The 72089-nt window shown below is 36.9% G+C and overlaps 3 protein-coding genes and 1 pseudogene across 10 annotated transcripts; 1 reads left to right on the top strand and 3 right to left on the bottom strand.

Annotated features, from left to right (window-relative positions):
* Positions 1-3266: 3266 nt before the first annotated feature.
* Positions 3267-6651, bottom strand: LOC107808553 (UPF0481 protein At3g47200-like; annotated as a pseudogene).
* A 30234-nt stretch (positions 6652-36885) lies between these two features.
* On the top strand, positions 36886-45053 carry LOC107760710 (protein RER1B-like). 4 transcript variants are annotated; one of them, XM_016578806.2, is made up of 6 exons: positions 36886-37071; positions 41577-41746; positions 42060-42133; positions 42339-42699; positions 44353-44533; positions 44646-45053. In XM_016578806.2, the coding sequence occupies exons 3-6, from the start codon at positions 42118-42120 to the stop codon at positions 44688-44690; spliced, it is 603 nt and encodes a 200-aa protein (XP_016434292.1). In that variant the 5' UTR covers positions 36886-37071; positions 41577-41746; positions 42060-42117; the 3' UTR covers positions 44691-45053. The 4 variants fall into 4 exon arrangements, with proteins under 4 accessions (XP_016434292.1, XP_016434294.1, XP_016434293.1 ...); XM_016578808.2 differs by lacking the exon at positions 42060-42133 and having other exon boundaries at positions 36889-37071; XM_016578807.2 differs by lacking the exons at positions 36886-37071; positions 41577-41746 and adding an exon at positions 41753-41947.
* A 2538-nt stretch (positions 45054-47591) lies between these two features.
* LOC107760709 (putative beta-1,3-galactosyltransferase 4) lies at positions 47592-59639 on the bottom strand. Of its 5 annotated transcripts, XM_075247141.1 has the most exons (12): positions 58420-59626; positions 57725-57804; positions 50509-50569; positions 50309-50376; positions 49994-50205; positions 49829-49892; positions 49429-49520; positions 49210-49330; positions 49024-49111; positions 48807-48932; positions 48612-48721; positions 47592-48012 (listed from the first exon to the last, which is right to left on the bottom strand). In XM_075247141.1, exons 1-7 carry the CDS (start codon positions 58561-58563, stop codon positions 49493-49495), a joined length of 657 nt encoding a protein of 218 aa, XP_075103242.1. In that variant the 5' UTR covers positions 58564-59626; the 3' UTR covers positions 47592-48012; positions 48612-48721; positions 48807-48932; positions 49024-49111; positions 49210-49330; positions 49429-49492. The 5 variants fall into 5 exon arrangements, with proteins under 5 accessions (XP_075103242.1, XP_075103245.1, XP_075103244.1 ...); XM_075247144.1 differs by having other exon boundaries at positions 47592-47951; positions 49210-49520; positions 58347-59639; XM_075247143.1 differs by having other exon boundaries at positions 49210-49520; positions 57725-57795; positions 58420-59638.
* On the bottom strand, positions 48392-49471 carry LOC107760704 (putative beta-1,3-galactosyltransferase 2). Its single transcript, XM_075247713.1, has 6 exons — positions 49376-49471; positions 49210-49330; positions 49024-49111; positions 48807-48932; positions 48612-48721; positions 48392-48507 (listed from the first exon to the last, which is right to left on the bottom strand). The coding sequence occupies exons 1-6, from the start codon at positions 49469-49471 to the stop codon at positions 48392-48394; spliced, it is 657 nt and encodes a 218-aa protein (XP_075103814.1).
* Positions 59640-72089: the final 12450 nt, after the last annotated feature.

Here is a 72089-nt window from a genome sequence, read left to right as displayed (position 1 = left end):
ACCGATTGCATTCAGCTTGGATTTGATCAACTTCTTATCGAAGTAACCCGATCTTTTCAATCTTTTGCTGCAGCTGAGACAACGAAGGGTTAACTTCCATAGTTGGGTCAGACCCATACTTTAATAGAATGAGGCTCACCTGCTTATCAAGTTTGGCCTCTTCTTCACGGACCTTAGCCAAATTCACTTGGAGATCCTTTATAGCCTCGTCCTTTTGGCTGCAAAGAAGTCGCAGGGCATCTCTCTCACCTGAGACCTTTCGGAGCTCGGCCTCACACTGGCTAAGATAGACTCGAAACCTACTAATGTCCTGCACAGTAAGAAACACGAATCAAGTAGGGAAAAGAACAAAGAAATTAAGTGTAGAAGAATCATTACCCGAGTAATGAAATGTTGAGCCTCCTCTAATAAAATAGAAGCGTCACCAATATCGGAAGCATCATCGACTCCACTAAATCAATCCCTAAAAGGGTCCCCTACACCAGAGCCTCCGCCGATATCGGGAGTCTTCAATTCTCGAGCTTCCTTTAATGCCTCCTCGAAAAAAGTTAGAAGAGAAGGCGAATGACCCATTGTCATAGCCCCGAGAAAATCACTCGGAGTGCTCTGATCAAGACTCAGGACTTCAGAACCAACCCCGACAGGCACAACCGCCATCGACTCGGGAGCTCTAGAAACCTTGATAGCCTCCGCATATCGGATTACCAAAGCCGAGGAGTTATCTTCTTCTTCTTCTTCTTCTTCTTCTTCTTCTTCTTCTTCTCCTCTCAGTCGTTGGACCGAGTCCATCGGAAGGGCAATTGTTTTTCTCCTCACCCTTCGAGTTTTGGGCATGGGGTCCTCTGACCGAGAGGAAGCTCTTCACTTTTTATATTTCCCCGGTTACGGGACCGGGGACTTGTCTCCTTCTTCACCGCTCGAAGGTCTCAAAGCGGCATCCCTGGTTACGCCTGCATGAAAGAAAATTGGTAACAAATAGAACACAAAGAATACTTCGAAGGAAACAAGAAGCAAAACCTTACCATGGTTCTTGGCCTCCCATCTACCTTTAGCCAAATCACGCCAAGCGCGTTCAGCTTAAGAGGAAGTCGAAGCTAACTTTCAAACCCAATCCTCGAGGTCAGGTACCGCTTGTGGCATCCAAGGGGCAGCTGAATATCAGGGAAAGACATCAGAAAAAATCGGGAAAGGACACGAAAAGCAAACAAGAATCACTTACGGTCAAAATTCTATTCTTCGGGGAACGACATCTTCTCTTCCGTAATAAGATCACTGGTGCTCCCTCGAATATAACGACCCATCCAACCTCGATCCTTGTCTTCATCGATGCTCGACATCAAAGCCTTCGATGTCCGACTATGAAGTCTAATTAGTCCTCAAAATATCTGAGGCCGGTACAATCGTATGAGGTGGTTCAGAGAAAAATCCAGCTCACCGGCTTTGATAGAGAAGAAGCAATGTAAGATCACTATACGCCATAAAGAGGGATGAATTTGACCGAGGGTGACCTGATATCTTTTGCAAAAATCAACAATCACCGGTTCGACGGGTCCCAATGTGAAGGGATAAGTATAAACACTTAAAAACCCCTCCAGATGAGTGATGACACTCTCATCGGGGGATGGAATTTGCAACACAACCTCGGAACCCCAGTTACAGTCTTTTCTGACGGCCTCGAGGTGATCCTTCGTTATAGAGCACATATACATCAACACGTGCTCGCATCGACCCGGAATGGATGAAGGATTCTCCACCTTAAAATCGGTCTTCAGAGTGCATGGGACAGGAACATAGTCGTGAATGGACGGCTCCACCGGCGCCTTATCACCGGAAGATCGTGAAAAAGAAGCTTTCTCCTTCTGAGGTACGGTTTTCGAAGTTTTTGCCATTGTTATGAGAAGAAAGAATGTAAAGGAAAGTGAAAAATTGACGGTACCAAAACTCTGGTGTGGACGGATCTGAAGCAACGAAATAGAGAGGAAAAATAAGAGAATTTGGAAGAGAGAAGGCGCAAAAGTGGTAAAGGTTGTATGGAAAGGCTATTTATAGGCTGAAACAATGACGGTTCAATATCAGCGGTGGCCGACCACCGTCTGACACATATTAAATGCCTCGGTAAAACCGAGCCGATGGGACAGCTATCACATACGTCATGGTCGGGATCGATATAAACGTCAGCATATATCTGATCGAGCTGTTGGAAAATCATATCGTTTTCTCGCCATATCCTTTTTCGAGAAACGAGGGGACTATCTGTGTACGGTCAAAATCGATTGACTCAGTCATACGGACTGGTCGAGATGATGATGTTTCGATCAAAGGGTATTTGCATGACAAGCTCGGTCGAAGTCCGAAGTAAGGACGTTGAGCTTCGAGCTATAAGACCGATCAATGACAAGCTCGGTATCATTATCGAGCTTATATTTAAATCGAACAACGAGGCAAGGCGTAGATTATCGAAGATGCCTAGACCGACCAACACTCACCCTGAATATCGATACCCCAATGTAGAATCGAGCTCGAACCAAGACCGGCGGCTCGATCCAATACCGAGCTCGATCTAGTATCGAGCTCGCAGACAAGAGTCGTTACTTGACCAGGGGTAAAATTTAACTTGAATGACCAGGGGTAAAATTTACCCTCTTCCTTTGGTGCAGGTTACTTGACCATGGGAAAAATTTTTAACTTTTGACCTTTATGTTTTTCCTACTATTTGTTAGATGATCTGCCCCAAAATCTAAATTAAAAGATAAAACCACCCCTTATGGTGTCCTATTTATTGCCATTTTCCAAATACACTTTGATATCTACTCACTTACTCCATCAAAAGTTTGATGGATCGGAGTTATTATTGCCTCAGGTGAAAATCAATATCTTGTCTGCATAAACCAAATGACTAATTGTGATATAGGTCGTATTCATGCTAAAGGGTACGTATGAAGTTGTCATTGTCCTTCAATTTGCGGAGTTTGAAAAGCACCTCTGCCCCTTAAACAAAAAGAGATGGGAAGAGTGCATTCCCTTGCTTGAGACCTTGACTAGATGTAAAAAAGTCCTTTCTTGTAGATTACTTCCAACTTGAAAAATTTGTTAGGTTAAATTTCATTATTCATTCAACCTCCATTTAATTTTTACACCTGAGGATTTTGAAAATTCCTCATAGTATATGTAGAAATTTTAAATTTGGATTGGATACACAAATAATAGTAAGGAAAACCAGATTAACAAAATCAAACAACCATTGTGTATAATTAGAACAATGACTTTTAAACACCACCTCTGAAAGGTAGAACAGTCTGCATAGCTGTGAGTATCAGAAGTATGATAGCTCCCACAGTTGAAGCTCCTACCCACGAACTATTAAAATAATTGCGTGAAGAAAAATATTTTATTATAACTCTCTAAAAGCTATCTATAATTCTCACAAATCTCCACGCATTAAAATAAGCTAGTAATATCCTTATTTATAATAGTACAAAACCTATTTTAACTAAAAATAGGAAAGCCTATTCTTATATTAATTCTGACTACAAATCCTATTGAGACATGAATTAAATAAACCAAATCTCAAACAATTAAGGCTTTTTACAACTTTGAATTACTTTTCCAACATTCCCCCATAATTAAAGGTTGTATATTGTGTGTTGAAGCACTTCTCTCCAACTTCTACTTTTGCTAAAGTACATGTCTTCATCCCTCATTAAAGTACTTTGCCACCAACAACTAATTTTGTTGAAGCACTTGTCTTCAACTATCGTTGATGCACTTTGTTACCAACAATCAATTTTGTTGAAGCACCCGTTTCCAACTCACGTAGATGCACTTTGTCACCAATACCCGATTTTGTTGAAGCACCTGTCTTCAACTCTTGTTGATGCACTTGGTCATTTCTCTAATTTCTTAGAAGAGTCTATTTCTCTTGTGCCATATTTGCTTGCACCTCTTTAATCTTGCAATCTCTTTGCTCAATCCTTCTCAGCATGATTGTTTTACATGCATGTATTATAGACTCGTCTTTTGCCAATATAGTCATTGGTCAGGTGTTTGTCAATATAATATTTGGCCAAACGGGCGACACATATTGGCTAATGTCGCCCACCGGCAACAGAAACTTTGATACCTACATGAAGTAAAATATGTTATTATTAAATCTCTGAAAGCTCTCTACAATTGTCACAAATCTCCACGCATTACAATAAGCTAGTAATACCTTTATTTATAGTACAAAACCTATTTTAACTAGAAATAAGAAAGCCCATTCTTATATTAATTCTGACTACAAATTCTATTGAGACATGAATTAAATAAACTAAATCTTAAACAATTAAAGTTTTCTACTACAACTTTGAATTAGTTTTTCAATATTGCGCCTCAAACTTGCCTTCATTGGGTTCCATGTTTTTTCACAATGTTGAACCAATTTTCTGCATTCTTCTTTATAATTGAAGTTCTCAAATGAAACGATGACACCTTTCCCGGTCTTGTTAAAAAAGGTAGCTATTTCTTTGTCCTCCCTTATCCTATTCCTGATAATTCCTTTTTGGCATGGAAAATTCACATCTTTCTCTGAGTCGATAAGATAATCCATAAAAATTACAAAATTAATGAAATATCTAGTATGTACATGAGACGACTGTTGCTCAAACGCTATCATATTCTGCAGGAGAGTCTATGTACTATCAAGGACTTTAAAACTAGGTATTTTTATTAACCCATTCTCAAATTTGATAGCAAATAAACTTGTGTTATCTCCAAAGTTTTCTCTCTTCAAGTTATCATAAATATATCCGACTTTTACGAAGCTAACTCCAGCTTCGAAAAGCTCTGTTGCATTGGGCATGACCTTATGCCCCGTTAGGTGGTCCTTATCTATTTGCTTAATCTCTGAAGGGTGACATGCCATGTGCACAAATTGAAGTAAATGTTTGATTTATGCGGTATTACCTTCACTCTTCCGATAGGATACAAGGTCATCTTCGGTAATAAATGTAAAACAAATCTTCTTCACCATTTTTATGAATGGTATTCGATCAACTCTCTTTGTCATGTCACGACTTGATGAGGACAAATACAGGAAGTTGGTTTTCTACTAACTACATATCTCGAAGTTCTTGATTACATATGCAATTTCCAGGGATAATCCAACTTTCTCCTTCTGGACACATTCCACAATGCTCTCGAATACATTCAACTAATAAACAACCATCAAGTAACAATATTTTTGAAAATGTGGTAACAATATCACTTTCAAGGTTCTATATCATCATAAAACTTTAATGCTTCATCCTCTAATTCCCTAATGTAACTTTCCACATCAATTCCCTCTTTCCTGTGAAGGAACTGTTGTAGGTAACGTAGTTTATACTTTTTCATGGAGAGAAGTTCAGGATTGTATTTATGGTGAGGACCAATGGAGATCACATTTGGCTTGTAAGCAACCGGTTTTGATACACTCAACCCCACACTTAATTTGAATATGGTACAACATTTGCTGGATGAATCGTTGAAATCCGCAAATATTTCATCAAGGATTTCATTTGCATGTTTGCTTGTTTTCAGTCCTGACCGATCTTGACCATTTATTTGCCTTATCTCAATTAAATGATCCACTTTCCTCCCTTTTTATATCTGTATTTAATGGGAATGAGTCATATCATTTCCTTGTATTGTGTTTCTTTTCTCCACATAAATTGTTAATAAATAATTATCAGAATAAAAATCTGAAGAAAGATTTTCTCCTCTTTTTTCGATTCCGGTGCACTAAGCTCTCGCTATGTACGGGGTCCGAGGAAGGACCGGAATACAATAATCTATCGTATGCTGCCTTACCCTCCATTTTCACAATAGACATTTTCACAGCTCGAACCAGTGACCTAGTCACATGACAGCAACTTTACCAGTTACGCCAAGGCTCATCTTTTTCCAATCAAGACTGAAATATTCCAAAATAAAAATTGAAATTATTTGAGATAATTTGTAGCGACCCGTCCGATCATTTTGAGTATTTTAGACTCGTTCCCCCATTTACTAATTTTCCTATGCTCAATTATTGTTATATGACTGGTCGGGATAGTTGGTTTGGTTCCGAGTAGGTTTCAGAATACATTGGGATACTTAGTCCCAAGGTTGGAAGCTTAAGTTGATCGGATGTTGACTTATGTGTAAATGACTTCAGAATAGAGTTTTGATGATTCCAATAACTCTGTATGATTATTTTGGTCTTAGGAGCGTGTCCGGATGTTGATTTGGAGTTATGTAGGTCGTTTTGGCATGAATTGGCGAAAGTTGAAAAAATAAAAGATTGTGAAAAGTTTGACTGGGAGTTGACTTTATTGATGTAGGGGCCGGGTCTTGGTTCTGAAAGTTGGAATAGGGTCGTACTGTCATTTATAACTTGTGTGAAAAATTTGAAGTCAATTCGGGTCTATATCATAGCAAGGTATCAAATGAGGGTGAGTGGAGAAGCAAGAAATGGAAAAGAAAACAACTGGGAGAGTGCTAGGGTCCGTGCAACGCGCGGATTGTGGCACGTCATTCCTCTCAGCAACTTTGAAAAAACCAGTGAAGTATAGGAATTTGGCGTTGGACCTGGCACGCTACCCCCACCTGAAGCCTTTTTAAGTACTCACCTTGGGGGTTCATTTCCCCCATTTCACTTGGACAGATTTTGGAGCTCTTCTCCACTCTCTCAAGACAACCAACTCCTCTCTTCTTCAAGGTAAGCAATTCCCATTATTTTGGTGTGAAATTCTATCATTTCTACACTACTATTGATGAACTCTACACATAAAATACTTAGATTTTCAAGAAAATTCTTCAAGAACTCAAAGTAGGGTTTTGCAAGATTTCTTCCAAAAGGTAATTCTTCACCACTAAACATATGTGCATGAACTTATTATGAGTATGTGAGTACGAATTAAGTATTGAAACTTATGGAATAATGATTGGAAGCAATATGTTCCCAATTTAAGTTCATAGCCATTGTAGAGCTTGAGGAGTGGTTATTTGGTGGAATTTTGTTGGTTGAGTGTGAATGATTAATCACGCATGCGATGTTGGGAGTGTGAATTATTTAAGAATGATGGTGGTATAAATTATTGATAAATGGTGGTAGTTGGATGAACTAATTCTATGGTTAAGAGATGTAGAGATTTATGCATACTAAATGTTTGATAATGTGTATAAATGGCCTAAACTATGGAATTGTTACTAATGTTCGTCCCATTGGATGTTGATATTGTAGATTGAAGTTTCTTAGTGTAGTAAATCGTTGTAGTATCACTAAGGGGCGAATTCCAGGTATGTTGGTTAAACTTCTCTCTTGGAATTGAATTCCATGATGTTCCCGTAAGTTTCAAGTTGGTTGACTTCGGGGTTTTGATTAAAGATTCGTTCTTTATCATTTGGAATTGATTCATATAGCTTGTGTTGATTGTATTGAACTATTTATTGCTAGATTCGAGGTGTTTGAAGACCAATTCGTGAGGCAATGACATATTGGAGTAGGGATTTGCATGACTTGAGGTAAGTAACACTTCTAAACTTGGTTCTGAGGGTATGAATCCTTGATTATATATGTTATATGATTAGTTTGGAGGTGACACACATGCTAGGTGACGGGTGTGTAGGCGTGCACCATAGAAATTTTGATTCAATCGATTTCGTAGAGCTATGTAACCAAATAGCTTGTTATTTTTCCATACATTAGCAAACCCGAGTTGTGACTCATGTTAGAAATCATGCTTAGGCATATGCTAGTATTATTGGGACCCACTGAGGTCATTTTTTATGTTGAGTTATATGTTTAAATTGTAATTTCATACTCAGTCATATTCATTCATTTAATATCATATCTCAATCTCTGTTGCTAATTATTGATTCATCATATCATCATTTTGGGTTTAATTTTATGACATTGTGAGCCCGAGAGGCTGGAGAGATTGATGATTGAGTGAGGCCGAGGGCCTGCTTGTCAGTGATATTTATGGGATCGGGCTGCACGCTGCTACATGTTTTATTGATTAATGCCAGAATTTGTCTTATTATAGCGCTTGGGCTAGATCTGCCCCTCCGGAGTCTGCACACCCACAGTGAGCGTAATTACTATTTATGTTCAGGATGGATCTGCCCTGGGCTGGATTTTCCCTATACAGTACTGAGTGACTGAGTGTGAGGTTTTATTTACATTTGGGCTGGATCTGCCCTGGACTAGATCTTCCTCATACAGTGCGGAGTGATTGAGTGTGATGAGTGAGAATTGAGATAGTCATGCTGATTACTCTAAGAGTATGAGTACGCGAAGCCTTCATTGTATTGTGATATGTACGCGAGGTTGAGTACTCTGAGAGTATGAGTACGCGAGGCATCACATACGATATGTACTGTAATGACCCGAATGGTCGTTTTGAGCATTTGCACTTCGCTCGGTAGTTTGGGGGCACAAGCATCTCATTATGATGTATTAGGACTTGGGTGCAAAATTTGAGTTCATTTTGAGTTGATTTGATATGTTTTGGCGCGAATGTTTGGAAGTCGAAAGTTTAAAAGTTCATTAAGTTTGATTTGAGGTGCATTTCATCGTTTCGATGTTGTTATGCATGATTTGAGACCTCGAGTAAGTCCGTGTTAAGTTATGGGACTTATTTGTATGTTCGTACAGGGTAACGAGGGGCTCGGGTGAGTTTCAGATAGGTTTGGGTTGTGTTGCGCTCATTTTTTTTATGTTTCGACGTCGTTTCTTCAAACATAAATGGTAACACATTTACCAAATGACCTCTGATTTGTGTTTTAATTGACTCATTAGATCCGTATCGTAATTACGGAGCCATAGCAAAATAAATCGTCGAATTTGGACATCATATGAGGAATTTATGGTCATTTTACTAAGAATTGGGTTGTTAGATTTTATTTACGATTCATTACGCAATTGCCACTGACTTTGTATTTATAAATCTGCATAATTTTCAAATATTAAAACCAACATATCTCCTTCATTATAAGGTCAAATGGAGTGATTAAAAAGCCTAGCTTGACTTACAATTCACAAGGAATCCGTTGGAGGCATCAAAATCAATTTTCGAGATCGTTTGGCATGCAAAACGAGGGAGAATAACTGGGCAAAAATACTTAATATCAAAGGTTTGTTCATTTGGCCATAAGTTGAGTTGGGGAGCTCGGATTTGGATAATGTTTGGAAGCGATTTTCACCATATGGATTGGGGTAAGTGTTCTATACTCGATTTTGGTTATATTTCATGAATCCATCTTCATTTTTGGCATTTGATTGATGATTTCAAAGTGAAGTTTGGGGGTTTTGTCTAAAATTTTATAAAGTGAATTTTTGAGTTTTGAACATTGATTGGGATTTGGATTTGAGTTAAACTAGTATGGTTGGACTCATAATTGAATGGATTGTCGGATTTTGTGAGTTTTGTCAGTTCTAAGATGCGGACCCCGGTTTGACTTTTTGGTCGATTTTGGGATTTTGATTAAAGATTTGACCTTTATCGATTGAGTTTGTTTCCTTTTGAATTATTTGTTATATTTGAGTCGTTTTTGGTTAGTTTTGAGCCGTTCAGAGGTCGGTACGCGCGGGATGGCATTTTTGGAGCATCGTTTGGCTTGCTGGGTATTGGATTTTCCTTGTTCGAGGTAAGTGACACTTGTAAACTTGGTGCTGAGGCTATGACACCCGGAATTACATGTTATGTGTTTGGTGTTGAGGTGACGCACATGCTAGGTGACGGACGTGTGGGCGTGCACCGTGTGAATTATGACTCTGTTATTCCTGTGGTATTCTGTAGTTACCTGATCTTTTCTGTAACCATGAAATCTCTACATACTAGAGTTATTGAGGTGTGATCCATGTTAGAAACCATGTCTAGGCTTCATGCTTATTCTGTTGGGACACACTGAGATCATTTCTGTTGTTGAATTATTTGTTTAAATTGCAATTTCATACTCAGTCATGTTCATTCATTTAATATCATATCCCAGTCGGTGTTGCTATTTATTGACACATCATATCATTATTTTGGGCTAGTTTTAGGGCATTGTGAGCCCGAGAGACTGGAGAGATTGATGACTGAGTGGGGCCGAGGGCCTGATTGTGAGGATATTGATACTATAACACGTGATCTGTCCATGCAGATCCTAATATTGATACTATAACACGTGAGTTGTCCGTGGAACACGTGAGTTGTCCGTGCGGATTATAGAGCTTGGGCTGAAAGGTGCCCCTCCGGAGTCTGCACACCCCCAGTGAGCGCAGGTACCTATTGAGTGTGAGTACTTATATATATATGGATCGGGTTACATGCCGCAACGATCCTTATGTATATATACATGTGGATCGGGTTGCACGCCGCAACGAGCCTTATGGCTATATACATATGGATCGGGTTGCACGCCATAACGGGCCTTATGGCTATATGTGGATCGCGCTGCACGCCGCAGCAGGTATTGTACAGTGCTGAGTGTTGAGCATGGTGATAGAGAGTGTGAGACAGTGAGATTGAGTACTCTGAGAGTGTTAGTATATGAGTTCATCTCTGATATACATTGCATTTATATGCACATATAAAATACATGCATAGATATGTATTTTTCTCATGTTGTACAGTATCACGTCATTCATGACTTCTAACACATATTGTAACGACCTGGCGCTCCGTTACCTTTTCAGATGTAGCTCCGTTGCCCCGTTTTCTGCTCCTTATGTGCTTTACAGTTGTTATACGACTTACTGTAACCACTCGGCTGGTTGTTTCGAGAGTTATAGCCTCGTTTCCTCCATTTATGCTTCCTTTATGCTTTTAAGCTATATTATGATATACCGAGCTAGTTGGTTCGGGTCCAGAATAGTTTCGGAGTGGAATGGGACACTTAGTCTCTAAAGTAGAAACTTAAGTTGGAAAATGTCAACTTGATGTTGACTTATGTGTAAACGATCTCGAATTTGAGTTCATATGGTTCTGCTAGATCCGTTAGGTTATTTTGGACTTAAGAGTGTGTCCGGAATGTGATTTGGAGGTCTGTAGTAGAATTAGGCTTGAATTGGCGAAAGTTGGAAATTTAACGATTTTTGGTCGGTAGTGGAAAATTTGATATCAAGGTCGCTGGTGCGCGTGGGAGTTTGCAGGTGTGGACAGTGTATAGGTAGCCTGGGTCCGCAGGTGCATAAGTGAGGTCGCATCTGCGAGCCCGCAGGTGCGAGGCCTGGGGCGCAGATGCGGAAAGGAGGATTTTGGGATGGCTTTACAGATGCGAAGTATTACAAGCAGGTGTGCAAGTGCGGGCGCGCGATTTGGGCCACAGATGCAGAATCTGCGTTCTTTAGTGAGTTCCACACCAGCAGTGGAAATATCTGCAGGTGCAGCATCGCAGAAGCGAAAAAAGAGGCTGCAGGTGTGATAGTGCTGGGCAGAAAACCTCGAGCTTGTGGTTTTGTCTTTCATTTTCAATTTTGGGCTTGAGGAACTCGGGAGAGGGGTGATGTTTCAAAGGTTTACAATGAGCAACGTTGGGGTAAGTGATTCTAACCCATAATGGTATAAATTTCGTGAATCTATGGCTATTTTCATCATTAATTAGTAGGAATTTTGAAGTGAAATAAAGGGTTAGGGCTTGGGATTTTTGAAGAGTAATTTAAGGATTTGAAGGACCAAACGATGTCGGATTTTGATTAATTTGGTATGGTTAGACTCGTGAGTGAATGCGATTTCTAGTTTTGTAAATTTTGTTGGATTTTGAGACGTGGGCCCGGGGGCCGGGTTTTGGGCTAATTTAATAGTTTTGCTTATGGAATTCATTCCATTAGCGTATATTGATGGTATTGTACTGATTGTGAATAGATTCAGAGCATTTGGAGGCAGAATCGAGGGGCAAAAGCATCGCGAATTAGGGATTTGATCGGTTTTAGTTAAGTAACGATTTTAAATCTAGTCCTGAGGGTATGAAACCTCGAATTTTGTATCATTTACTAATTTTAGGTGATGCACATGCTAGGTGATGGACGTGTGGGTGTGCACTGTTAGGGACTGTGACTTGGTCCGTCCCGTGGCATCTGTAAAGTTGCATATTTTGTTGAACTAATATGATACTTATATGTTTTAGAAAGAGTTTCTGTAAATTAGGTTGAATGCCATGTTTTGGGCTGAATACCCAGTTTTTACGGAGAGCCCGAGTGGCTTGATAGGTTTATGACTGAATGAGGCCGAGGGCCTGATTTGTGAGGATATTTATGGGATTGGGCTGCACGCTGCAGCATGTTTGATATAGGCCGAGGGCCTGAGTGCTTTATGCCATGATTTGGCTTGATATATAGCTTGGGCTGAAGGAGCCCCTTCAGAGTCTGTACACACCCCCAGTAAGCGTAAGTACCTATTGAGTGCGAGTGCCGAGTGCTGAGTGACTGGGAGGCATGAGTGATTTTGAGGTATTCCTGAGTGGCATGAGTGATTGTGAGGTATGCCCAAGAGGCATGAGTGATTGTGAGGTTTTTCCGAGGGGCTGTATATGAGTGATGTTTTTCCCGAGGGGCTGTTTATGATTTCATCATTTTGCTCACCTTTGCATTGAGCCTCTGTTTGAAACTGTTGAAAACTATCTTTAAATGTGTTTTACTGGAATTGTGTTTTAAAAGAGATGATTTGATTCAAACACTAATTTGTTTTTAAGCATGTTGTATTTTTTACCAAAATTTCATGATACGAACTTTATATGCCTTGTTGCTCGTCACTACTGCTCAGTCTTTATTTACTGTTGTTACTTACTGATTTGGCGTACTCACGTAACTCCCTGCACCTTGTGTGCAGATCTAGGTGTAGCTGGACATGGTAGCGGCTGTTGACTATATCGGTTACAGATTTTCTCGGGGATAGTAAGGTAGCTTCCTGGCGATCGCAGCCCTGCTCTTCTCCTTCTTATCTTCCTTTAGTTGTATTTAGCTATTTTCCAGACTATGTTAGTCTCGATATTGTCATACAAATTGTAGTTGATGCTCATAACTATTGACACCCCGATGTCGGGCTTTTCCTTTCCGCACTTTACGAAGGTTTTTATGTTAAATAGTCTTGAGATTATCTTTGAAATAAAAATATCTGTTTGTTTTGGAAAATGAGTCAACTTGCCTAGTTCCACGATAGGCACCATCACGATAGGGTTAGTTTGGGTCATGGCAAGTTGGTATCAGAGCCTAGATCACATAGGTCTCATGAGTCATAAGCGGGTTTAGTAGAGTCTTGTGGATTGGTACGGAGACGTCTGTACCTATCTTTGAGAGACTGTAGAACCCTTAGGAAACTCCACATTCTTGAATTCCTGTCGTGCGAATTTGTTGATTATAGTAACTAAACATCTGTTGTTTCATTCTCTCACAGATGGTGAAGACTCGTACTACCGGTTAGGAGGGCCAGCCACTAGTACCACCAGCCAGGGCCATGGTAGAGGCCTTGGTAGGGGTAGAGGTGCAACCCGTACAGTAGCTGGGGCAGTATATGCAGATCCACCAGTTGTCCCAGATCAGGACCAGGTTCCAGTTGTTGATGCACCAGCACAGGCACCACCTATGCCTATTGTGATTCTAGGCCTTCAGGAGGCCCTAGCTCAGATTCTGACAATGTGTACCGGCCTTGCTCAGGCGGTCTCTATCTCGACGGCCGCAGCCACTTCTCAGGCCTCGAGAGGCACAGGCACTCAGACCCGAGAAGGTTAATCAGGGACTCCAGACACCGGGGGCACCACCAGCCCAGCCGGTTATAGCTGCACAGGATTATGTGGTTCCTGCTATGCCTAAGGATGATCAGCGTAGGTTGGAGAGGTTTGGGAAACTCCAGCCGCCACCTTTCAGTGGCACAGAGAGAGGATGCTCGGGATTTCTTGGATAGGTGTGAGAGGATACTCCATACTGCTGGTATTCTAGAGACTTGTGGGGTATTTTTCACTACTTTTAAATTTTCTAGTGCGGTACTCAGATGGTGGGAGACTTAAGAGAGGCGTAGGCATGTTGGCGCAGCACCCCTTACTTGGCAGCAGTTCTCCGTGGTCGTTTTGGAGACGTTCGTGCCTCGGTCCCGCAGAGAGGAGATGCGTAGACAGTTTGAGCGGATTCGCTAGAGTGATATGTCTGTGACGTAGTATGAGATGCGATTCACAGAGTTGTCCCGTCATACTATCTAGTTGGTTACCACGGATAGGGAGAGGATCATGAGGTTTATTGATGGTCTCACTTTTCAGCTACAATTGCTTATTACTAGAGATAGGGTGTCTGGGACTACCTTTGATGAGGTTGTCGACATTGCTCGGTAGATTGAGATGGTTCGCGGTCAGGAGAGGGTTGAGAGGGAGGCCAAGAGGCCTCATGGTTAAGGTGGATTCAGCGGTGCTCCTTTTGGGGTTCAGTTCCATCATGGTAGAGGTTGTCATTTCAGACAGGATCAGTCCGCTCAGCCATTTCACTATGGTGCATCATCTAGCCATGGTTCTCACAGTTCTCATCAGGGCCACTTATCACTCGATGCCCTTCCAGCCTAGAGTTCGTCCCGTGCTCTACCAGTTCAGGGCTCTTCCATGCCAGGTTCTTCTACCAGTTATCCCGGTGCTAGGGGTTACATTCAGTTCCCGTCACCAGTACCAGGTAGTTGTTTTGAGTGTGGGGAGTTTGGGCATATGTGGAGGCAGTGTCCTCATCGACATGGAGGTCTATCTCAGCAGAGGAGTCAGCCTTCGACTTCAGCACCAGTTACTTCACCACCCACCCAGTCAACTCGGAGTGGAGGTCAGTCAGCTATGGGTCGCCCTAGAGGGGGAGGAAGATAAGGGGGTGGTCAGTACCATTTCTATGCCCTCTCATCCAGACCAGATGCTATTGCATTAGATGCTATGATTACAGGTAGTGTCTCAGTTTATCACAGAGATGCCTCTGTATTATTTGACCCTGGTTCCACCTATTCATATGTTTCCTCGTATTTTGCTCATTTTCTAGATATGCCCCATGAGTCTTTACTTTCATTTGTTCATGTATCCACTCATGTGGGCGATACTATTGTTATAGACTGCGTATATCAGTCATGTGTGGTGACTATTGGGGGTCTGGAGACCCAAGTGGACCTTTTGATACTCAGTATGGTTGATTTTGATGTGATATTGGGTATGCATTGGTTATCTCCATGTCATGTTGTTCTAGATTGTCACGCTAAGACTGTGACGTTGGCGATGCCGGGATTTCCGAGGGTTGAGTAGATCGGTTCTATAGATTATATACCTAGTAGGGTGATTTCATATTTGAAGGCTCAGTTTATGGTTGAGAAGGGTTGTCTATCTTATTTGGCATTTGTGAGGGATGTTAGTGCAAAGACTCCTGCTATTGATTCTGTTCCGGTGGTATATGATTTTCCGGATGTGTTTCCTGCAGACCTGTCGGGCATGCCGCCTGACAGGGATATTGATTTTGGTATTGACTTGGTGCCGGGCACTCAGCCCATTTATATTCCACTGTATCGTATGGCACCGACGGAGTTGAAGGAATTGAAAGAATAACTTCAGGAACTCCTTAATAAGGGGTTTATTCGGCCTAGTGTGTCACCTTGGGGTGCACTGGTTCTATTTGTGAAGAATAAAGATAGTTCCATGAGAATGTGTATTGATTACAGGCAGTTGAACAAGGTCACAGTCAAGAACAAGTATATTTTGTCTCGTATTGATGATTTATTTGACCAGCTTCAGGGAGCGAGGGTGTTCTCTAAGATTGATTTGAGGTATGGTTATCACTAGCTGATGATTCGGGATTCGGATATTCTCAAGACAGCTTTCAGGACCAGATATGGCCATTATGAGTTCTTAGTGATGTCTTTTGGGCTAACCAATGCCCCGGCAGCGCTCATGCATTTGATGAACAGTGTATTCCAGCCCTATTTGGACTCATTCGTTGTTGTATTCATTGATGACATCTTGTGTACTCTCGTAGCAAGGAGGAGCACGCCCAACATTTGAGGATTGTATTACAGATATTGAGGGAAGAGAATCTTTATGCAAAGTTCTCCAAGTGTGAGTTTTGGCTTGGTTCAGTAGCATTCTTGGGGCACGTGGTGTCCAGTGAGGGTATTCAGGTGGATCCGAAGAAGATAGAGGCGGTGCAGAGTTGGCCTAGACCGTCCTCAGCCATAGAGATTAGTAGATTTCATGGTTTGGCGGGTTATTAGCATCGCTTTGTGGAAGGATTTTCATTTATTGCTTCGCCCTTGACCAAATTGACCCCAAAGGCTGCTCTATTCAGGTGGTTGGATGAGTGTGAGGAGAGCTTTCAGAAGCTCAAGACTGCTTTGACCACAGCTCCAGTGTTAGTTCTGCCATCAGCTTCAGGTTCTTACACCGTGTATTGTGATGCTTCGAGGATAGGCATTGGTTGTGTTTTGATGTAGGAGGGTAGGGTGATTGCCTATGCCTCACGCCAGTTGAAACCCCATGAGAAGAACTATCTTGTCCATGTTCTTAAGTTAGCAACCATTGTTCACGCCTTAAATATTTGGCATCATTATTTGTCCATTGTGAGATCTATACTGATCACCGGAGTCTGCAGTATCTGTTTAAGCAGAAGGATCTTAATTTGCATCAGCGAAGATGGTTGGAGCTTCTTAAGGACTATGATATCACTATTCTATACCATCCGGGAAAGGCCAATGTGGTGGCCGATGCTTTGAGTCACCGGGAAGAGAGTCTGGGAAGTTTAGCATATCTTCCAGCAGCAGAGAGACCTTTGGCATTGGATGTTTAGGCCATAGTGGGCCAACTTGTGAGATTGGATATTTCAGAGCCTAGTCGGGTATTGGCTTGCGTGGTCTCCATGTCTTCACTTTATGACCGTATAAGGGAGCGTCAGTATGATGACCCTTACTTGCTTGTTCTTCAGGACAGGGTCCGGCGAGGTGATGCTAGAAATGTGACTATTGGCAGTGATAGTTTGTTGAGGATACAGGGCTGGATATGTGTGCCTAATGTAGATGGGCTTCGGGAGTTGATTCTTGAGGAGGCCCACGCTCGCGGTATTCCATCCATCCGGGTGCCGCGAAGATGTACCAAGATTTGAGACAACACTATTTGGGGAGGTGGATGAAGAAGGATATAGTTGGGTTTGTAGCTCGGTGTCTCAACTGTGAGCAGGTTAAGTATGAGCATCAGAGACCGGATGGCTTGCTTCAGAGATTAGACATTCCGGACTGGAAGTGGGAGCGGATCACCATGGACTTTGTCATTGGGCTCCCACGGACTCGAGGAAGTTCGATGTTATTTGGGTTATTATGGATCAGCTGACCAAGTCCGCGCACTTCATTCTAGTTGGTACTACCTACACTTCAGAGCGGTTGGCTGAGATTTACATCTGAGAGATTGTTCGCCTGCATGGTGTCCCAGTTTCCATCATTTTAGATAGGGGCACTCAGTTTACATCACAATTTTGGAGGGTCATGCAACGAGAGTTGGGTACTCAGGTTGAGTTGAGCATAGCTTTTCACCCTTAGACGGATGGGCAGTCCGAGCACACTATTTAGATATTGGAGGACATGTTGCGTGCTTGTGTCATTGACTTTGCTTCATCGTGATGGCTCTGTACGAGGCTTTTTATGGGAGGAGGTGTAGATCTCCGGTTGGATGGTTTGAGCCAGGTGAGGCTAAGCTCTTGGGTACAGACTTGGTCCAGGATGCATTAGATAAAATGAAATTGATTCAGGAGCGGCTTCTCATGGCGCAGTCTAGGCAGAAGAGCTATGTAGACAGGAAGGTCGGTGATGTATGTTTCATGATTAGGGAGAAGGGTTTGCTGAAGGTATCACCCATGAAGGGTATTATGAGGTTTGGTAAGAGGGGCAAGTTGACCCCCCGGTTCATTGGGCCTTTTGAGGTGCTTCAGAGGATAGGGGAGGTGGCTTATAAGATTGCATTGCCACCCAACTTGTCGTGTGTGCACCCAGTATTTCATGTTTCCAAGCTCCGGAAGTATATTGGAGATCCATCTCACGTTTTGGATTTCAGCACGGTGCAGTTGGAGGGTGATATGACTTATGATATGGAGCCGTTGGCTATTTTGGATCGGCGGGTTCGAAGGTTGAGGTCAAAGGACATAGCTTCAGTGAAGGTGCAGTGGAGAGGGCAGCCTGTGTAGGAGTCCACCTGGGAGACCGAGCGAGAGATGCGGAGCAGATATCCACGCTTATTCGAGACTACATGTATGTTTCTAGACCCGTTCGAGGACGAACTGTTGTTTAAGAGGGGGAGGATGTAATGACCCAGTCAGTTATTTCGAGAGTTATAGCCCCGTTTCCCCTATTTCTTCTTCGTTTATGCGTTTAAGCTATATTATAATATACCGGGTTAGTTGGTTCGGGTCCGGAGTGGTTTCGGAGTGGAATGAGACACTTAGTCTCTAAAGTAGAAGCTTAAGTTGGAAAAAGTCAACTAAATATTGACCTATGTGTAAAGGATCTCGGCTTTGAATTCTGATGGTTCTATTAACTTCGTTAGGTGATTTTGGACTTAGCAGTGCGTCCGAAATATGATTTGGAAGTCCGTAGTAAAATTATGCTTGAATTGGCGAAAGTTGAAAATTTTTGGTCGGTGGTGGAAAATTTGATATCGAGGTCGCTGGTACACGTAGGAGTTTGCAGGTGTGGATAATGTCGAGGTAGGCTGGATCCGCAGGTGCGTAAGTGAGGTCGCATCTGCGAGCCCGCAGGTGCGAGGCCTGGGGCGCAGATGCGGAGAGGAGGATTTTGGGATGGCTTCGCAGATGCGAAGTGTTACCCGCAGGTGCGCAAGCGCGGGCGCGCGATTTGGGCCACAGATGCAGAAATCCGAGACTTGAAACCCAAAAATGAGTAAAAATGGCTACTTCCGAATTTATGGGTTCTGCCCAGTCATTTTCGCATATGCGGACAAAAGTTCTGCATTTGCGGACTCGCATTTGCGAGACAAAGCTCCCATTTGCGATGCCAGGCTACCAGGTGAAGTTCCGCATCTGCGGACACTCCTGTCGCACCTGCGACATCCACTTCTGCGCAAAAAGGCCGCACCTGCAAAGACCCAGGGCCAGCCCAGTCCCGCATTTGCGATGGAAGGCTCGCTTCTGCGAGCTCGCTCCTAGTAACGACCCAGCCGGTTGTTTTGAGAATTTAAGTCCCGTCCGGTGGCATAAGGCCCTGAGCAGCTTCATATTATGTGTATTGACTTGCGTGCATGGTTGAATTCAGTTACCGGATGTCTCAGAGTGATTTGGGATACCTAGTCCCTAAAACGGAAGTTTAAGTCTTAGGATTTCGACCGTAGTCGAAACTATGTGAAGACGACTCCGGAATGGAGTTCTGTCGGTTCCATTAGCTCCGTTGGGTGATTTTTGACTTAGGGGCATGTCTGGATTGTGTTTTGGAAGTCTGTAGCTCATTTAGGCTTGAAATGGTGGAAGTTGAATTTTTGGAAATTTTGACCGAAAGTGGACTTTTTGATATCTGGGTTGGAATACGATTCCAGAAGTTAGAGTAGGTCCGAAATGTTGAATATGACTTGTGTGCAAAATTTGAGGTCATTCGGACGTGGTTTGATAGGTTTCGGCATCGGTTGTAGGAATTTGAAGTTTCAAGTTCTTTAAGTTTGAATTGGAGGGTGATTCGTGATTTTAGCGCTAGTTGATGTGATTTGAGGGCTTGACTAAGTTCTTATGGTATTTTAGGATTGGTTGGTATGTTTGGTTGAGGTCCCGGGGGCCTCGGGTGAGTTTCCGGTGCTTAACGAATTAAAAGTTGGATTTGTGTTACTGCTGAAGGCTTCAGGCATCTGGTATTTTCGCACCTGTGGTGGAGAGACCGCAGGTGCGGGATCGCACGTGCAGAGAGACAAGTGCAGAAGAGGAAAAGTGGAGGAGTGCCAGGGGTCGCAGGTGCGAGGTAAATTCCGCATCTGCGATGCCCGCAGATGCGATGGAGCAATCGCAGGAGCGGTGAAGGACCGCAGAAGCGGACATGGATCCGCAGGTGCGCACATGCAGGTGAGACCCTTGGATCACAGAAGTAGACGTTGAGTTTTGAGTGGAATCCACACCTACGATGGGAATTCTGCAGGTGCGGTGACGCATGTGCGAAGGTAGGTCCGCAGGTGCGGTCACACCTGGGCAGAAAAGATAAATTCGAGGGATTGATTTTCATTCTTCGTTTTTGGATTTGAAAGCTCGGAATTTGGCGATTTTCGAGGGATTTTCAGAGGAAGCCTTGGGGTAATGATTCCTAACTCATTTTTGGTTGTATTCCATTAATCTGTAGTTGTTTTCTCCATTTAGATTCGGATTTTTGGGGTTGAAATTGGGAAAAATTGGAAGAACTTCGTCAATAAAGATTTCGAGTTTTGAAATGGGATTTGTGGTCGGATTTGAGTAATTCTTATATGGTTGGACTCGTGAGTAAATGGTTGTTCGTATTTTGTGACTTTTATCCGATTTCGAGATGTGGGCCCGGGTCGACTTTTTAGGGCGAATTTCAGAATTTTTATTAAAATATTGATTTCATTGATTAGATAAGTCTATTATTGTTGTATTCATGTTATGCAATTGTGTTTAGCTAAATTTGGGCCATTCAGAGCCGGATATTCATGGAAAGGCATTGTGACCGATTGTTTGAGCTTGGTTTGAGGTAAGTATCTTGCCTAACCTTGTGTGGGGGACTTCCCCTTAGGATTTGAGTCTTCTATGTTGAGTGTAGTCCATGTACACGAGGTGACGAGTGCGTGCACAAACTTATTTGTGGAAAGTTGGCCTTTTAGGGTTCTTAGGTCCTTGTATTCGTTGAATATGCAGTTGTTCTTGTTATGATTATATATCTTAATTACTATATTCACATCTACCTGCTTAATTAGAATAAATTGCTTCATGATCTACTACTATTGTTACTTGATTCATATGTGCCTTAATTGAAACTGTTATCTCTTTTATAGCCATGCTATCTTTTCATAATTGCTTATCTTTATTTGGAATTTATATTATTTCATTCTATAATTGTTCAGTCTTAATTGAGGTTATGATTATTTTTCCGCTGTTATCCTTAATTGAATTGTTGAATATCCTTCGTAATTTTCTCAACCTTAAAAGAAGTTTAGATATCCTATATCTTAGTCGACTTGTTTTATTTGTCATTATTGGATTCGTGTTAGCTTCCCTATTGTTGAAGTGTATATTGTGGGATTCGTTGCTACACCTTAGTTTTCCCTTTGTTGAGCTGTTCGCTTTACGCGTAGCATTCTTTACTGTGGTTATTCCTTTGATTTGGTCCTACATTTTCCTGTGATTTAAAAGTTCTTGAGTTGATTTACTTGTCGTACTTTGTATTATTGCCATTGTTGTTGTTGTATTTGTTGTGGTGATGCACGAGGTTTCTGCCATGCGGTTATTGTTATGGGATTGCACGAGATTTCTGTCGTGCTATTGTTACTATTGATATTTGCACATATGGCGTAACAAGGTGGGATATATATATGTGTGGGTTGCGCATGTGGCGAGACAAGGTGGGAATATTATTATGCACGTGTAGCGAGACAAGGCGGGCATTTATGTTACTATTGCACATGTGGCGAGACAAGGTGGGATGTGTCAGGGATTGATTTGTGATGATTTATGGCCTGGGGGTATTCTTGTTGTTGATATTTGTGTAGTGGTATACGTACATGTGTGAGCTTTATCTTGTGAAAGCTGTGAGAAAATATTCTACGTGTTGTCCGTTCTTCTTCTTCCTTATACTTATTTGCTGGTATGGACTATGTTAGGACACTTGCACAAGCATACACGTAGTTAAGCACTCTTATCGGATAAGAGGTGTTCTTGATATTGTTGAGCATAGATGCTCACCCTTGTTTACTTGTCTTCTATGTGAGGATGGCTCTATTGGCACGTGAGTCGTCAGTGTGGTTATGAGGTGTTATGAGGGCACAGGATGCCAAGTGTTAGGGTTCAGGTATTGAGACCCGTGAGTTGTGAATTATCCGAGGTTCGATACCTCGTGGAGTTGTTGACTAAAACCTGCTGTAAAAGCGGTTGTAATTACTGAGTTATTACTTGTCCTTGCTGTATTCGTGATTCCGGATTTAGGTTGTGTTCCATTCACTTTGTTTGCATCATTTTCATGATATTCCGCTGATACTTGTTGTTTCTTGCTTTAATGTCATTACTGTATTGTGAGCCATATTGCATAGTCTTTATGTAGACATCATACTTCTGTTATTCATATACTTATACCTGTTCAGTTTATTAGACCAGTTGGTGTTTTGACTGTTCCTCGCCATTACTCCACCGAGGTTAGTCTTGATACTTACTGGGCACTGCTGTGGTGTGCTCATGCTACTCTTCTACACATTTTTGTGCAGATCCAGGTACTTGTTCGTTAGCTAGCTGTGTGGACTGTTGCTGTGGAGACTCAAGGTAAACCTGATGCTGCGTTCGCAGGCTTCGGAGTCACCTTCCATTTTAAGTTTTGCACTGTTTATTCTTATTTCTGGACAGTTGTATTTAGAAATTTTCTAGCAAACACTCTGTAGAGTTTATGACTTGTACTACCGGTTTTGGAAATTTTAAGAGATTCTATTTAAATAATGTTGTTGTTTTAATTATTATTAGGCTTACCTAGTCCCTAAGACTAGGTGCCATCACGATACCCAACGGAGGGCAAATTGGGTCGTGACACACCTGCGGTCAAAAATCCGTAAGTGCGATTACACCAGAACCCAAAAATTCAGATTTTGCCCAAGTCCAATTCTAGTTCCGATTTCGATTCGAATCATACTCGGGGTACTCGAGACCCCGTCCGAATATACCAACAAGTCTTGTAACATAATACGGACTGACCCGGGGTCTAAAATCACGTCAAACAACACTGAAATTACAATTCACACCCCGATTCGAACTTTGAGTTTTAAACTTTCAATTTGCAAATCTCGTGCCAAAACATATTAAATGAATCCGGAATGACTTCAAATTTGGCATGCAAGTCATAAATGACATAACGAAGCTGTTCAAATTTCCAGAATCGGATTCTGGCTCCGATATCAAAAAGTCAACCCCATGGTCAAACTTAAAGATCTTTAGCCTTTAAATTACTAGTTTCCGTTAAATGGTCATAACTTGAGCTAGGTATATCCAAATTAAATTCCTGGCATACGCCCAAGTCCCAAATCACGATACGGAGCTACCTGAACTGTCAAAACACTTATCCGGGTCCGTTTGCTCAAAATGTTAATCAAAGTCAACTCAGTTGAGTTTTAAGGCTCTATTTCACATTTTAATCCATTTTTCGCATGAAACTTTCCGAAAAATTATACGGATTGTGCACGCAAGTCGAGGAATGATAAATGGTGCTTTTCGAGGTCTTAGAACACAGAATTACTTATTAAATTTAAAGATGACATTTTAGGTCATCACATTCTCCACCTCTAAAACAAACGTTTGTCCTCGAACGAAGTTAGAAAAAGTACCTGAGCTGGAGAAAAAGTGTGAATATTTACTCCGCATGTCCGACTCGGACTCCCAAGTAGATGCCTCTACTAGCTGACCTCTCCATTGCACCCGAACTGAAGGATAACTCTTAGACCTCAACTGTTGGACATACTGGTCCACCGGCTGCTCCTCGTTAGTCAAATCTTTGTCCAGTTGGACTGAGCTAAAATCTAACACATGGGACGGATCACCATGATATTTTCGGAGCATAGACACATGGAACACCGGATGAACCACTGATAAAATAGGTGGTAATGCAAGCCTGTAGGCTTCTTCACCCACCCTTTCAAGAATTTCAAAGGGTCTGATATACCTAGGGCTCAACTTGCCATTCTTTCCGAACTTCATTACACCTTTTATAGGTGAAACTCGGAGCAATATTCTTTCTCCAACCATGAATGCAATATCACAAACTTTACGGTCGGCATAACTCTTTTGTCTAGACTGAGCTGTGCGAAGTCGATCCTGAATAATCTTAACCTTATCTAAGGTATCCTGTACTAAATCGGTACCCAACAACTGAGCCTCTCCCGGTTCAAACCAACCAACTGGCGATCGACATCGCCTTCCATATAATGCCTCATACGGAGCCATCTGAATGCTTGACTGGTAGCTATTATTATAAGCAAACTCCGCAAGTATCAAGAAATGATCCCAAGAACCTCCAAAGTCTATAACACAAATGCGAAGCATATCTTCCAATATCTGAATAGTGCGCTCTGACTGTCCATATGTCTGTGGATGGAATGTTGTACTCAACTCCACTCGCGTGCCTAACTCACGTTGTATAGCCCTCCAGAAATGTGAGGTAAACTACGTACCTCGATCTGAAATAATAGAAATGGGCACATCGTGAAGGCGGACAATCTCACGAATGTAAATTTCAGCTAACCTCTCTGAATAATAGGTAACTGCCACTGGAATGAAATGTGCTGACTTGGTCAACCTGTCCACAATGACCGAAACTGCGTCAAATTTTCTCTGAGTCTATGGGAGCCCAACAACAAAATCCATAGTGATACGCTCCCACTTCCACTCAGGAATTTCTAACTTCTGAAGCAAACCACCAGATCTCTGATGCTCGTACTTAACTTGCTGATAATTCAGACACCGAGCTACATATGCAACTATATCCTTTTTCATTCTCCTCCATCAATAATGTTTCCGCAAATCTTGATAAATTTTGGCGGTACTTGGATGAATAGAATACCTGGAACTGTGTACCTCTTCAAGAATTAATTCACGAAGCCCATCCACATTAGGCACACAAATACGACCATGCATTCGTAGAACTCCATCTTCCCTTACAGTAACCTGCTTGGCATCACCGTGCCGCACCGTGTCCTTAAGGACAAGTAAATGAGGATCATCATACTGCCTCTCTCTGATGCGCTCATATAAAGAAGACCGAGCGACTGTGCAAGCTAGAACCCGACTGGGTTCTGAAACATCTAACCTCACGAACTGATTAGCCAAAGTCTGAACATCTGCAGCTAATGGCCTCTCACCAACCGGAATATACGCAAGACTGCCCATACTCACAACCTTTCTACTCAAAGCATCGGCCACCACATTGGCCTTTTCGGGGTGATACAAAATGGTGATATCATAGTCTTTCAACAACTCCAACCATCTTCTCTGCCTCAAATTAAGATCTTTTTATTTGAACAGATACCAAAGGCTGTGATGATCAGTAAATAACTCACACGAGATATCGTAGAGGTAATGCCTCCAAATCTTCAGCGCATGAACAATTGCTGCCAATTCTAAATCATGAACAGGATAATTCTTCTCGTAAACTTTCAACTGCCGCGACGCATATGCAATTACCTTGCCATCTTGCATTAATACTGCACCAAGCCCAATATGAGATGCGTCACAATATATCGTATACGATCTTGAACCTGTGGGTAATACCAACACTGGCGCCAAAGTCAAAGCGGTCTTGAGCTTCTGAAATCTCAACTCACACTCGCCTAACCATCTGAATGGGACACCTTTATGGGTCAATCTGGTCAATGGGCTTGCTATAGATAAAAACTCTTCCACGAACCGACGATAATAACCTGCTAAACCCAAAAAACTCCAGATCTCTGTAACTGAAGTAAGTCTAGGCCAATTCTGAATAGCCTCAATCTTCTTGGGATCCACCTTTATGCCTTCTGCCGATACAACATGCCCCCCAAAGGTAACTGAGTCTAACCAAAACTCACATTTTGAAAACTTGGCATATAACTGATTATTCTTCAAAGTGTGAAGCACACTTCGAAGGTGTTGCTCATGCTCCTCTCTACTGCTGGAGTAAATTAAGATATCATCAATGAATATAACCACAAAAGAGTCCAAATAAGGCTTGAACACCCGATTCATCAAATCCATAAATGTTGCTGGGGCATTTATCAACCCAAATGACATCACTAACAATTCATAATGCCCATACCGAGTTCGAAAAGCTGTTTTAGGACATCAGATGCTCTAATCTTCAACTGATGGTAACCAGACCTCAAATCGATCTTCGAAAATACCTTGGCACCCTAAAGTTGATCAAATAAGTCATCAATTCTTGGCAGCGGATATTTGTTTTTGATAGTGGCCTTGTTCAATACAGAAGTCAATATCTCTGTCGGGTGGCATCCCCAGCAAATCTGCAGGAAATACTTCTAGAAATTCACGAACAACTGGTACTGAGTCCATAGAAGGGACATCCGCACTGGGATCGCGAATATAAGCCAAATAGGCTAGACACCCTTTCTCTACCATACACCGAGCTTTCATATAAGAAATAACCCTGCTGGCAGAATGGCCAGGAGTTCCTTTCCACTCTAACCGAGGTAACCCTAGCATAGCTAGGGTCACTGTCTTGGCATGACAATCCAATATAGCATGATAAGGAGACAACCAATCCATACCCAAGATGGCATCAAAATCTACCATATCAAGAAGTAGAAGATTCACACTAGTCTCAAGATTACCAATAGTAACCACACACGAACGATAGACATGATCTACTACAATAGAGTCTCCCACCAGTGTAGATACACACACATAAGCACTCAGAGAATCACAAGGCACAACCAAATATGAAGCAAAGTAGGAGGACACATAGGAATAAGTAGATCCTGGATCAAATAGAGCTGAAGCATCTCTATGGCAAACTGGAATAATACATGTGATCACAGCATCAGATGACTCAGCCTCAGGCCTAGCTGGAAAAGCATAAAATCGGTGTTGGGCCCCACCACTCTAAACTGCATCTCTGGAACGGCCTCTAACTGGCTGGCCTCCACCTCTAACGGCCTGACCTCCACCTCTAATGGCCTGACCTCCACCTCTAATAGCCTGATCTCCACCTCTAGCTACCTGACCCCTACCTCTAGCTGGCTGAACAGGCGGTAAAGCAACCGGTGCCGATATGATGGCACGAGAATCTTGCCGAGATCTGTTACTCGCCTATCTATGGCAATACCTCCTGATGTGACCAATGTTCCCACACTCATAACACTCATCCTGATGTCGTGGCTGCTGAAGCTAAAGCTGACCCAGATGGGCCGGATAACCACTGTAGTAACTCTGGAGTGGTGGTGCACTGATAGGAGCTGAATGTGCACTGAATACTGGCTACCCAGAGTAAGGCATAATAGGACCGTGACTCCCTGAAGCACCAGGAGATACATGAAGTGCTGACTGAAACGGTCTGGGAGGATGACCCCTACCAAAATTACCCCTGCCTCCAGATGAGGCACCACTGAAACCACCGAACTGACGAGGCCTCTTATCAGACCTCTTCCCTCTCTCATGTGCAAGAACCATCTCAATCCTCCTGGCAACATTAGCATCCGCCTGAAAGAAATTTCACTTTCGGCCTCTTTGGCCATTTGAAGCCTTATAGGGTGAGTGAGTCCCTCAATAAACCTCCTCACTCTCTCTCTCTCTCTCTCTCCCCCTCAGTAGGTAGTAAAAGGAGAGCATGGCGGGCCAAATCCACAAAACGGGACTCATACTGAGTAACAGTCATACTGCCATGCTGTAGATGCTCAAATTGCTTGCAGAATTTCTCTCTCAGTGTGATAGGGGGGAACTTCTCCAGAAATAGCTGAGAGAACTGCTCTTAGGTAAGTGCATGTGATCCGACTGGTCGGGTCAATGTATAATCTCTCCACCACCTCTTGGCGGAACCCGTCATCTGAAACACAGCAAAATCAACCCCATTAGTCTCAACTATACCCATATTTTGCAGCACCTCATGGCAGCGTTCAAGATAATCTTGTGGGTCCTCAGAAGGTGTACCACTGAAGTGAACTGGAAAGAGCTTGGTAAACTTATCCAGTCTCAATAAGGCCTCAAAAGACATGGCGAGCCTATCACCGGTCTGTGCCGTAAAAACTGGTTGAACTACCCCAACTGGCGGGGCTGCTGGAGCCTGAGTCTGGGGAGCCATCTGCTCCGGAGCGGGAGTAGTGGGAGTTTGTGCTCCTCCCACAGCCTGTGAGACGGCTGGAGCCACTGAAAATGTACCATTCTGGGCCACACCCTCCATAAGACTCACCAATAGGACTAGAGCATCCTGAAGAACTGGAGTGGCTATGAATCCTTCCAGGACCTGAACTGATCCAACTGGTACATTCTGAACTGGGATCTCCTCCTGAAGGTCTACCTGAGGTTCTACAACAGGTGCAGCTGCTCGAGCTCTGGACTGAGCTCCACCTCGGCCTCTAGCAATACCTCGTCCTCGACCTCTACCCTTGGCCATAGTTGCCACCAGGGGTTCTGGTCCCTGTCTATCGGTAGAGGTATTACGTGTTCTCACCATCTGCGACAGAATAAGAGTAGAATAGTTCAATCATCGATGATAAAATCAAATCGCACGACAGAATAAGAAAGATTGTTCCTAAACTTCATAGCCTCTGAGAGATAAGTACAGACGTCTCCGTACTGATCCTTCAGACTCTATTAAGCTTGCTCGTCACTCGTGAGACCTATGTAACCTAGTGCTCTGATACCAACTGTCACGCCCCGAAATTCCCTCCTTCGGACCGTGATGGCGCCTAACATTTCACTTGCTAGGCAAGCCAACTTTAAAATAATATTAACCAATTTTTAAATTATTAATAATCAAGGAAACAAAACGGAAGCAAAGTTTGAAATATAGTAAAATAATTCATAAAATAACGGTGTTGGTGTCACAAGTGCACGAGCTTTTAGAATAAATACAAATAAAGGTCTGAATAAAATAAGATGTATGGGAATAAACACACAGCTAAGGTAAAATAGACAGGGACTTCAGAACTGCGGACGCCATGCAGTTATACCTCAAGTCTCCTCTGGTAGCTGAAATCCGAGCAAGTCTATGGTACGCCGCTGGGATCAACTCCAAAATCTGCACAAGAAGTGCAGAGTGTAGTATCAGTACAACCGACCCCATGTACTGGTAAGTGTTGAGCCTAACCTTGACAAAGTAGTGACGAGGCTAAGACGATTCACTTACATTAACATGTACGCAATATTAATAACAACCACAAATAATAGAAATAAATCAGATAACTCATTTATAATAATTGAAGTCAACCCAGCAGTCATAATCCAATATTATTTCAACCAATTCTGTTGCAGCGTGCAACCCGCTCTCACAATATATTCACATTCAATTCTGTTGCAGCGTGCAACCCGCTCTCCCAATGTTTTCCTTTTAATCAAGTCTGTCATATATTTATTTCAATCAAGTATATATATAGACTTTTAAATAAGTCTGTTGCGGTGTGTAAACCGATTCCCCAATATTGACTTTTCAATAAGTCTATTGCAGCGTGCAATCTGATCCCCCAATATTGACTTTTAATAAGTCTGTTGCGGCGTTCAATCTGATCCCCCAATATTGACTTTTAATAAGTCTGTTGCGGCGTGCAACGCGATCCTCCAATATTAACTTATAATAAGTCTGTTGTGGCGTGCAACCCGATCCTCCAATATTAACTTTTTAATAAGTCTGTTGCGGCGTGCAACCTGATCCTCCAATATATCCATTTCAATCAATTCTTATAGAAGAAATTTTTCCAATAAATGCAACAATTAATATAAAATTATAAGACAACAAGCATACAACAATTATGATTTAATTATGAAAGAAACAATGACAAATAGCAAATAATTATAAAAATCAGGGAGAAAATAGGAAGTTTAATATTTAATATGCTAAATGTCAAATAACAATTAAAACACATAATTCAAATAGCATGTAACAATTAATGCAGGAATTCAAGAATTAATATTTAACAAAGAATAAGAGAGAAACAATTATTATAATAATTAATTTATAATTAAAAATAATTTATGATTTTTCAAGAAGCAGGCAAACAATTAATTTGACGACGTATAGACACTCGTCACCTCACCTATACGTCGTTCACATGCAATTCACATAACAAATAATTTAAGGGTTCTATTCACTCAAGTAAAGGTTAACCCCGACACTTACATCGATTTGCAAATTTCAATCAATTACTCAACCACACCTTTTCCTTTTAAATTTGCCTCCGAAAGCTTCAAATCTATTCACAATAATACAATATATTCAATACTAATCATAGGAATTAATTCCATATGAATTTACACATTTTTCGGATAAAATCCGAAATTTATTAAAATATTCGACAGTGGAACCCACATCTCAAATCCCGGAAAAACTCACGAAATCCGAACAACCATTCCGATACGAGTTCAACCATACAATTTGTCCAATTTCGATATCAAATGGACCTTCAAATCTAAATTTTTTGTTTTTAGAAAGTTTTACAAAAATTTCAATTTCTTCCATCTAAATCCGAAGTAATGATGAATATAGACATGGATTTGTAAAATATAATCACCTTTGGTTAAAGAACACTTACCCAATTCAAAGTCGTGAAAATCCCCCTTGAAATCGTCCAAATCCGAGACTTGAAACTCAAAAATGAGTAAAAATGGCGACTTCCGAATTTATGGGCTCTGTCTAGTCATTTTCGCATCTGCGGACAAAAGTTCCGCATTTGCGAGACAAAGCTCGCATTTGCGATGCCAGACTGCCAGGTGAAGTTCTGCATCTGCGGACACTCCTGTCGCACCTGCGACATCCGCTTCTGCGCAAAAAGGCCACACCTGCGAAGACCCCAGGCCAGCCCAGTCCCGCAACTGCGATGGAAGGCTCGCTTCTGCGAGCTCGCACCTGCGATCAAAAATCCGCAGGTGCGATTGCACCAGAACCCAAAATTTTAGATTTTGCCCAAGTCCAATTCTTGTTCCGATTTTGATTCGAATCACACTCGGGGTACTCGGGACCTCATTCGAATATACCAACAAGTCCCGTAACATAATACGGACTGACTCGGGGTCTAAAATCACGTCAAATAATACTGAAATTACAATTCACACCCCGATTCGAACTTTGAGTTTTAAACTTTCAGCTTGCAATATTAAATGAATTCAGAATGACTTCAAATTTAGCACGCAAGTCATAAATGACATAACGGAGTTGTTCAAATTTCCAGAATCGGATTCTGACTCCGATATCAAAAAGTCAACCCCGTGGTCAAACTTGAAAATCTTTAACCTTTAAATTACTAGTTTCCGTTAAATGGTCATAACTTGAGCTAGGAATCTCCAAATTAAATTTCGGGCATACACCCAAGTCCCAAATCATGATACGGAGCTACCGGAACTATCAAAATACTAATTCGGGTCCGTTTGCTCAAAATGTTGACCAAAGACAACTCAGTTGAGTTTTAAGGCTCTATTTCACATTTTAATCCATTTTTCGCATGAAACTTTCCGGAAAATTGTACTGACTGCGCACGCAAGTCGAGAAATGATAAATGGTACTTTACAAGGTCTTAGAATACAGAATTAATTATTAAATTTAAAGATGACATTTTGAGTCATCACAAGCTCCTTCACCCTCAATTTTCGGTTGTGGCTCACTAACACTTTGACCTAAAAATATATATAAATTCCACGAGCTAAATTTGCAAATAATTAAAACCAACAAACTCTAGAATTAGGAGTATGTTTCTTACAAAATGCACCATGATGTAAGGAAATCTACTATAGAAAGTCAAAACATGACTAGTATAGCCATTGAAATTGGGTGTCTCAATTTGGTTTGAGGTGATAAGCAATATCCTGGGAGTACACAATCCTGCACATCATACAAAGTATGATAATAGCTCATACATGTACAATTAGATTAAAAGTATTCAAAACCAATCATAAAATAAAATATAAGCCTAGAATAATAACCATGATTAGATGCCCTAGGTTCTCCAAATGATTATTATTTTCACCATGGAAGAAGGGGATGTAGTTTGCCACTACAAATCAAGCCACTAATAGTAAAATGCAACAAAGAATGCTGCCTAAATATATCTTCTGAGAACTCCCCATGGAAAAACAGGAGAAGCAGCTAATGCATTACAAAAATTAGGAAAATGCTGTCCAAAAAACTAATATCCCAGCAAGGCATGCCTCAAGGATAAAACGTATCCAATACACCGCCATACTCTTCCACGCATCTGGATCCTCTGGCATTGGGGCGTAAAAGTGATACAATGTTACCGAGAAAGCATGTAACTAATAGACATAAAGATTTTGGGGACGTTGGCACCAACAATGCTCCCCTCAAAACCGAAGAACATAGCAATAAAAAAGAGGGTCACGTAAATGCGGGCATCATTTACATATGATGAAATTAGTTGACTCATTTATTCTACTATTTCATAGTTAAAAGGAGGTTGACCTAAGGGCTCTTTGAATATTTATCTTTACAGATATTCATTTAGCACAATGCTCGTTACCACGGGATACCAAGCTCATATGAGCATTAACACAAACAGAAAGAAATTTTATTGCAAACATAAGTGAATTAACTTAATACAAACAAAAAAGAGAATTCATTTCATGAGCATTAAGAAGTAGATAAACAATCATACAAGCTTAGTGAAACTTTTGCTTTAGGACCCCAAGAGTTGAGGCCCCGGAATTATTGATAATCTAATATAAAATGATGTACTTAACTGAGCCATTTGTTTTATCCAAGTTAGCCATTTGTTTTAATACGCTACCTTGAATCTTATTGTTAAAAACCCTTATTGGTAGATATAAAGATTTGAGTAGTTTAATTTAAAGTTCTAAAATATTAGTCAAAGTTAAAACTTAAAAATTTGAAGTAATTACTTAAAACTTGAAAAGAAATTTTACTACATTCCTAATACTATAATCATACAAGGAAATAAAAATAAAATAAAAATCAATGGTCACTTTTTAACAAAGATGATTATTTTCTTGTAGTAAATTTTTATGCATTAAATAAAAAGGTCAAATAATTAAGTTAATAATTATAAATTGCAATTCTAGTTCTATTCAACATATAATACAATTATGGAGAATATAAAATCGATCAACATTTTATTGGAGTTTCGTGCTTTATATAATAATATAGATAATATATAATTTTTATAATGAACATAAACAAAGGTTTCACATTTTTTCAAGATTTGGTTGAGGCTGATCAAATTGAGTGAGTAAATTAAAGTTTCTATCTCTCGTTAATTTGTAAATATACTGGTTGTGATTTTTCCTTCTTCGCATACATTCATTTTATTTTCTTGACGACTTTATTTTCCAATTATAACTCGATTTTCCAAATCAAATGTCTATATTTCTCATTAAAAGATTTTTTGAAGGAATTAATTCTTAACAAGATTAATTTATATCTTTGCATCTCAAAAACTTAAAAAAGTGAACTTTAAATAAAAATATACATGAACTTATTAATTATAAAAAGCTTATGGTATCCTATTAGATTTTAGCTGGTCATCGATTCTATTGAGCCGTCCCCGACGGCTATATATACTAACAATTCATCAAAATTTACTAAACGAAGGCACAGTTGTATAGTTAATCAATCAAATTAAACTGAAAACTAAAATAACATCAAGTATCAATTAGAGCTGACTGAATGCTCTATCTACTCTATTCTATTAAGGCACATTTCATCCATGTCGATCGGATATGCTGAGTGTGTCTGGCTATACTAACAATTCATCAATATAACAATTCATTAAAATTTCGCTATTTTGACGCTGTGAACTAGCTATACTAAGCTCACATAGGTAAAACAAAAAATTAAAATAAAAACATTTCATTGAATGAACATCAGGAATATAAATGCATGCTTACATTCAAACGAACTCAATGAATCGTGATTTTCAAATTTTTGCAAGTTTAGTTGTCTGAAGTTTTTGGTTCTAAACTTAGTTAATTAACAATACTCTACATGTAATTAGATGTTCTAAAATGATTCTAATAAACAAAAATGATACGGACTCAATGAATCATGATTTTCGAATTTTATAGTTCAATTCAGTTTTTTTGTTCTAAATTTTAGCTAATTAACAATACCATAAGTCCATAACGTACGATCATTAGTTCTTCAACATAAAACGTAAATTAAGTTTTGGTAGATAGAGAAATGCTTATTTTTATCTTTACAAATCTCAAAAAAGGACGTTGATAAGTGTCACAAACATGTAATTAGATATTATAAAATGATACAAATAAACCGAACCGATACAAACTCAAGGGATCATGATTCTCAAATTTTATAGTTCGGTTCAACGTTTGAAATTTTTGCTTCTAAATCATTAGGTCCTTATTGCATGAACATTAGGAAATAGACAAATGGTCTTACAACCTTAGCGTTTAGTAAACATCTACAGTTAATCAATTAATTAAAATAAAAGTTAACATAAAATCAAGCGACAACACTTCCGAGGTAAGTCAAAACATAAGGTGCTTTTACATTACATCAACACCAGAAGAATGAATCAACTAAAAAACTAAATATCAACCTAAATCGTCGAAAAAAACTAATTAGAGTAGACAGTACGCTCGAGAAAAAGTTTTTTCGAGAAAGAGAAGATAAACTCAAAACGCCGAATCTGAATTTGATAAGTATAACAAACATGTAACTAAATGTTATAAAATGATACAAATAAACCGAAACAATAGAGAAAAAGCTTATATATGAACGTCTCGAACAAACAAATCGAAAATCCATATCCGAAAACTGAATTTTATTGAAACCCAATTACATTACATAGTGGCTACCTACTACTAGTTAGCTGGAGATAACCTTTAGTGCATTAATTATTAGATAAGTATTATTAATAGTCTAAAATCTTAATTATGTTGTATTTTCTCGAGTACTTGTTTATATTGAATTGTATAATTCTACATTATTTCCAAAGAGAAACATTAATTTGCATTTGATATATATCTCTTTAAAAAATTCTGAATATTCTCAGGAACAAAATTAAAGACAATAAACTTGGCCAGGAAGATATAAAAGAAAATTTTCCCACCGAGGTCTACAATTGTGAGGTATCATTTGTGTTTGTAGCATGTGCATATTTTTTGTACTTCAAATCGAGTAGTATCATTTTGTGTTGTTAGCATATAGATTACGCTGACTCAATAAAGTATAAGGCATAAATATGAAATTAGAAAATGTAGAAAGACCTGCATTAGAAACATACAGTAAAATGAAAATTAGATTCGCCAGCTGTCTTTATGCCTGGAACCTGTCTAAAAACTGCTTAAATAAGTAAATATTGTCGTTAAACTAACAACAATAACAACGGCGACGACGACTCAGTAAAATCTCACTAATGAGGTTTGGGGGAGGGTAGTGTGTACGCAAACCTTGCTCCTATCCCGAGGGAGTAGAGAGACTATTTTCGAAAGACACTCGGCTCAAGAAAACGAAAAAAGATAATATCAGTATCACCAATAGAAACCATAAGAAAAATACAATAATGAAAATAAGAAAGTAGATGCAAAGCAAACACAATAGACAATATATAGACCCGATACTATAATAAATAAAAAAGTAATAAAACACAATATTGTAACTAGCTAATGTCAACATAACCCGACTATACTCACATTGCCGTTAAAACTAAGGGTATTTTCTAAATTTGATTATATCTTAAATAGCAGCCCTTCAGGGTTAGGGGTAGGGGGAGGGGACTGCAGAAACAGCCAGTTTTGGAATTAATATTTAATCATTAGCCACAGTGCATAAGAATTTATAAATTTAACCACATATGAAGTTGGCCTTGGCAAGGCCAAAACTTTCGACATTTTTGCTTGGCCAAACTTTCGATATTCTTACATTTATGTCTAATGTTCTTGAATTTAGGGAACAAACCGCTCTGCGTGATGGGCAGGGGCGGCCCTACCCTAAAGTAGGTAAAGCAGCTGCTTTAGGCCCCACATTTGTGGGGGGCATTTTTTATTATACCTATTATATTATATAATTTCTATGTTTCAATTTAGATGAATTTATTTGACTCGTCACAAAGTTTAAGAAAAAAAGACTTTTAAAATTTATCGTCTTAAAAGCTTAAGAGGTAAAAAGATTTACAACAGATATGATTTCTGCCAAGAAAATTGCATCTGAAATGAAAATTAAATCCGAACTTTGTAAGTAACGTGTGATATATAAAAATAAATAATTTGACGAGAATATTGATATTGAAATCTCTTGAAGAGTCCTTAAGAGTTAATTACTATTTATACATAGTAGATAAGACTATTTTTTCACTTCAAAATAGATTTGAACAATTTGAAGCATATGAAAATATTGTTTGTTTTCTATTTAGCGTAAAGAATTGAGATTACTAGATGATGGAAATTTGGAAAAATACTCCCTTAATCTTGAGTGTTCCTTAAATCATAATAATCAATTCGATATGGATGGTTTAGATTTATTTTTCGAATTAAAAGTGTTAAGAAAAATAGTACAACTAGAAGATAACAATTTAATTGATACACTCAATTAAATAAAAAGATTTGATTCTTTCCAATTGCTTATATTGCTTATAGAATAATGTTAATAACTCATGTTACCATTACTTCAGCACAAAGAGGTTTTTCGAAATTAAAACTGATAAAATCTTAGCTAAGCTCAATAATGTATGAAGAGAGGTTAAATAAATTAACTATATTGTCAATTGAGAAAGAATTATTAGAAAAAAATAATTATAAAAATATTATTAATAACTTTGAATCTAAAAAACTAAAAAAAATGGACTTCAAATTAAAAAAAAAATAAAGTTAAAAAACAATTAAGGTCCCTCATAAAATTTGACTTTAGACCACAAAATTCGTCGGGGCGCCCCTCGATGGGAAGAGAGGACAAACGATAAAGTAGGAGGAGCCAAGGCCCAAGGTTGTCACAAGATCACCAATCTCCTTGCCTCTTCATTCATAATCACATGCTCCCTCCCTCCATACAAACACACAAAATTTAGGTAATCCACTTATGACATCGAGTAAGAGTTGTCATTTACCAATTACTTTGCTTCACAAATCAACAACACCTATTTATGGGTTTTCAAACTCTCTTTAGGTTCAATAATGGTGGATTCGATTTCTCCACTACAATCTACAAGCACTAACTCATAGTGTGAAGCAAGGAATTGTACAACAACTAAGAAGGGGGAGGAGGAGAAGAAACAAAGGAGGTTTGTCTCAAGTTTGCTAAAATTGGCTACAAATTAAATATGCTGGAAAATCTAAATATTTATATTATATTAAAAGCACAAATGCCTTTAGCGAAATATCGTTCGCCTTTTTATCCGTTAAAATTAATTTAATACTGGACAAAATAGTCATTTAAATTATTTTACAAATATTTAGGACTTGAAAATTAATTATATTTTGTGTATTAAATGCTTCCTTATTTAAACTATGTAAGAATCCTAATATTTATGACTTAATAATTAAACTTTTACCTTATATGAATCATTAAAAAGAAAGAAAAAAATCAACAACATACGTTTACTGCATTTTTCTCCCCTACCTTTCATTAACAAGAGATACACTATCTATTACATTAATTCAACGGTACCAATAAAATACTACTATCAATGAATAAATGCTTACCTTTTAGAACTTAAAACTAAAGACTATTTATCTCATCTAAACTTTGATATTTATAAATAAAAACAAAATTTGTAATCCCTTAAATATGTGTTAATTACTATAAAAATATTTCATTGAATATTTATTTAATTATTTTTCCTAATATTTAGGAGTTTGAAATTTAATTAAAATTTTAAAAAAATCTTTTTTGAACTCTGCAGAAAGTTCTACTATTTAGAGTTTGCATTATGTAAATCTTACACTTAAATTATATATAAATGATAAACAAAATACATAATGGAAAGAATAAAAAGTTTAAAGAGAGGACATACTGGTTCTTAGATAATAGCGGTCCACATTTTAATAACTTTCTTACGTTTTTATTTATATGCAATTCTTTTTACATTAAAATATTTTAAAATACACATGACTATTTACTAAAAATAAAATTTTATATTATATTATTAACTTTCAAAATTTATAAATGAAGTACAATTAATTGGAATGTTGAGAAAATCATTAATAAACACATATTTTATCAATTATTCCAACAAGATAATTTAAGAGATATTTTAGTTTTTAATTAATGATACATTTAGATGAATATAAATGGATTTTTAACTATAGAAAGTAATTGCGATTTCTATAGCGAACTCGATTTTTAAATTTTATTCCTCTCATATAGTGATTCTTGATGAAAAATTCTTATTGAATTAAAATATAATAATTATCAAACATTTAAATTTATTATGAGCTACTATGACGAATTTGAACCAACAAAAATAACTTATGTTATTTTGAGAAAAAATAAAATACTTGAAGTAATTAATTAGCAATAAAATCTAATTCAATTCTTTTTCAAATTCATCATAAAGTAAAAAACATTCAAGCTGACATGAATTTTTGTCGGCTACATAAATGTGTTTCCATAAATAGACCACCAGTGATGAAAGAAATAAACAAATTGATCAAAATTGATTTCAGTATATTAGTAAAGTTGACTTGGTTAAAATTTTAAATTAGAAGAAACAAGAATAAAACTATAGAAGACAAAATGGATTCAAAATTAGTTGATATTAAATATATAATTTTCTTTTTTCATCAATTCCAACAAATAGCCATCTGTAATTTTTTATACATTAGTAATTTATTATAAAATATTCCCTCAACATTAGTCATTTCCAGACTTTATATTGTCACTTAATTATCCTTTTTTTTCTAAAAACTATATGACCAACCACTTTTTTTCTGAATTTTTAAAAGAAAGATGCATTTTTTTTAATTTGTGTTATTTATGACTCTCTGAAAATTCATGATAAAATATATAATAAATATTTGGTTATTTGTTACGGAAGAAAATGTGATACCATAGTATTCTATTGGTACTTATATCTCTTATGCGGATGCGGGTTGTTGGATAACATCATGAGCACTGTTATGAGGTTGACTGAGTTAGTTTAATAATATCAGAATTCATCATTTTCAGGACTTAATTTTTTCTTTATAATTTTCTAACTCAAGTATATTCTTTGATAATATTTATGTAGTTTCAAAAAAGTCTACATTCATAGTAAAGATAAACGCGCAACGCGCGTACCCTAAAACTAGTAGCTTAAATAACATAGTCAAACTGGCTAGCAGGTGAAATTTTACTCAGTCAAACAACTATTTATGCACTTCCCCTGTTTGTTTGATGGGATATTGATACCTATATAAAACTCTAAAGAGCAAAATGACATTTATTTAGCCAGTAATTGGCATAGGCTCGTATAGCCCAAAAAAAATTGGTAACATATAACTCTTATAACTTTGTCTCTCTAACTTTCTTCACATTTTTCTTAACCCCACCCTCGATCTCTTCTCCAATAACCCCTCAATAACCTATAAAAAATTTTAGGTAGTCCTTTCTCACCGGAAAAAAATGGTAGATTGTCGGAAAGTTATATTTCCGGCACATTTTTTAATAATGTATATCTGATTTAGTAGTGAGTTAGCTGTTAGTATAAATAGTTTGTACTGTACAGATTTTCATTACACAGAAAATGAGAGTATCTGATTCTCTCTCTCTCTCTCTCTCTCTCTCTCTCTCTCTCTCTCTCTCTCTCTCTCTCTCTCTCTCTCATATATAAAAATTAAAAATAAAAATTTATCTTTATATATATATATATATACACATGGCTATATACACAGATATACCACCTCAAACAACCATTTTCTCCATTTTTCACACATTATCCGCCGCATCACCACCACAAGAGCACCATAACTACCAATAATTTCATTTTAACAACATAAAATACCATTCTAATCTAAAACAAAGAGAGAAGAAGCGAAAAGAAAAATAAGTTTGAAGCTATACACATATACTACCAATATTCAGCCAAAAAACCATACCAATTCTTCTCCAAATAATTTCCAATTTCAGATTTAGCTTCTGAAGGATTTTTTCAAGGTATTGCAGCAACACCTATTTGATTTAATAATATTTTCGGATTTTAAATTTCAAACAGCCAATCTTCAAACTATAATAATAATAATAATAGAGTTTTCAAACTTTTCTTCTCTCCAAATGTTCACAGAAAAAAGACTTATTTTACATAGAATACAACCCTTTAAAAGACTTATTTATATTCCCTACAACTAATTTTACAAAATTACTTTTAATACAACTTATTTTAAAATCTTATCTTTTTAATTAAATTATGTACACCTTTTCATATCCTAAAATCTATTCATTGAGATTCTCTCTCACTTAAAGAATATCTCTTTCCTCAAGTTAGGGCGTTAAAATAGGAAAATTAAATTAGTTTTCTATTCAACCTATTTCAAACTTATCAATGTTCCCTCTTTTCAATATTCGATGATCTTGCAATACCCAAATTCAGAAACCATTACTATCATACTCTTCCACTTGTAGGCGTAAAATTGTTTTCCCTTTCCACTAAATCTTTTTCTTCATGAAAATTGACTAACTTTTTTTTCTTCCCATTTTCTGATATTATTAATCCCATTTATCATCCCAAAACTTCTTCATATTTTGATTCCAATAGATTGTAGGGTTTTTGATTTGTGTGAATTTGATAACTACAAACGAGGAAAAAATGGGTATAAAATGCATTCAACTGTTGCTGAGAACAAAAACAATGGAAAGGACAAGAGAGTTGATTATACATTGTACTATACTTTTTCTTTTATTTTTGTAGTTGATACAAAATATACATTATTTGTATATATTATATTGTGTACAATATATTTGTTAATGGTGTTTCTTTCTTTCTAGTATGTGTATACAGTATATGGTAAAGGTAGACTACAATGAAATTTGTTCTACGCTGGATTTTTGCAATGTGTTAATTAATGTTTATAATGTATATATGATATACATTATTATATATCCCGTATACTATATATCATATAATGTATTTTTGTGTATTTATATATTTAAATAATATACAATTTATATAAGTAAATTGTACAAATATGAATGTGTATCCTAATAGAATGATAATTATTGTATACTGTAACAGTATACATTACAGTAAATACTCATCTAAAAAAGTCAAACTTTTTCATAATACTTATGATTTTACGAAGTACACTTCTTGATATGAAATGCTTTGTATAAAAAAGTTTTATTGCTATCTAGATTTAAAATATATTTTTTCTATGCAAAAATGGTCTAATTATTCGATTGGTACCTACTGGAATAGGGAAATTGTACGTATTAGCTAAAAGGGAAAAATAATTTATATATTACGCATATCATACTTTACGTATAAACTATATATGGACAAACTGAAATTGGTTTCAGATGGAATAACAATGAAAATTAATTAGAATGCTAGCTAATTTGTGTTGGAGCTTTTTTAGGTAAGATTATTTTGTTTTGATATGCATTTAATTATGTTATCACCAATATAAAGAATCTCCTTATTTTAGCCTTTTATTCATAGCAGTAATCTTGATTGTACAGTATAAATAGAATAACATTTAAAACTTGTAGTTGTACAATATGTAATATCTAACATAGTTGTAGTTTATATAATTAACTCTTGTAGATATTGTATTTATGAAAGTTTCCCATCTCTTATTTAATGGTTATTAGGGAATTAGTGGGTCCTTAGGCTTTTTAGTCAATGGGCTTTATAGAGGCCCACAACAGAAGGGTTCAAGGACTAAAGCCCAAGGAGCCACGTCAGAAACCCATCAAATAAACGAGGGAAAGGACTTTTCACTTCAATTGCGAGAGCTACATTCAAATTCAAAAGCATCAAGGTTTGATTCTTTTCCTTTTTGAGCATTCTGTATGTATGCTTTGAGAATCATTACTTTTGTTTCATCATGCGAATTGATTGTTGATTGAAAATCCTGAGAATTACTATGAACAAATAGAACCCGTCAATGTTGTTTCAATGATGTAAATTGGAGAGATGTGTCATTGGGGCTGCTTAGATTGTTTGAAGTCTACTGCTTTAGGTTGTTGGTTTTGAGCCTTTAACCACACGGCAAGTTTAGGTGTTGCTTGATTTTTTAGCTCTTGTTGTTCGGTTTAATGAATTGACTATGTGCATCTCTTTATCTATTTCAGTACAAATAAATCAGAAATGTAGTCTTCTTGGAGAGTGCGGACTGTCATTCTTTGTATTATGAGTGCCCATGACAGTGAGTGATATGAGCTTTTCAGCTATTTTTTGTAACTAATTAATATAAATTAAGTTCCTCTTTGTTCTTAGCAGCAATAAAATTGAGACTCTAAACTCTTTTATATCTCCCTTTGGCAATGAGTCCATGAAATGTATATCTAGTTGCTTGTAGCGTGATATCTTGCCCTCGTTGATCTTATCCCTTTTGTTATATGTATTTCAAGGATTTTCAAGTTGTGCTTTTATGGAGGGTGTTGGAGATGATGGTGCATCAGCGGCTGCAGCTTTGAACATTAAACCTGCAGAGAGCTTCCAGTATTACTTAGATAAAACCACTCCCCATGTATTCTATAGGTGGATTGGAACCACTGTTTTGGCACTCCTTTATGCTCTTCGGATTTATTCTGTTCAAGGATTCTACTTTGTTACATATTGTTTGGGCTTTTACATAGTCAATTTGCTGGTTGGTTTCCTGTCGCCTCTTGTTGATCCTCAAATGGAACCTTCTGATGGACCTATGTTGCCTACTAAAGCTTCAGATGAGTTCAAGCCTTTCATTAGTCGCCTTACGGAGTTCAAGTTCTGGTAATAGTTCCTGCTGTACGCTTGTGATTTCGTTTCTATTTAAGTGGAGAAAAGGTTGTCATACTTTTTCTTTATTTTATCTTTCTGAGTTGATATTCTGGAACTCTTTTTAATCATAGTTTATTCAGTTTGCTTTATCTGTTATGTCGATTGGTCTTCCTTTTTCTTGGTAAATTTGGAGAGTAATCTATTTACACGGTAGAAATTTCTGGCATGTGCTTTGACGTGGAAAAAACTTTTTGAGTTGATACATCTTGTGTTAATGACAACAGTTTCCATTTCTTATTTTAATTTCCATTGGAACTTAGCATGGCTGTATTGTACCCATTTTGAAGAAAATGGAACCAAAGATATACTATAGTGCAGGTTCATTGGTAAGTGTTTACGGAATTATTGGAAACATGCTGGCAAGTAGATCTCTATTGATAATCAATCTTTCATTACACTCAAAAGAATGCTTTTGTTGGTGGAAGACAAATTCTTGATATTGTGCTGATAGTAACGAGTTGGTGAACACGAGGCTATATTCGTGGTCTTGTGGAAACTACCTATTGAGAAAGTATACGATCATCTAAATTGGAATTCTTAATCCATATGCTTGGACAAATGGACTTCGGACTGTTAGAGAAACCATACAAGAAACTGTGTTTCTAGAAGGAAATGTTTTATTCCTTTCAAGTGGCAACCTGTGTGAATTTTTTATGAGCACAACGGAAAAGACTAGGGTACTCGTTATCTATTCTCTTTTACTTGCTTGTGATAAAGAGCCTTAAAAGGTTCACCGAGAAGAAAATGGAATGTATGGGCATATCTCATTTTAGCTTGCGACGATTTTAATCTAGTATTGTTCGTAGATTAGACAACTATGAGACTATGATAGTTATTAGGAACAAGACCATGTCAAAATTTCTCACACAATATGCATAGATCTGAAATTGTTGCTAGTGTGAAGGTTCATGATATTCATAGCTTGGCATAGATTGTGGGTGTAAGTTGGTCTCATTCCTACAACCTATTTGGGTTTGCCCTTAGGGGGCAAAGATCCTTCACACAGTTTCGCCAGTGATTTATCTCCCTTTTGCATATGATCAGGACTTCAAAAATAAATCCAATTTATTTCTTTTGTGCATGCATTTATTGTTAAACATGGCATGTTTTTTAGGATAAAGTGAATGTTGCACGGTTTATAAATAATGTGGATCTATACCTTGTAATGGGATGATGTTTTGCCCATGAACCACAGGAATTGAGAGGAGGTGACTCATTTTTCATTGAAAACTATTTTTCCATTTCTTATGTTTCCTGTGTTGGACAAAGATGAACTTGGCGAGAGGAAGATCACATTTAAGATTTCCCTTATATAAAAAAATGGATCTTCAGATTACCTTATTGTTTACTAGTTTGTCTCTTTGTCATAGGATTAAACATATAGGAACACAGTTTCTCTTTCATTTGTTAAATATTTGAGAGCTGACTCAGACTCACTTTTGTTGCTTTTGCTACTTGGTAGGAATTGCTGTTTTACATTCTATAGTGGACATAGCATGTGGAATGGTTCTGATGATGCTTCTATTTTGGGTTATTTGATACTTACTTATGACACTTGGCCACTTGGGTGTTGCTAATGTCTACTCATTTTTCTGATTTCTTCAGGTATGCCATAACAAAGGCTCTCTGTATCGCATTTATCATAACTTTCTTCTCCCTATTCGATGTTCCTACGTACTGGCCTTTCTTGTTGTTCATCTGGATTCTCCATTTTGTCGGTACCATGGATTCCCTAATTAGACAAATGATCAGATACAAATACATCCCATTCAACCTTGGGAAGCAGGTGAGCGAGTTCTTTTTGTGTATTTCTCTAAGTAGTATTCTTGGTGTCATCATTAGGTTATCAGTCTTATTTGGTGATAGTATTTAAACTGTTCCTTTTGTTATTGTGACAGAAATTACTCTGGAAAAAGGCCAGGACAGCAGTACCAAGGACATAAGTGATGCTGATTTTTGGTTAAGACCAAATGGAGGAAAGAGATAAAGTGGGAAAAAAAGGAGATGGAATTGCTACATAGGTCTAAGTTCATGGGTTTTGCACTTGTATATATATATATAGACATCGAATTACCGAAATCTAAGGAGATGGATCTGTTGTGTATTACTTTGTCCTTCTAATTTAGAGATGGCAAATTATTTGTAACTAGTTTTCACCCTCCGAGCTTGGCGCAGGGTCCGTTAGATACGACAATACAATTATGTAGGTATTTGACCCATCTTGACATATGCTTAGCGCGGGGTCTGTTGATACGACAGTAAACTAATGGTCTGAACTTTACTGTTAATGGTACAGTTAACATAAACATCTCTGCATCTCTTTGTTGATGACGTCCTGAATGATAAGCAAACCTGAGGAAAGAGTTATAAACTTTAAGTGAGGGCACGTAAGAACATATTACTTCGCTGCCATGAGATTGAGTAATCTCACATTCTGGGATTGAGTAACATATTTTGGGGAAATGAAGAAGCGCATATGTGGAAGAAGGTTGTGCTTGTGTATTGGTTTCAATATTTTCCCATGTCCAAACTAAGGATAAAAATGGAGCACTCTGTTTCTCTGGAGTCCAATGTCAATGCCAGCTGATTCTCTATACCTGTGATTACTCTAATAATGTACCACTTCTACTTTTCTTTGCCAGATCATGAGCTCCTTACAAGTTGAAAGGACTGTGAGTATATAATATTGTTAGTTTAGGCTTTTACCTCTAGTTTCCTGTATCAGAAAACAGGAGAGTAAAATGTATCAAGTGAAAGGCGTGAATTGATTGTCAAACACTTGTGAAGACCTCACAAATATATTTCCAATAGCGAGGAGCTACTCATGCACAGCACAGGCCCCACCCAACACAGTACTACTTCAGAATTCTTAAATTTTTGAAAACCTCTCCCCTTCTTTAGCCTTATACTAGACTTGCGTATAGGTTACCGAGCTTTGCTATTCTAAGGACTTGACGTGATACTCGATCAGCCGTGGGATTATATTTTCATTATGAATTTACTCCCCTGTTGTACTTAGGTGTTCGGAAGTTTCAATACTCTTATGGGATTGACCTTAGCAGTATATTTATGAAAAACCTCAGTGATATTCTTATGGGATCGGGCTGATTGCCTCAGCACTATCTTTATAAGATCGGGTCTTTAGCCTCGACAAGAATATGTGGAATGTTTCGATAAGTAGTTAGTGCGTACATCATCACCTTGACTCGGATTTGACATTTGCACCTGACAGTGGTCACATATACTTTATTCGAGATAGAAGATTGGTACTTGGCGATTTCATATTTGGTTCTTTTATTGAAAAGCACGTTGTACATGTTTATCTACTTCATTACAACTTGCCATGCCTCATACCTATCTAATTTCTTATGTATTTTGATTATTGGACCACCTGTAAGTGTCGATGTGCCTCATACCCTCTACTTCCAACAAAGAAGTTGTGAGTTCGAATTACCCCAAGAGCAAGGTGGGGAGTTCTTGGAGGGAGCGAGCCGAGGGTCTATCGGAAACAACCTCCCTACCCTAGGGTAGGGGTAAGGTCTGCGTATAAACTACCCTTCCCAGACCCCACTAGTGGGATTATACTGGGTTGTTGTTGTTGTTATTGTCGATGTTGACCCTTCGCTACTGCTTCTTCGAGGATACTAGATACTTACTAGGTACACGTTGACTTACGTACTCATACTATATTGTTGTGCTAATTGTGCAGGTACTGGGACATGCCCTTCTTGCGCGTAGGCGCAATTACCGAGCAGACTTAGTAGTGAGCTGCTTTCTATGCTTCGATCCGCAACACACAGATTCTCCTTTCTATTTATTTATTATATTCTGTCTACTTTCTATTCCAGACAGTTATTGTAGTAGTATTGTATATTTCAGTAGATGCTCACGCACTTATGACACCGGGACTTGGGAATTTTAGACCGTTGTTCGCGATTATATTGTTCTAATATTCAGACTCATATTTTGATCAAGTTTGGAATCTTGATGATGATGCTAGTATTTTACCATGATTATGGAATGATTTCCACTCGTTCACCTCGCAAATTGTTTTGAAAGATGTTATGAACTACTTGTTGTAGTGTTGAGTTATTGTTGGCTTGCCTGGCGACAGCGTTAGACGCTAGCGCGGCCTATGGTGGAAATTGGACTGTGACACTAGCTTATCAAATATTACAAACGAAACAGAGTTATGGTAATGTGCCTTTGCTATTGTAAACGCCAGTTGGCTTTGAGTTTCAATGTCATAAATGTGCTTATGCAAACCAATGTTTGAGGAAACATACGTGCGTCGATCGAGCTGTAAGAACCTGAAGACTATGGGAAGTGAGGAATAATTTTTGGTCTTGGAATATTGTGAGGACGTGCGCTAATTGTCCTATTGGGCGTGTGCTAGAGAATGAGTTACCAAGTAAACACAATGATTGAGCCGTGGAGTTCGTTAGTTTTACGATTAAAAAATTAAGGATAGTATTGTGGAGTTCGTGTTCTACAATTGAAAAATCAAGGATGACGTCATGGGATTCGTGGTTGCAAGAAGACGTTCACTTATTTCCTCTTAATATTTGAGGCATCATTGTAACAACAGTGCTTCTTTCTCGGCCATTGTCATATGATCATAGATTTTGGCCTCCTTTTCTCGGCCATTGTCATATGATCATAGATTTTGGCCTCCTTATCATGATCTTCGTTCACCGAATGAGGATCTTTTTTATTTGTGGATGATCCATCTATATAGTATTTCATTTTTCACAAGTGTCAATACTATAAGCGTCCTATCAACATTATGATTATTCTATTTCATTTGACAGAAAAAAAATATGCATAAAGGCATACTCAATTCAGCACCAAATTATAACAGGTTTAATCATTTATCATATCATGTGTTATAAATAAAGATAAGAAATAAAAAAGATAACACTTATCGTAGACAAATAGCAGAAAAGCATAAAGAATTTACTTTAGATGCATTTGATCAAGGAAAACTTGTGGAAAGACACACTACCTCGAGCACGTATTTTACAAGCTGATTTATACTAACTTCTTGGAGATATAGATTTTAAAGAGTCGCTACAATCTACTTGCAGGCTCCATAGATTGGAGAATTGCGGAATCATCAGAAGGCGGCGCTCCACAAAGCATTATCGCCTTCCGCACAACGGCGATGAACCTCCTTAATCCTCTCTACAGACTTGCAAATACCACTGCAACTCCAATCAAAGGAAGAAACACAGATGTTGGCTGCTTAAGCTTTCAACTCACAATCTGTTAATATATAGATAATGAAACAAGAGTAAACAACTCCACAAGTATCTCTTGCACATCATTTAATGAGCAGAACTGTTCCAGAGAAGCAACTCAAAGAATTTTCCAGATACTTATTGAAAGAAGCAAAGCTAAATCAGTAAATGTGATTCCTCAAAATATGTAATAAGCAACATATTTGCAAGACTTTTGTATACAGTTCCGGTCATTTCTTATACGATGTTCAAGACATAATCCAATGCCAGCGTTCAATATAATTCCACTTCCATATTAAGGGAAAACAAAGAAAGAAGCACAGGAGCTCTAGTATAAGAAACCATTTTCATTTATACAAAATTATGAAGGACAATAGTGTTATTGGAGATATCTGGCTCATCAATCAAGCATCTACTTTAAGGCTGATGTTAAAACCCCTTTTGAACATAGCATAATCATCAACTGACTCGCCCTTTCTTATTGATCTTAGAGATAAATAACAAATAAAAGCAGATGACACTGAAATTGACAATGATCAATGCTCAATGCAGATTAAGAAGTCATAACTTTCGTGAATCTTACGGCTGACTGCATCTGAGAAATAGGGAGTTGGAAGTTGTTACCAGGTGGAGTTCCACAACACAATTTACGGTCATCTATATGTTCCACATCCAATCCAATGAACCACGATCCCACTGTTACATCCTCGTTAGCATACTTATGTAGAATGTGCCTAGGTAATTTATTTGAAGATCAGAAAATGATATTTGATTAATAAACAAACAATCCAAGTCCATAGGAAAACAACAAATGCTTACCTGTTTATAGATATATAGGTGGCCAAATCTTTTGAGATGGCATACAGTTGGCCTGTTGCATGTCGGAAATACCTGTTTCCGTCGTCACCAAATTTCCAATGCTCAGGCTCACGATATCTCACTCCCCTATAAGTAAAGGACGACAAAAATCGGAATAAATATAGGAAATTTCCTCAGCGTGCATTTACAGATAAATTCTAGTAAACCCTCTGCTTACTTCTGCACAAGGACAGGACCAGATTTCATGCAACCAATATATACACTGGGTTTTGAGCGATGTCTAGCTAGAGTTGCCGCCAGCGCTCCTGAAGTTTGAATACATGTAGGTTAATCGTGAAAGCAAAGACAGTACAAATGTAGAAATAGAAGCATGATATTTAGAATCCATAAGGGCTGCATTTACCTATATTTACATGCACATCGTCATCAACTTTGACATAGAAATCTGCATCCCAGAGTGAAATAGCAGTAGTAAAATAGGTCTTTGTCTTGGCTGATAGTTCAAGGTATCCCTCAACGTGTTCCTAATGAAGTTCAATTGACATGTCAGCTTTTGAGGAACAACTAACTGTCTCCCCTTTCACGGTTTTTAAGAGGGACAAGATTTCATAAAGGAGTAGACCAGAGAGCATTGACATTTCCAGCCTCAAGAAATCTCCATGCATCTTCTCTTCTGCTTCAATTGCTCAATCAAGAATTCCACCTGATGTTGCACTGGTGAAATCATAATCAAATGAGTAATAATATAAAAGACCAAGCACCAGACGATAGAACAGATAAGAGAAACATACAAATAATCCAACTTTGATAATTATTGGAATTCTTAACCCATTCAAGAAATTATGAACCACATTTTTAATCATCAGCACAATCCTTAAAGAAACCTCTGTAGTATTTCACGAAGTAGCCTCACCCTAACACAATGAAAAAATTATTGGCTAATATCAGAAAATCATTACCAGCTCCAAAATGAAGCTCGGTAACTACGTCTGGAGAACATCAGACCTAATTGAGTCACATACCTGTGTCCTATTACAAACCGAATCACAATGCCCTTTTCCTCCTCAAGCTTCTTTGGCTTATCACCTGCTTTACAACAAGTCAATAACGAAATTTTCAGTAGGCACCTCGTTGTAGTACATGTGCACAAATAAGTAAGAAAACGCTGTTAATGAAGTGTCAAGAACCTTGTGGCATCCAGGTAGCACGAACTGAGTCTCTTCTTTTTCGGCTACTAAAGGTAGTGTTTATTCCTATTACCATTAGATATTTTCTCTTCTTGGTTAATTCAAGGATCTTCAGATCTTGAGTTATTGGAGAACCACTCATTGTAGAATCCTGCAATGCCCACGCTGCAGCTAATTCCATCTCCAGATTTGAAATTGTTTTATCGAGCGTTCTGCCTTTTGTTAAAAGTGAGAAGCAGCTCTTACCTTTTCAATACTTATATTGAAAAGCATGATCCACGTGAAATTTACGAATAACAAGCATACGAAACTTACTGTATAGTATGATCCGTCCTCGAAAGTTCCCCAAGAATATCTTTGGATTCACTTTTTACATCCTTACGCTAAAAACACCACCACCAAAGTCATTAATACCGACAAGCTTGAATAACAGAGTACCTAAGATTACATTGCTGTCCACTTTTCTTGCATAAATATCACAGTTGTAGGATACAGTCCTCGCGCCCTAACCCTACCTTTTGATCATCAACCAGTGATGTCCTTGATATGGTTTTAGCTTCAGGCACTGTCCACATTCTACAACCATAATAATGCAATTAATAGTGAATGCAGACATGCTCATACCATAAAGAATAAATTGGATAGAGTTGCAATGGAGAAGCGCAAAGCTGGAAACAACATTCTAACTTCAACGCCACATTATTCAAATTAAGGAATAACAAGTCTCTGTTACAAGGCAAAAATCTAGGCTAGAGACAGTGACAGATGTGGTGTATCTGAACACCCATAACAGTAAAATTTCTTAAACTTGAAAAGCTTTCACCTCTAACTAATCAAACTACAGAAGAGAAAATTTCCATTAAGAAACAAGCTTAACTTCTAATGCACCAGCAATGCAACCAACAACAACAAAGAAAAGTTTTGCAAGCAATGGGAGGAAAATGGATTTTAGCAATTTCAGGTTCTAATCACAGTCTCAATACCACACAATTGACTCCATTGAACGGTGAAGAAATCGACAATGGATGTACAATCGAACAGATTTTGTTTTTGGACTCTCAGTACCACACAATCGGCTCCTTTGTCGGTTCATGTGCAAGTAGGAAACTACAACCTTATGGCAAGGACAAAGTATAAACGTAACAACTGACTTGCATTTTAATGTTTAAACTCACTGCTTATAGCAATTGTGTAAATTAGTGCTCCTTCCATTCTTCAACCTTAAAGCAATTGTGTGGAAAGCATCCTTAAGTTGCAGTTAAACATTTCATATTGCTTAACTCTATCTACAAAGCCAAGGATTTTATCAAGTGTGTGCATAATTTACAGAAGGCTATGCACTTTCACGTTACTGAGAATTCGAAATCCGATAAGCTTGTTCGTGCTCGATCTCTAATTTAAATTGCAATGAAACGACCCCAAAAGGAATTTTACCAGATTCTTTCAATAAACAGAGCTCATTTGGATCCTGAATCTATTTCCGCTGTCTCTTCCCGTAAGAAATTAGGTAGGGAAAGAAAGCATTTACCTTCATGAGCTAATTTAATTGGGTGGGAAAAAACACAATTGGTGATTCAATAGTAAGAACAAACAGAACAAAACCAAATACTCATTTTTCCCCTCCACTCAAATTCAAAACAAAAAACAGAAACCTATTTTCTATAACAAAGCATAGTTATGTAGCCTAATGTAATGATCTTGCTAAGAATCAGAGAAATTAATCAACTAAAGTGCGAAATAAAAGGAGATTTTGGGACAATTTTCTGTTTTATATATAAATGGAAAAAGTCGAACTACAAACAACCAAAATGAAACAACTATCTATTACGGATTAACTCCATAGCTGATTGAGATCTGCAGAAATGAAGAAGAAGAAGAAAGAATCAGAGATTGAAGGAAGTGAAAGAGAAGAGGCAGGGATCGAGTGAGAAAGAGAGAGAAGAGAGAATATTGACCTTAGATTCGTTGCCTTCCCAATTCTGTTGAGGGTTCGTTATAACAACCTCAGCTGAAGTGGCACAATCCTAGCCTTTGCAACTCATTTATTCAAAACTAATCCTAGCCGTCGATTTGAATTTCTATTACTTCCTCTTCCCCGATTCTGTTATTCTAGCTATTCCCTCGCCTAATACTTTCCTTCATCGAGCCATGCTGACAACACTAGTCTTTAGATTATTAATGGATCATTACATACCCCACCTCTTCAAAGGATCCTTGTCCTCAAGTATTAGAGTCGAAATCTGGGAACTTAGCTTTGAGGAACTGATAATCCTCCCAAGTAGCATCTTCTGGAGGTAGATTCGACCATTGTACCAGTACTCCAACCACAACAACATTGTTCCTCTTGATCAGTTGCCTTTGCAGAATAGCAACCGGTTTCACCAGGAACTGACCATCATCACTAGTGATAGGTAAAGTTGTCTGCACCACTACTCGATCACCCACTTTTTTCTTGAGTAAATAAACATGACACGCAGGGTGGACCTTAGATTCCGGAGGCAGATCCAATTTGTAGGCCATATTACCAATTCTAGCCAGGATCCTATCCATAGTATTTAGAACTCAATTTAAGTTTTTCCTCAATGCAATGGAAGTCTGCCTATATGGTTGGAGTTTTAAATAGACCATATCCCCCACTTGGAATTCTCTATCAGACCTCTTATCAGCATAGTATTTCATTCTCTCCTGAGCCTTAGTTAGATTGTCCTTCAACAATTGTTGCATCTGTTGTCTCCTCATTATTGTATCTTCAGCTGCTTGCACCACTGTGTCCAGTAAGGGGCCTAGGGATAACTAAGGAGGTGAATAACCATACAAGGCCTCAAAAGGAGTGCATTGTAGGCTGGTATGGAAGTTGGTGTTGTACCACCACTCAACAGCAGTAAGCCATTGTCTCCACTGTGTTGGTCGACTGGCAGTCATACATCCGAGATAATTTTCCAAGCACTTGTTGACTCTTTCAGTTTGACCATCACTATGAGGGTGGTAGGTTGTACTGTGATGCAATTGAGTTCCCATAAGCTTGAATAAGGATTGCCAAAAATTGCTTAGAAACACTTTATCCTTGTCAGTTACTATGGATTCAGGAGTGCCATGCAAGCAGTGTATTTGTTCAGCCATTGTTGCTGCAGTATAAGGATGTGAAAGAGCTATGAAATGGGCATACTTGATCATTCTATCAACTACCACAAGAATGACCTCCTTGTTTTTGGATTTAGGAAGACCTTCTATGAAGTCTATACTGATATGGCTCCATGCTTGATTTGGAACGGGGAGGGGCTGCAGGAGACCAGGGTATGCCATATTGTCATCCTTGCTCCTAAGGCAAACATCTCAGCTAGCAACAAAGTCATTGACCATTTGTTTCATCTTGGGCCAGTAGAACATCTGCGACAACCTTTCAAGAGTTCCTAGTTGTCCTGAGTCATGGAATGTTGAGATCAGCTGAGTTCTGAGACCACCATTAGCCCCAATATAGATTTTTCCTTTCCTTCTAAGTAGCTAGAAGAGTAATGCCAAATGTTAGGTCCTTGTATGTTCACTGTTGCCTGACTAATTAATTCTGCAGCTTGAGTATCTCCTTCATAACTGTGTACTATCTCTTACATCCAAGAAGGAACTGAGACACTAATTGCCTGTAATTTCCCTTGAATTTGGCTTGTGTTGTTTTCTGATTCTTCATGCTGCCTGGAAAGGGCATCAACTACCCTATTCTCAGCCCCTCTCTTGTACTGCACTTCATAGTCTAACCCAAGTAATTTGGTCAATCCTTTCTGTTGTATGGCAGAAGTAACCCTTTGTTCCAGAAGGTATTTTAAGATGTGGTGGTCAGTCCTGACCACAAAATGCTTGTATTGCAAATAGTGTCTCCACTTGTCTACTGCATTCAGCAAAGCCATGTACTCTTTCTCATAGATTGACTTACCTCTGTGCTTCTGAGCCAAGACATTGCTAAAATAAACTATTGGTCTTCCTCCTTGCATCAATACAACACCAATGCCATTTTGACTAGCATCTGTTTCCACTATGAACTCCTTAGTATAATGAGGTAGGGCCAACACTGGAGTAGAAGACATAGCTTTCTTGAGGGTTGCAAAAGTTAAATCAGCTCCAACATTTCATTTAAAAGCATCCTTTTTGAGTAAATCAGTCAATGGCCTACAAATAACTCCATAATTAGCAACATACTTTCTGTAGTACCCAGTCAACCCCAAGAATCCTCTCAGTGCTCTCAATGAGGTTGGTCTAGGCCAGTCGATCATAGCTTGTATTTTAGTAGGATCAGTAGATACTCCTTCTGCAGTTATTATATGGCCTAGATATTCAACCTTAGATTGACCAAATGAGCATTTTGACTTCTTAGCAAATAAGGAGGGTTTCCTCAGAGTGTCAAATACAACAACTAGGTGAGTTACATGATCTTTCACAGATAGATTGTAAATGAGGATATCATCAAAGAAGACCAAAACAAACTTTCTAAGGAAAGGCTGAAAAACCCGGTTCATTAAAGCTTGGAAGGCAGCAGGTGCATTTGTTAATCCAAATGGCATAACACTGAACTTATAATGACCTAAATGAGTTCTGAAAGTTGTCTTGTAAACATCATCTACCTTCATTCTGATCTGGTGATAACCGGCTCTCAAATCCACCTTAGAAAAAATCACAGATCCACACAGCTCATCTAAGAGGTCATCCACAATAGGGATAGGATACTTGTCCTTCACTGTAGTGTCATTCCGTCCCCTATAGGTTCCATCTTTCTTTTTGACAAATAGAGCCGGTGATGAAAAGGGTGATTGACTATGCTGAATTATCCCATTGGTGAGCATCTCTTTGACCTGTCTTTCTAACTCATCCTTCTGATAATAATTGTACCTGTAGGGCCTTAGACTGACTGGTATGGCTCCAGGTTTCAAGGGAATGGTGTGGTCTAGGGTCCTGACAGGGGGCAGAGATTTAGGTTCTGCAAACACATCAGGATACAGGTGCAACACCTCTTGAATTGCCTCTTCTACTGGTTCCTGATCTTCTGCCACCACGGAGCTCATCATGAACAAATGAGCTATCAGAGCTTGGCCCTTCTTCAGCATCTTTCCCATGGTTCCACTTGAGATCATGTTTAGTTTACCCTCTTCAGAAATACCCTGCAACACTAGTTTATTGCCTTTTTTGCCAATGGTAACACACATCTTTTCATGATCAAACTTAGTGAGATTGTGCTTCTTCATCCAATCATTACCCATCACCATGTCACAGCCTCCTAGTGGAATGATTAGCAAGTCTTCTTGGAAAGGTCTACCTTGCATCTTCCATTGATATCCTGTGCAAATGGAGGTGCACATGACATAGTTCCCATCAGCTACTGTCACTCTCACTGGTGGGCAATGCCTAGCCTGGTAGCATGTCTCCTTGACTGTGTTAGCATCAACGAAACTATGGGTGCTGCCAGAATCTATTAGCATTGTTAGTTTCTTGTTTCTTATGGTACCTCTGACCAATATGGTATTGACTCCTTTGTTGTCACCTGATAGGGCATTCATGCACACAACTTCCATGACTTCCTGCTCCAACTCTCCTTCGATGATCAAGTCTGCACAAGGTTGCTCTTTAACTGCCTCAGTACATTCAAGAATTGGCTCTACTTCTCCCCTCATACAGTTCAGTTGCTTCTTCTTGCACTGATGAACTGGAGCGTACTTTTTACCGCATCTAAAACACAAATGATTGCTCTTCCTGTACTCATAGACTTCAGGGCTAAGTCTAAAGGAGTTTGGCTAGATTGCAACTACAACAGGAGCCTTTAGGTTAACAGAACTGCTAGCTACAAATGAGGGCTTTGGGGTACCCTTGTTCTTCTTTTGAGCAGCTTCTATGGCCTTCTCCTGTAGTCTGGCTTGTCCCATAGCAAATCTTAGGGTCGTAGGCTTGAACAATTTCACACCAAACCTTATTTCTTCCTTTAGGGCACCTATGAAACTGGATATAAAGTGAGACTCATCCAAGCAAGGATTCCTTACCACCATTTGAGCTTTCAAGTCTTCAAACTTGCCTGGGAAGTCATCAACAGAGCCTACTTGACTCAACTTGTTGAACTCTTCTACTATATCCTCCATTAGTTCCTCTCCAAATCTAATAAGGAATTCTTCTTTAAATTCAGCCCAACTCACTTTACCTCTGCTCAATATTAATGAGTGGTACCAAGTATCAGCTAGTCCATCTAGATAGAGGGCAGCATCTTCGACCTTTTGGTTGTCTGGGGTTCTATACAGATTAAAATACCTTTCAAAGGAAATAAAATCATACAAGAGTATATATTTAAAATGAACCATACAATAGACAATCGAATCATGTTCCAAACAATTCCCCCTATTACTTAAAAATTGTATAGAAGAAAAAAAAGTTAATTAATGATTTTAGCTTTTGCAGCTTATGGCCGTGCATATGAAATGAGGAATCATCCAAGTTCGCATGGTCAGACAGAAAATATATTTTACCTCTTACGTGTCATTATATACTAATGCTCTATATGAAGCAAATTTTGTACCCTAACAATCCCTGGAAAGCAGTACTAACATTTTCCCAGGACTTGTCTTTGCAATTTGCTAGAACATCTCATATTGCTCGTACTACTACTATGACTTGTACAACAAATTTCTTCTAACCAGGTCCCGGGATATACCAGCCTAACTTGCAGAAATTACAAGTAATCTCTTCATAATACTGAAAATAGAAGGATGCTTCTCTAAATGTAAGCAATGGAATTCAAATAGACATATTTGCTCTTCACATTCCTACTGAGATGAAAAATACTTGGATGGAGATGACCGATGACTAAAATTGTATGCTATCATAGTTACAGTTGAGATTCAGAAAGCGGGCCTCTACAAATATACAATATGTCAAGAAGCTCGTCAAGGAAGTTAATAACTTGAAACTCTTTAGCATTTTCTGAAGGTTGCATCTGAATTTCACTTAATACTCTATAATTCTCAGGTAAAAGGTTGATCCTACAGCGGATTTGACTTACATAAGTTCTTGGTCTAGAGCGTACTTAAATTTGAACTGAGGGTTTAGTTTACAATTAATTGTAAGATGCATTGATCACCAAAGTTACGCATATAGCCACTATAGAAAGGATTGTCAATTTATACCTTTAAATGATTTTTACTCCATTGAATATGATATTGCAAAATGTCGGATATCACCACAATTATCATCTGAAACTTAGATTACCCTAAGCCAGTGAAAACAACCATTGTCCAGTGAGTTTATGTAAAAAGGAATCCAATGGAAGCTTAGAACGTCACAATTGCCAAAAATATGAAATCCGTCTAAGAACAAGGAACAAATGGTCAGATAAAAGACCCTAAGGGCATATCATAGCAAACGTTTCATGTTTAGGCACAATGGTTTACTACCCATGACGCATGCAGCATAACTCTAGAAAAACATAGCTGTATATACTTGTTTCAATTTTTCATACATAAAGAAGCTTCCAAGGATTCCTGGAAGAAAAAGAAAAAAAAGAGTAGTAGATACCTAAGGATTAGTGTCATTGAATCAAATAAAATAACATGGTTCAAGCTAAATTCCATAACAAAATTCCAAACTCTTTTAACATGGGATTTCAATCAAGTAAAGCGAATAACCTTTATGTAATCTTTAAGAAAGGCTTGATTAATACAATGACGGTAAGCAACAGTCTTATACCAAACAAAGGTCATAACTTACCTTTCCAGGACCTGCAAGAAGAATAGGCTTCTAAGTTTTTGAACCCCGGCGCTGCTGAATAGTACCCAAACCTGCAGTGTCTATTCCTTAATTACTGAAGGAAAACCTTGAAATAATACACTAGCCCAACAATGCAGAACTTGAGAGAAAAGATCATTAAAACTGTGGTGCAGTGTTCTTCAATGATATTGTGTGTCTACTGTCTTTAATCTTTAAAACCTTACTTTCCATTTATCACGCAAGCATGGAAACTCCAATGCCTGAATCAACATTCTAGATTACTTATTAGTCATCATTTGAAGAGTACCAAGGTGAACTCAGGATATTCAAACAGTTATATCTAGTGTTTTCCTTCCCGGCCATAGCTCTGCCTCTGACTATTGTGATACTGGTTGATGATTTCAATTAAAACAGACATAGTTAATTATTCTAAAAGAACAAGAATTGTCAAGAGCTATAGATGGTCCTATTACATTTCAATGGATGCATTTTAACTACACCTATACTATTATCAATTTTGCTCTTCTTGACATGCGCACTAATGCAACAAATGTATTTTGGTAAAAATGGAATTATTGCTTCAGAAAATGAATGAAAAGGTCACTAAGAGAAGGTGGCGTACTTTGAGAAGTTCATGCATTGACTTGCAGTGGGACTAACGCAAACGAATTTAGAAGTACAAAATGCAGGATTACATAATTCAAATAACCACTGATGGGAGCACAGGAACAATCAAAACTGCTGCTCCAACTCCTTCCCTGTCTGCCACGACAGTGAGATATGGAGACCATGACAGAGGTAGACTTATGCATGACCTCCAAGACCAAACTATCAATCATAAATCAATAGAAAATCCAGAAGGGACGCCCCAATATATATGCTCTATAACATATACTAATAGATGTCATAGCACAGTGCTACAAAGAAATGAAGAGCACGAAAGTAATGACTGTAAATGTTTTCTTCACACAACCAAATCTATGAAATTGATATCATTATATCACACCATAAACAATCTAAGTTCTTATAAGCAACTACACCCTGCCTTCTCTGGAAACTCTTAGGACATGTGTCAACATCTAATTACATGTTTGAAATACACAATGTGTTAACCTTCATATAGTTTAAGTTAAGCAATACTAACATAAGACAACAATAACATTTTCTTTGGGTAAGTGACAGCAATGCCATTATACTTCATGCAGACAGTCGACACTGCACATAATATCTCCAACTCTAACATAAGGAGGGAGGCGGGTAATCCTCTTTAATAATTGCTAAACAGGTACTTGTGCAATAGTACATAGCCCATCTATTATCTTGCATAAATTTTGTATAAGAGCAGGAATTTCAAACTTGAGTGAACCCTCGTCTAAAAGCCTAAGCTGTTATAAAGTTGGGCACATTTCCATTTATTTACTTATGCATGCAACAAAAAACTGAACAGCACTTTTTTTTCTCAGCATTGACCGTTAATGTAAAGCAAGTGACTCAAAAATGTTAGCTTTAAGAATCTAACAACAGGGGCAGTCCTGGCTGTTTTGCCAAACCGACCGTGACAAGCTGAATCATTTGGCCTATAAGCTTCCACCTATCAAACGAATTCATTTCACAACAAAAACATCAACCCCATTAATCAAATCACCAAATTCAACAACCAATAAAGCAGGCCTAACACATTAAATGAAGCCCACAAATGACATTAAAACCCTCGGTTATTTGAAGAACAACATGATCTCTCTCCTAAGGGTATTGCTAATTTGAGGGATTAGGTGGTTTTCTTAAGAGACTGAGTTGGGTTCTGAATCTTTTGATTTGGAACATTTTTTTGTGTGGGGGTTCTTCATTGGATTAAAATTAATATTAACTGCAGAGCGAAATGGCAGAAACATAGAATAGGGGCATTTGCTGGGTGGGAAGAACTTGTCAATTCTCAATTGGGGTTTTAAAGAAGTTACCACAAAGTAAACATTTCATCAATTTTAAGAAATGGCTGTTGGCCTTAGAAACAGACTTCTGTTTGATTTTTAACATTGTATAAAACTAATTTGAGTTAAGTAAGAAGTTCTTTGATTTTTGTGGCATTTACGGATTTGGAAAACGTTAATTTATCAAGTTTTATTTATGGGACAATGTGTGTTAGCATGACTACTTGCCAAAAATACTTTTTAGGGGTAAACATGATATATAATGGTAACCAATTCTATTCTCATATAGTTTCTTAATTGCAGGTCCAATAATATTGCACCAGCTAATATGATAGAGTAAGAAATGTTTGCTATCTTATTCTAATCAAGGAAAAAAACTTAACTTAATAATAATACTACTATTATTATTATAATACATAGAGGCATAAAATAATAATAATAAAATTTAGAAGACACAAACTGGATCTTGGATTAAGTTATATATACACTGTTATTATAAAAAAAATCTACACTACCATGTGACTCAAATGTTATTTATAGTTAAGCCTCCTTACAATGTATAACATGTTAAAACATGATTTAATGATGTAGTATATAACTAAACTATTATTCTCTATGTTTCAATTTATGTGAAGTTGAATACGTAATTTAAAAAAATGAATATTTTTAAAATTTATGATTCTAAACAAGTTAAAAAAGGGGTTCAGAGTATTTGTGTGGTTATAAAAGTTTTTCATTAAGGGTAGAATTATAAGTTTAACCTAAATTATTTTCAAATTTAGAAAAGAATTATTCTTTTTTAAACGAAACATTGTTAAGAGTCAGTAATAAACACGGTTCACACAAGAGTATAAATAGCAAAAGTATACCTGTCATCAAATCCTGCATAGATCAGCCATGCTCTGGCAACTTACTTCCCTGAAATCTCCTTTAATTGGGATAACTTTTCTGTGGAAGTTTTCCATTGATATCTTGGAATCTAATTCCTGTATCATTCCACCTCTTGAAATAAAATCTTATGATTGGTTGGGAGTTTTGTCTTTTAATTTTCTCAGAATATCATAGGTATCAGATTTTTCTTATATTTATTTCCTCAGAATTTACTAGAGATTTATTTGACTCAATCTTTTGATAGAAATGAGAGGTTTTACTGTTGCAGGTCTTGTTTCTGATTAGAGTTTTCATAAAAGATTTAATATTTAGTTTCTGGGTATTATCAAAGTCTGATAAAGATTGAATTTTTACTATGTGGCTGTTATAAAAATCTAATCTTTTTATCTAGGTTGTAAATTAAAAATTGTTAACGGTTCTTTAATCCCAGCTATCACTAAAATTACTGGGACAATTAATAAATGGAGTGATTATTTTCAGACATCAAATTCGGATACATTGAAGGGGAGCCTTGGCGCAACTAGTAAATTTATTGCCATGTGACCAAGTGGTCACGGGTTCGAGCCGTGGAAGCAGCCTCTTACAAAAATGCAGGGTAAGGCTGCGTATAATAGACTTCAGTGGTCCGGCCCTTCCCCGGACCCCGCGCATAGCGGGAGCTTAGTGCACCGGGCTGCCCTTTTAGCAAATTCAGATACATTAAGTATAAATGAGTATGCTGTAATGGTGGCAGTTGTAGATCATCCCAAAGAGTTGAAATTTAAAAAAAAGATAGAATTGCTGAGTTGCTTTTCACATGTAAAGTCACCAGGTGTTTTGGTGGTGACAAGGTTGGATTAGCAGTACAAAATGCTGCTGCTGATGATGATGAGGGAACAAGAAAGTGTAAAACTGAGTTTGTTAGTGAATTTGGAAGCTTGTGCTATAAAGGATAGCAAAGTAAGCAAAAGTAGTAGAGATGATGATCAGATTGAAAGGAATGTGAATCAGATCAGCAATTATAGCTATGGTGAAGCTGAGGCATTGACTGATGAGATAGAGCAAGAGTCTTAAACTGTTGGAGAGGTCCTATGGATCAAAGAAATCATCCATAACAGTCGAGATGAGGTTCATATCTACCGGCCGAGTTTGATTCACTTCAATCGAACTATTTTGCTTTTTTTATTTTGTACTTAGGTTCTAAGGGTTTTGTGGTGTTTTTAGACCTTATGAAGTAAGATTTTTAAAAATTGTGCATGATTGTGGTTTGTCTAAAAAAGCTTATGAGGATTTTGATATAAGAAGATCTATGAAACAATGTGGAAATTTCATGCTTTTCATTTTCCTTTTATCCCTTTCCTCCATTTGGACAAATCTGTTGATTTATGTAGCTTTGAAAATTTTATGGTATTACTTAATTGTTGGTACTGACCTTTGTAGTTTTACTTATTGGGCTGATGGAATTATTAATTATGGATTTGCTTCAGTTGTAGGGTTTTGATCATGCTGATAACAAAATCATCTATTTAGGATATATATATATATATATATATATATATATATATATATATATATATATATATATATATATATATATATATATAGAGAGAGAGAGAGAGAGAGAGAGAGAGAGAGAGAGAGAGAGAGAGAGAGCAACACTTTGATCCACAAAAAAAACATTAATGCCATGAGCTAAATTTGCATATAATAAGAACCAAAAAACTTTAGACTTAGGAGTACTTTTTTCTTACAGAATGCACTATGATGCAAAAAAATGCACCATAGAAAGTCAAAATATGAGTCCTATACACATAGAAATTTGGTGCCTCAGTTTGGGTGAGGCGATGAGCAATCTCTTGAGAGTAGACAATGAGGTATATCATACATAGTATGATAATGACTCCCACCTGTACATTAAATTAGAAGTAGTCAAAACCAATCAAATCATAGAGTAAAGTTATTAACTAAGTATAATACTCACCATGATAACATGGCCCTACGGTCCACAAATGGTTGTTCTTTTCACCTTTGAAGAAAGGAACATTAGTATAAGAATGCAGCACAGTATGCTACCCAAATATATCTTTTTGGAACTCCCCATGGCAAAGCATGAGAAGCAGCCTTCACATAGAGCTAGGCCAATCATAGAAGCAACAAAGAAGCTGTCCAAAAACATGTAAATTAGCAGTCATTAGATGATAATCTCTTCAAAACAAAACCACTTTAAGCATTAGATAAGATAAACTTATACCCCGTATAGACTCCAAATGCAAACTCCAACAAAGAAAAAGCTAACATGCCCGCAAGGCATGCCTCGAGAATGTAAAGTGTCCAAAATCTCGCAATGTTGCCCCACACATGTTGCCCCTCTACCATTGGGGCGTAAATGGCCATGGTGTTGCAGACAAAGCATGTCGCTAAGAGGAATAAGGCTTTTAGGGACGTGGGCACCAATAGTGCTCCTCCAAAAGCGAACAATACAGCCCCGAAAACAAGAGTCGCGTAAATCTGGGCAACCATTTATAAATTAGTCGACTCATTTATATTCAAGAAGAATTAACCCTTAACCCGAATAGTCGTTCACCCAACAACTAAAACTAAAAATAGCCGAACATATACATAATTTATGTATTATGTGTGTCTAATTGTGTACAATAGATGTATAATCTATGTATGTGGCTAGAAAAAATAAATAATGAAGATATTAAAGGAGTTGGTAACTTATGAACACTTAGGATAAAGATTGTAAATTGTCTCATATAGCAATATGAAAAGCAAAGAAAGAAATTCTCAAAAATCAGTGGTTTTTCATCCGAAGAGCAGAAGACTGACTTCCTTTTATGAGATACATAAAACTCATCTGCTTCTCCTATCCAAAAGTCAATAACTGCAATTTAAAACTTAGGCATATTCATATGTTTATGAATCAAAAGTTACCAACAGAGCTATGTTTTCCTCCCAAAACTGACCGAATTAGATAGCAATGCCAATGTCTACAGGGCTATAATTCGTCAATAATCAGCTATGTTATGGTTAACTTACGTTGTTAAGAAGATCAGTAGCCTCATAAATCAGATACTCCATCATAGGTAAAACAAAAAATATAAATAAAAATGAAATTTCATTGTATGAACATCAACAAATATAGATCATGCTTACATTCAAACAAACTCGCTAAATCGTGATTCTCAAATTTTTGAAATTCAGTTCAATTGGCTGAAGTCTTGGTTCTAAACTCAGTAAATTAACTATTAGATGTTCCAAAATGATACAAATTACGGACTCAATGAAATCGAATTATATAGTTCGAATGAGCGTTTGCTACTAAATCTTCATCCTTATGCATGAAGATTCAATCAACTAAAAACCGAAAATTATCAATCAACTCATTCAACAGAAAATCTGAATTTGATAAGATTAAATGTTATAAAACAATCGAAATAAACAGAAACGAAACCGAAAACCGAATGTTATTACCTTGCTGAAGTGTGAATAGGTTTGTGGAGAGAAATTAACAATACTCTGCATGTGATTACATGTTCCAAAATGATACAAATAAACAAAAATCACACGGACTCAATGAAATCGATCGAGTTATATAGTTCGAATCAACGTTTGAAATGTCTGCTTCTAATGAAGAATCAATCAACTAAAGACCGAAAATTAACAAGCAACTAATTAAACCGAAAATCTGAATTTGATAATATTAGATGTTGTAAACAATCGAAATAAACATAAACCAAACCGAAAACCGAATGTTATTACCTTGGTGAAGTGTGAATAGGTTTGTGGAGAGAAATTTGCGGAACTAGTGAGATGCTGATAGTTCCAGCCACGGTCGCAAAACGCCATGAAAGCAAGCCAAGCACGGAGGAGATAGACTTGAGGCTCCATTGCAGAATGAGCACTTGAGAGTTCTGATGCGAGAGCTTGAAAGAGCTTGAGATTTCTGATGCGAGAGAGCTTGAGATTTCTGATGCGAGAGATTTCAAATGCGATTTGAATTGTGTGATGTAAGCGTATGAGCATGTATATATATCTGGCGGGAACAATACAAGCACGCACTATTCGCCTAAAAGAATTCTGGAGAATAAACTCTGGCTGGAAAATATAAAGGGTAAAAAATATTGGTAATACTTAGCTAAATATCTTATTATGAATTTTATAATTAAAGCTCACTAAAATTTAACTAGAACAATCACATAAATTGGGATAGAGAGAGAACGTAATTAGATTTGCCAGCTGTCTTTATCTCACCGGAGCTTGTCTAAAAACTGCTTAAATAAGTAATATTTGTTGTTAAACTAACCGTTTGTTTGGAAAGCCATCTAGGAATTAGATTTGGGTGTAATTGGGTGAAATTGCACAGTTTAGTGTATTTGTATGGTCAAGTAATTACTTGGTAAGCATGGAACCGGGTGTAATTGAGAGTGTGTAATTACACTCTCCAATTTTCAAGAAGAAAGTGAGAATTGATGGTAATTACACTGTGTAATTACAAGGTAATATAACTTTTCTAATTTCTTTTTTGTTTTTGTTTTTCAAATATATTAAGTACTAACAATACTTTTTTTCTTTCTCTTATTCTTATTTTTTAACCTTCCAACATGTTGCTTATGGTGTGCTTTCATAAAATTTTGCAACTTCTTATATTTTGCTTCTTCCTTTTTTATTTTCTTTGTTTTTCTTAGTTGTTAAAAATAATCTCGTATTTTACTAGGTTCGTTTTCTATTTATTAGTATACACTAATTATTAAAAATATATTTTAAATTCATATTTATTTTTTGCTAGTTAAAACGTGCAATAAATAATAATTTTCACATTTTACTTATATGATTTTTAAATTCATAATTAAAATTTTTATTAGTTAATTTAAATGAAGATAGTATTTATTTAAAAATAGTCAAGATACCGATAATTTTTTCGGTATTAGTTACCAATTAATAATTATTTAATACTTTATTTTTAAAAAATATAGTTTAAAATGCTTGATTATAAATAATATCTAATATTTCTTATGTATACATGTACTTATCACGCATTAATGAGTTAGTAAAAGAATTAATCGTTGCAATTTTGATTAATTGATTTAAGTAATAATATTATTTATTTGGAAGATACTAGTCTCAGGATACGCGCGTTGCGTGTATACCCTATATCAATAAGTATAATTTTTTTTAAGATTATACAAATATTATTAATCGATTCTATTTAGGTGGCTAGCCATTTGAGCTGGTATAACTATTAGTAATTATAGTTATAAAATATAGGCAAGAAAATGAACTAATAAGATCCTTAATTGATATGAGATAGAACATCTTGCAAAAAAAGAAATTTAGATATCGTATATATTTATAAAGAAAAAGACTTATAATCTGAGAACCTAAATATCATTAAATATTAAAGGAGTGTCCCTTAATATTATCCACTTTAATAACAGTTAGTTCTCACTTATTCTTTGTGGACTTCGCCTTGTAATTTTAGATTACTTTTATTTTTGCAAAAAACAAACTATATTACATAATTCAAATAAGAAAATTGTTTATACAAAGTATTTAATATGAGAATCTTTTATATATTCAAATAATAAAGAATTTAATGCACATAATTTAGTTGATTTAAAACTCCTAAATATTAGAAAAAAATCATAAGCACAAGCAATCATATTCAAAAGATTTGGACTTCTTATATAGTTCAAATAAGGGGGGATTTATTAAATAAAGTTATAATTTATTTTAAATTCTCAAATATTAGTTAAATGCATGTTTTTTCTAATGTGAATTATATTTTTAAAGAGTAAAAAAGGCAAACGACATTCGCTAAGGGCCTTTGTGTTTTTAATATAATATAGTTATAGATATAGATAGATAAAACGTACATAAATATATTGTTATAAATATTATTTATAATTACAATTTTACTTAACAATTTTTTGCACTAATTGTAATTAAAGAATATTAATTGTTTGGGATTTTGTATTTTTTTCTTACTTTGGTAAAAGTAAATACAGATAGAAAAGATTATTTGAAACCTGAATATTTTATACCAAAATTAGGACATAAAAAATGAAATTTTTCATTGGCCAACGAAGCAATCGACTACCAATTATAAGCCTTAAGTTTTCCTTTTCTCAAAAAAGGAAAAAATTGTTTAGTTTTACATGCTTATTTCACACGCTAGGCCTCATCACAAAAGTTCAAACAAGAAATATTTAATATGCAATATTGCAATTGATTTGGAACTCCTAAATATTAGGGAAATAAAATGCAAGTTGATTTAGAATTCCTAAATATTAGAAAAATAATTAAATGACTATTTTGTCTAGTGTGAAATTTATTTGTAAAGGGTAAAAAAGGCGAACGACATTTCGTTAAGGACCTTCGTGCTTTTAATATAACCAGTTTCTATGTACGTGTTTCACACGTAACACTCCAACTAAGAAGAGAAAGATGGGGAAAAAAATGTGAAGTAAGTATCAATACAATGATACGACTAATAGTGAACAACGTTCATGCAACTTTTGTCGTATGAAGATACTAAAAGCATCACTTTTTTAGCTAATTCATATCATGAGTGTTTTATTATCAGGATTAGATTTAATTATTTATATGAACAAAGCGGGTAAGAAAGACTTGAGAAGATCTTACATATTAAACTATAAGAATTAAGCTTTTTGGTATGATTTTTTACTATAGGAATGAAAAGAAACTTTAAACGTTTGAATATATCAAGAAATATATAACGCATATTTAAATAATGTATGTTAGCTTTGCAGTCTATCTACACGCGTTATTATTCATACTTTTACAATTATTTGATCAAAAAGATAACATAGTCAGTCAACTTGTCATTACTAAAGCTTCACAAAACCTAATTAATTTATGCACAAGCTGATAAAGATAACATAAACAGTCTCTTTTACACATACACAAACTATTTAAGTTTTCAAGAGAATTCCTTTGATGCATAGTGGATGAGTCATAACATCTGAATTCTACCGAATTAGGGGTTCTTTAAACTTTTGGGGAAAGCCAGACAATAAGATGGAGCATGACCAACACGGTGAAAAAATTCAAAATGCCAAAAAATTTGTGCATTAAGTACACACTACGGAAAGGTAGCTAAAATAATTAAGATGTTCCATGTGTATTACAATGTCGCACAAAAAAAATCTCGAATTTTGAAAAGTCAAATGCCAAAAGAAAAGAAAAAATGCCAAAAGAAGGAACTCAATTTAAATCCCGGAACACATAAACCGAAATTGATGAGAAAATTAGTAAGACAATCTTATCTAAGGAGGGTTTTTTTCATGTTGCTAAAATTCTCTTATAGATAAATATTCTATTTTAACCTAATAGGATTTCAGTTCTTTTTATGTAATCAGGAATAAGAGTGTTCTTAAAGAGAAATTTGCATAAAAGTGTAGTCCAACATTTACATCAGACCTATGTAATAATGATTTTAAGTGTACAACTGCATAATCATTTTGTTTTTTGTAACGGTATTTCTACACATGATAATGTTGTATATAAAAGCCGGATTTCATTTTCTACGAACTTTAACTCGAAATTATTTTTTACCAAATATCTCAAGTCTTCACCGAATAGCTTTAAATTTTAATCACAACTTTAAAATGATATTCCAACGAACACCAATCATTAATTTGTCAAAAAAATTTAATAAATCATAAAACTCATTTATGTGTTTTCAAGCTTTTAAAAACTCTAATAATAGAGTTTTAAATTTTCACTTAATTCATCCAAAATAATATTTAAATATACGATGATAAACATGAATATCACTTTTAAATTAGTTTTTAACATAGATCTTCTTAATACACTGTTAATAGATGAAAATAAGTTTCAAATTCTATGCAAAGTTACACTAAATTAGATAAGAAAAAAGAATATGTGCTAAATTGAGTGGGAAATTACCCACCTGTACTTCTGTAATTGTTTCCTTAAAAATAATAGATGTGTAGGTTTAGTACTTTAACTGATGATAAATTTGAGTTTTTTAATGTGCTTTTCTAATCCAAGAGATAATTATGAACTGATCTTTGGTTAGGCACTAAAAATCCTCGGATTGTATTTAATTAGAAGTTCATTTCTATTCTACTTTACTAAAATAACTAATAAATTTATGTTGAGATTAATATGAATGAGAATATAAAACTTGATTAATATTTTGATGATATTATTGTTGTTCAACACTTCACATTTTAATATTCGTGTAGCACGAAATTACAAAATGAAATGTTGATCGATTTTTTATCCTTTGTGAGTGCATTTGAAAATTGATATAAATTTAATTAAATTAGTTCTTTTAACTTTTGGATATTATAATTAATTTTTAAGTTTTGAATGGATTACTACACATGACTTTAAATCCAACTACGAAATTGCTTTTACTCTTTTAGATTATTTTGACACATAATTTTCTTATCCTTTAAATTAATTGAAATTAGTTTCAATAATGCAACTCTGTCGTGGAGTTTAAGTGAAATTATAACAAAAGCTTTAAAGAATATTACAATAGATAGCAAATTCTATAGGATTCATACTCACCTAATATTTAAGAATTTGTCGTGGTTTGTACTAATCCAACTTGGACAATAACGATATATAACATAACTTTGCATCAACCTCAAAATTAAACAAATAAAGAAAGACAACTTTAAAGAAGAATATATTATTACATAACTCAATAATATACTCAAACATAGGCCTAGGTAATTAAGGGAGCTTTGACATTTTCTTTTCTTTAACGGATGTTGTTAAAGGAAATACCTTGGCATCTTCCTCGAGCACGACATACTTATCACGGTTATGATCATCATTTGTATAGTGATCTTCTTCTCCAAAGCACAATAGTGCAGAGTATAACAAACATCCACGATCGCAATGGCTATTCCCACGAGAAGCAAAATCAGCTCAGATATTAACCGAAGATGTTTAAGTCAATATCGAACATAATCTTTAAACTTTAAACCATAGCTCATCCTTCTAATTGTTTTCTCCATACTTGAGGAACTATCAATATTGCGATTAGAATAAACTAATATTTTTAATGCATGATAAAAAATTCATCAATACCATTCACTATCACACGTCCATTATTGGAAAAGTACCATTAACATTGTTATTAGATACTTTCCCATCACGAGGCAAATAGTAATAACAATATGGTGGCTAGGGAGTAGGGGTTTTAGCTTAAAACCTCTATGAAATAGAAGTTTCGAGAATTTCTTTATTGATATTGAAGCTATTTATAAGGAGGGTCTTAATATTTTGGGAATAGTCTGAGGTAAGCTTTTTTAGTAAGACAAAATATGGTGAAATTCATGCTATTTGATTTGAGTATATAAATTTCGTTTAGTTAGGAATGGATTTTGTTAATGTGATTTTCTAATCCAAGTAGATAATTAGTAGCTAATATTAATTAGGAACCAAAATCCAGAGTTAGTACTTAATTAGAACTCTATTTCCATTATGTTTTACTAAAATAACCTTTAAATTTATGTATTTTAGGGCTATTTTGGTCAACTAACATTGTATTCATACTTTTATAATAATATAGATATAGATATAGATTATTTATCAATTTGTAGTTATTTAATGTATTTCAAATATTTAATGTGAAGGGGAGTCTTGGCGTAATTGGTAAAGTTGATGCCATGTGACCAGGAGGTCACGAGTTCGAACCGTGAAAATAGCCTCTTGCAAAAATGCAAGCTAAGGTTGCGTACAATAGATCTTTGTGATCCGGCCCTTCCCTGGACCTCGCGCATATAATTATACTTTTTTTTGGTTTCCCACCCGGTGTCCGGTACCCATATTGGGGCCCGACTAAATCCAAATTCGCGCCGGAAAGTCTCGCATTGGGGGTAAAATGCTCCCTAAAAAAGGCGACTATATATCCAGTGACTCGAACCCGAGACCTCTGGTTAAGGACGAAAGAGTACTGAGCGAAAAATATTCCAGCCCATCACTCTCATTTGCACGAGTAAAGGATATGAAATATAATCAATTGATGAAAAACAGTATAGATGTCAAAAACTCTTACTACTAAATACGAAATTAAGGATAACTCAATTATAATACTCGTACAATTAATTGAAAATCACAAGTTTTTTCTTACCAATTATAAAATTGGAGCAATTCTTTTTATGATTTATAAGTTTATGATATTGTGGGCATACACAACATTTCAAATGCAAGTATTATAATAGACAAAATCGTAACCAGTACGACGATTTTCCACTCTTTACGCAATAATTCAAAAACCAACACTGGAAAAAAGAGAACACTTTAACTTGGATCGGTATAGTTCTAGTTGAAGAGCTTTTAGCAGTATGAGCTATTAGTATTAAGTCATAGTACAAACCTTGGTGATCCGCGTGAAAATGATCTTCGCCCTTCATTTTTGAGACACGTGGCATTCATCCGTTAGTGGATTATAAGCTCCACCCTTCTGAAACCACAGAGTATGTTTGTATTTGTAACACTCCTTAATTTAACAATACAAACAATTAGTTCCTTAATTTTAGTTCTTTCACCCAATGAAATTGTATCCTATATTATTCCGTTTATTCCTAGACTAGATTACCTTATTCAAAAGTTATTCTTCAAACTATTAAATACTTATAAATTGAATTTATACTATTTTAACTTGAAGTACTCAATAAAAAATTAAATGTCAGAATATTCAACTCTTATGATCCTAACATGAAATTCATGATTTCTTGCATTTTTAAATAAGCAAAAGATAAATGTGAGTTTAGAAAGTAATTTTCAATAATACTCCATATAGAAAATTAAACAAACTAGTAAAATATATTTTAACAAGTGTTTCTCATAACCAAAAGTATTTGCCCTTATTAATTAGAGGAATTGTTATGCGCTATGGTTTTCCTTATTGACGACTCTAGACTCTTATAAGGGCCGTTTGGTTACAGGGATTGGGGGTTATCTTAATATAAAAGTTTGAGAGTAATTTTATCCAACATTTATCGAAAGTATTATAACTTAAATCAGGATTCTATATAGGAGGTGAAATTATAGTTCTATGATCAGAATTATAGTCTCATGGGATATCTCTAGATTGAACCAAACGAGGGGCTATTTGGTTCGCAAGCAAGTTATGTAACAATTATAAAATGTGTAAATTAATAATGTAAGGATTAGAAATATAGTGATTATAATGTAAGAATTGTTTATTATTAGATACTTGATGTGTTGTATAAAAAGCAGTGATTAGCCGAATGATCAGATACAAATACATCTTATTCAACCTTGGGAAGCCGAGTTGTTTGTGTATTTTTCTAAGTAGTATTCTTGTTGTTACTAGGATACCGGTCTTATTTGGTGACAGTATTTAAACCTATCCTTTTGTAAACATAGTTTCCATCTTAGGCCTCATTTGTTTTTTTAAGATTAACACGTCTGAATTTGTATACACGCCTGAATATCAAGATATGTATTAAGATTAAGACATCTGAATCTGAACACACATCTGAATGTTAAGATGTGTATTAAGATCTGAATACTAAATGATTAAGACTGTT

The sequence above is a fragment of the Nicotiana tabacum genome, chromosome 24 (assembly GCF_000715075.1).
Source record: "Nicotiana tabacum cultivar K326 chromosome 24, ASM71507v2, whole genome shotgun sequence".
In the NCBI taxonomy this organism is placed as follows: domain Eukaryota; kingdom Viridiplantae; phylum Streptophyta; class Magnoliopsida; order Solanales; family Solanaceae; genus Nicotiana; species Nicotiana tabacum.
The sequence above is the reverse complement of the archived record's forward strand: the minus strand, read 5'-3'. Positions and strand labels throughout refer to the sequence as shown.

Excerpts from the sequence above, each read along its gene's own strand:
- LOC107760710 (XM_016578806.2), top strand. Across the intron at positions 42,700-44,352 it reads CTTACGGAGTTCAAGTTCTG|GTATGCCATAACAAAGGCTC; the intron begins GTAATAGTTCCT and ends TGATTTCTTCAG. Across the intron at positions 44,534-44,645 it reads CATTCAACCTTGGGAAGCAG|AAATTACTCTGGAAAAAGGC; the intron begins GTGAGCGAGTTC and ends TTATTGTGACAG.
- LOC107760704 (XM_075247713.1), bottom strand. The coding sequence starts at position 49,471 with ATGCATGGAGATTTCTTGAGGCTGGAAATGTCAATGCTCTCTGGTCTA. Across the intron at positions 49,112-49,209 it reads CGATGTGCATGTAAATATAG|GAGCGCTGGCGGCAACTCTA; the intron begins GTAAATGCAGCC and ends TTCAAACTTCAG. Across the intron at positions 48,508-48,611 it reads GTGTTGTGGAACTCCACCTG|TGTCATCTGCTTTTATTTGT; the intron begins GTAACAACTTCC and ends TGTCAATTTCAG.
- LOC107760709 (XM_016578805.2), bottom strand. The coding sequence starts at position 58,563 with ATGATTGATAGTTTGGTCTTGGAGGTCATGCATAAGTCTACCTCTGTC. Across the intron at positions 50,377-50,508 it reads CACTGGTTGATGATCAAAAG|CGTAAGGATGTAAAAAGTGA; the intron begins GTAGGGTTAGGG and ends TGGTGTTTTTAG. Across the intron at positions 49,521-49,828 it reads CGGTTTGTAATAGGACACAG|TGCAACATCAGGTGGAATTC; the intron begins GTATGTGACTCA and ends TGATTTCACCAG.